This window comes from Capsicum annuum, unplaced genomic scaffold, assembly GCF_002878395.1.
Source record: "Capsicum annuum cultivar UCD-10X-F1 unplaced genomic scaffold, UCD10Xv1.1 ctg82274, whole genome shotgun sequence".
In the NCBI taxonomy this organism is placed as follows: domain Eukaryota; kingdom Viridiplantae; phylum Streptophyta; class Magnoliopsida; order Solanales; family Solanaceae; genus Capsicum; species Capsicum annuum.
In genome coordinates this window covers 412420-484508 of record NW_025893054.1, presented here as the reverse complement: position 1 = coordinate 484508, position 72089 = coordinate 412420, and the positions used below count along the sequence as shown (strand labels likewise).

The window sequence follows — 72089 nt, the reverse complement described above, 5'->3', positions numbered from 1 at the left end:
CATCAAAACTGCCAATTAAGGTTTGATGAGGTTTTTTAACCTGTCAGTTAAAGGTTCCACCATTCTCATTAGAGTACTTGCCAGATGAGGGTATCTCTTCATTTGTCTTTACCCGTGGAACGGTACTGACACCCTTCCAGTTGGGGTTACAGATTAGACCCCTAATTAGTTATCTTATCTTATTTGGGGCATGTCGGTTAGATGATTACCTCCCACAATTTCAGTCTCAGTCTTTAGAATAGAACTCAGTTCAGTTTTATAGAATCGTGACTATACGATACAGTCAATCAGTATCAGTAACTCAGCTATCAGAAATCTCAAATTATCAATTACTCTGTATCAGAAAATAGTACTTAGCTTTGTAAAAGCTCAATTATAGTATATATATATATATATATGCACAATATTGCATGCTCAGCATTTACAGTAGCTTAAATTATCTATGTACTTTCATGATTTAGTTTCTCTATATCATTCATCCAGTTATTGTTCATGCATATGAACCCTTGCATTCAACCTTACCTCATTTAGCATACCATTACATTCCACGTACTGATACATACTCTTTCTTTGTGCTATGATGTCTTATATTATAGGTTCGGACGCTTAGGTTCTCGACCGCGCATAGACAGATTCAGATTCAGCCAGTATATCAGATTTAGTCGTGAGTCCTAATCTATCAAGGATATTATTTTATTTCATTATTTCAGTAGACTCAGTATTTTAGTAGATAAAGTTAGTTGGGGGATTTTCCCATCAACTCCACTTTCTGATAGTTCAGTAAGAGGCTTTTCAGACTAGATTTCAGATAGTATTCAATTTTACAGATTGTTATTAGAGTTTGATATTTTCATTAATGTTTCATATACTTTGAACCTTATGTCATTTCAGCCTATTATTCCGCTTTTATTATAGTATTTTATTCAATGCTCATAGCAAATATCAGTCATGGGTTAGCTTGTGGTCCTTTAGGGTCGTAAGCACCGTGTAGCATTTGGGGTACAAACTTGGGGCATTTCAAACTTGGTATAAGAGCCTAAGTTTCAATAATGTCCTAGGAATTCTGAAAGTCACATCACATAGTCTTGTGCATGGGTGTGTAGCGCTCCACACTTATGGACAAGAGGCTATGAGATATTTTAGAAAAAGTTTCCCTTCTTTCAGTATTCATATTGTGTGAGTGAGCGTGAGCTCAAGTTAAAATCTCAGGCTAATCCATTTGTTTCTTTCATTTACAAACATGCCTTCCAAAAAGACTAATAAAAGGAGAACTAAAAATCAGTCAGCACCTCAGCACGTTCAGACAGATCCCCTGGATGAGCATGTCTCTTATTCAAAAATCAGAGCTACATTCACTACTCCAACCAATTTCGTAGAGGCTCAGAATAAATGGCCAACTATTATTTCGATCAATCTAGTGGCCAATACTGCTGCATCCAGGATTCGGGACTTCACCCGAATAAATTCTCTCCTATTCTCAGGATCTAAGTCAGAGAAGGATCCATAGGAGTTTCTTGATCAAGTTCAAAAAGTCATAGACATCATGGAAGTGACTTCCAGTGAGAGTGTTGATATAGCTTCTTATCGGCTGCAGGATGTAGCTCATACGTGGTTTAAGCAGTGGAAGATAGAGTGGGGCACAGATGCAAAGCCCTTAGAGCGGAAAGAGTTTGCTAATGCCTTCCTATATAGATTCTTTTCCTTAGAGCTGAGAGAAGCTAAGGTGTTAGAGTTCATCAACCTCAGGCAGGGCAGTATGCGCATGAAGGAGTATTCTCTCAAGTTTACTCAGTTATCCAGGTATGCTCCACATATAGTGGCAGACAGTAAGTCCAGAATGAGCAAGTTCATAGCTGGGGTGTCAGATAGTGTGGTTAAGGAGTGTAGAACAATGATGTTAACTAAGAAGATAGACATATCCAGGCTCATGGTCCATGATTAGTAGATAGAAGAGGCTAAGATTAGAGAGAGAGAAAGAAAGAACAAGACAACTAGAATATGTACCTTCAATTTTAATCAGCCTAAGTCAGAGGGCAGTAATTGTTCCCATTTTTGCCTAAAGTCTTCAGTTCCATCTCCCTTCTCAGCCATTGCTCAAATACCTAAGTTTATAAATGGTAACAAAGACAGGGCGCCAGGCTCTAAATCTCAGGTAGTGTTAGCAATGCCCGAACAAATCCTTTGTGTCAGCAATGTGGCAGAAACCACCAGGGTTTCTACAAAGTTGGCAGTGATGTTTGTTTCGAGCGTGGCAAGCTAGGCTACAGAGTCAAGTATTGTCCTCAGTTAGGTTCTTAGGGTTAGTATAATCGTTCTTCAGCTTAGTCTGATCACCCAAATCAGCAGGGTGCGGCTTCTAGTGCCACCAATGGGCAACTCCCAAATAGGCTTTATGCACTTCAGTCCATACAAGATCAGGAAAGTTCTCCTGACCTGGTCACTGGTATGTTACAAAACTTCCATTGATATATTTATGCCTTATTAGATCCAAAAGCTTCTCTGTCTTTCATAACTCCTTACATAGCAATCGAATTTAAAGTCAAACTAGAAGTCTTAGTAAAACCATTATCAGTCTCTACCCCAGTGGGTTAGTCTACCAGATCCCGGCGGGTATACAAGAACTGTCCGATTATGATATCTTAGAAAGTCACTTCAGCAGACTTAGTAAAATTAGAGATGATAGATTTCGACGTCATTCTCAGCATGGATTAGATCCATTCATGTTATGCCTTAGTTTATTGTAGAAATAGAATTGTTCATTTTCAATTTTCAAATGAATCTATCCTTAAATTGAGGGGTAGTAATACAATGCTTAAGGGTCAGTTGATTTCATACCTTAGAGCGAGAAAAATGGTATCCAAGGGGTGTCTATCATCTTGTGTGAGTCAAAGACTCTAGTTCAGAAACTCTTAGTCTTGAGTCAGTTCCAGTAGTAAATGAATTCTCAGATGTGCTTCCCGAAGATCTTGCTAGAGTTTCTCCCGATAGGGAAATAGACTTTGGAATAGACCTTCTTCCAGATACTCAACCCATATCTATTTTACCATATAGAATGGCTCCAGCAGAACTCAGAGAGTTAAAAGAATAGTTAAAGAATCTCTTAGATAAGGGATTCATCAGACCTAGTGCTTCCCCATGGGGCACACCAATCTTATTCATGCATAAGAAAGACAGTTTTCTCAGAATGTGTATAGACTACCGCCAGCTAAACAAAGTCACAGTCAAGAATAAGTACCCACTTCCTAGAATTGATGACTTATTTGACCAACTTTAGGGTGCCAGTTACTTTTCTAAGATAGACCTCAGATCAGGCTACCATCAGCTCAGAGTCAAAGAATGTGATATTCCAAAAATAACTTTTAAAACTCGGTATGGGCACTTCGAGTTTCTAGTCATATCCTTTGGTCTCACTAATGCCTCGGCAGCTTTCATGGACTTGATGAACCGAGTGTTAAAGCTGTACTTGGACATGTTCGTCATAGTCTTCATCGATGACATTCTTGCATATTCCCATAGCGAGAATGATCACGCGAATCACCTCAGAATAGTACTTCAGACTCTCAGAACTCATCAGTTATTCATCAAATTCAGTAAGTGCAAATTTTGTCTAAGATCAGTAGCATTACTTGGTCATATTATTTTCGGTGATGGCATTAGAGTTGATCCTCAAAAGACTGAGGCGGTGAAAAACTGGCCTAGACCCATCTCTCCATTAGATATCAGGAGTTTCTTAGGTTTAGCTGGCTATTACCATCGATTTTTTGAAGGGTTTTCATCTATTGCATCCCCATGTCCAAATTGACTCGAAAAAAAGTCAAGTTTCAGTGATCAAATTCCTGCAAGAAGAATTTTTAGAAGTTGAAGACTCGACTCACCTCAACCCCAGTTTTGACTCTACCAGATGGTTCAGATGGGTTTGTTGTGTACTGTGATGTATCCAGAGTAGGTTTGGGTTGTGTCCTCATGCAGAAAGGTAAGGTCCTATCCTATGCTTCCAGACAACTTAAGCCTCATGAGAAGAATTGCCCGACCTATTATCTTGAGTTAGCAGTGTAGTGTTAGTTCATCAGCTTGCCCAAATAGGTGTCTGCTTAGTCGATTTAGCGAGAGGTAGTGTATGGGTGCAGAATAGTTTTGAATCCTCTCTAGTTTCTGAGGTGAAGGAAAAATAGGATAGAGATCTCAGTCTTGTTAAGCTGAAAGAGTCAGTTAGAGATTAGAAAGTAGATGTCTTCTTCTAAAGGGGAGAAGGAGTTTTGCGTTGCCAGGGTAAACTATGCATGCCAGGAGTAGATGACTTGAGGCAACAAATTCTTGCATAGGTGCATGGTGCGCGTTACTCAATTCATCTAGGGGCTACGAAGATGTACCGTGATTTATAGGAAATCTATTAGTGGAGTGGGATGAAGAGAGATATTGTAGAGTCTGTAGCTTAGTGCTCTACATATCAGTAAGTTAAGATTGGGCATCAGGAGCCTAGTGGTCCATGCAAGAGTTCAGTATTCCCACATAGAAATAGGGAGAAGTGAACATGGACTTTGTGACGCGTTTGCCTCGTACTCGTCATCAGCATGATTCTCTATGGGTTATCATAGATATGATAACCAAATTAGCTCATTTCTTGCCAGTTCATACTTCCTATTCAACCAAATACTATGCCAAACTCTATATCAGAGAGTTGGTTTAGTTACACAGAGTCCCAGTATCCATCATCTCAGATAGAGGTACTCAATTTAACTCTCATTTCTGAAAAGCATTCCAAAAGGGTCTTGGTACCCAAGTTTATCTCAGTACAGCCTTCCACCCTTAGAAAAATGGTCAAGCAAAAAGGACCATTCAGACTCTAGAAGATATGCTGAGAGCATACGTTGTTGATTTTAAGGGCAGTTGTGAAGAGCACTTGCCTTTGATCGAATTCGCATACAATAATAGCTATCATTCCAGTATTCAGATACCCTAGTTTGAGGCTCTCTATTGTAGGATATGTAGATCTCCAATCGATTGGTTCGAGGTAAGTGAGACTGCAGTTGTAGGGCCTGGTTTAGTGTTTGATGCCTTAGAAAAGGTTCAGCTAATTAGAGAAAGGGTTAGGACTGCCCAGAGCTGATAGAAATCATATGCAGATGTAAGAAGAAAGGACCTCGAGTTTAATGTTGGTGATTTTGTGTTCTTGAAAATCTCTCCCATGAAGGGGATAAAGAGGTTCGGTAAGAAGGGAAAGCTCAGTCCCCGATATGTCGTTTCTTATAGAATTCTCAGTTGTTTTAGAAAGGTAGCTAATGAGCTCGAGTTTCCCTCAGATCTAGCTTCAGTACACCCAGTATGCCACGTCTCCTAGCTAAATAAATGCATTGGTGACCCAGTAGTCATAGTCCCCTTAGAGGACGTAAATATTCCACATGATCTCTCTTACGAAGAGGTTCAAGTTCAGATCCTCGATCATCAGATTTGCAGATAAGGAACAAAGAAGTTCCCTTAGTCAAAGTTCTTTGGCGAAATCAGTTCGTTGAGGGAGCTACTTAGGAAGTAGAAGCAGATATGCGGACCAAGTATCCTCACCTCTTCTCTACAAACTCAAACTCAGCTTAAGGTAACAGTCTTCCTTAGTTTTACTCAGTTACATATTCAGATATAATTATAAAATTAGTATTCCTTACTATGGTATATTCAGTCATACACTCATGAATCAGTTCAGACATGTACTCATACATCAGATATGCAGGTTCAATATAAAAATTTATCCTATCAGTAGCTTCAGTCACGTATTTCGTGCATCAGATATGCATGTTCAGTATAAGAACTCAGTTTATCAGTAGTTCAGTCATGTAGTCATGCATCAGATATGCATGTTCGGTGTGTCAGCTCAGTCTATCAGTATTCTCAACTTAATCAGTCTCATTCGAGGATGAATGTTCCCAAGGGGGAGATACTGTAATAGCCCATATTTCTCAAGCTTAACTTATCTCTAAGTACATGAGTCTTCTTATATAAAAAAATTTGAAATAATCAATAAGAATGAAAAATGGAGAGAAATTCAACTCAAAATAGGCGATATGAATTCAAGTAATCATGTATTTTAACGTGTGGTAACCCCCATTTCCATTCCAATTTTCTAGAATGAAAGACAAGAAGACAATGCACATACATGTCTTGTAATAAAAAAATTACTGATATTAACTTCTACCTAGTAAAATAAGAAAATACAACAACAATAATAACAAAGCTTGCTATTGCGTAGGAAATTCAGCCAGCTTTTCAATGATATAAAATTCACCAAAATCCAATACTCGAGAAAAGAGTTATGACCTTTTTGTAAAACAGTGTGCCACCTAGTACATCAGCGCATCGCGGAGGCAGTCTAAATGGAAATTGTCATTGTCTAGTGAGCCAATGCAATACCACTGCGTCTCGACGCCAGCTAATTTCCCAATTGGCAAAATCCAGTATTGCTCTGCGATATTAGCGCATCGCGCCAAGGACCTAATCCACAAATGTCAATTTCCAGTAATGCAATGTGATTGTACCGCATTGAGCCAAGCTTTCAAGTCCCATCCAGTATTTTAATGCGATTCCACCGCATCGTGCCACCAGCCACATTCTCAGTTGTCATTTTCCTGTGGCTTGGCGCAATAGTGGCACGTCACGCCATGTGCCCAAATTGGAAATTTTTAGTAATGATTTTAAATCATTCCCAGGGGTGATTGGGTATTTTTTATGACCTAAGTCAGCCTTTAACACATAAATTACCCCAAATTAACCTAGTTATGTCATTATTATTCAATTTTCCCCAAAATCAAAGCATTCTCTCTCAAGAAAACAAACCTCAGCTTTAAGAATCAAGATCAAAACTCAAGAATTTCTTCAAGCACCTTCAAGAACTAATAACCCAAGACATGTTAGGTGTTCATCTATGGGCCCCTTTCACCCATAGAGTCCACGGATCCATTTTCAAACTACAAGATTATTGAGTTATGAACTTCCATGCTTGGATTGAATTAAATTCATGTTCATGTTATTGTTGGGTTTTTGTCCATGATTAAATTATAATATTTCATGAAATTAATCATTATATGTGTTGAATTACATGATCCTCATGACGAACCCTTCAATTTACAAGTTGATTAATGTAGCCATGATAACTATGTGTGTTGATGGTTGTATAACCTAAGCATGCTCCCCATGTGTTTGATAAAATGCCTATGTGGATGAATTAGTGCCATGATAACATGTATTCTCCATTCATGAATAAGTATATTCCATACAAGTGTTTGATAAAATGTCTATATGGATGATTTATGAATAAGTGAACAATGTTATGTTATTCAAGATCATATTATGCCTTACTTTTCATGCTATCGAGTCCTGGGGTGGTATTTAATACCCAACAATCTAGTTGTAGACCTAGAACCAATATCAGTTACAAAATAGTATCAGTCATGTTATGATCAGTAGAATTTAGTCAGTTCCAGAACTCAGTAAGTTACAAAACTCAGGAAAACTCAGTATTAGTCTATTTCAGTTCAGTGTCTTTTAGATGGGAGTAGGATTCAGCATCGAGTGAACTCAAGGATGGGGGCTCACCTGCCAGTAAAGGGTGTGACCATTAGAAGCAATCCTTGTATTCCAAAACTATGTTGCCAGCATAGGTTAAGACATCAAACCTACCAATTGAGGATTGATGAGGTGTTTTAACCTGTCAGTTAAAGGTTCCACCATTCTCATTAGAGTACCTGCCAGATGAGGATATCTCTTCAGTTGTCTTTACCTGTGGCACGGTACTGACACCGTTCTAATTGGGGTTACAGATTAGACCTCAACTCAGTTATCTTATATTATTTGGGTCATGTCGGTTAGATGATTACCTCTCACAGTTTTAGTCACAGTCTCTATAATAGAACTCAATTCAGTTCTACAGAATAAGGATTGTCAAATATAGTCAATCAATATCAGTAACTCAGTTATCAAAAATCTCAGATAATCAGTTACTCTGTATCAGAACTCAGTACTTAGATTTAAAAAAGCTCAGTTACAGTATATATATATATATATGCACAGTATTGCATGCTCAGTATTTATAGTTGCTCATATTATCCACATACTCTCATGATTCAGTTTCTCTATATCATTCAGTCAGTTATTGTTCATGCATATGAACCCTTGCATTCATCCTTACCTCATCTAGAATACCATTACATTCCACGTACTGATGCATACTCTTTCTTTACGCTATGATGTCTTATATCATAGTTTCGGATGCTTAAGTTCCTGACCGCGCATAGGCAGATCCAGATTCAGCTAGCAAATCAGATTTAGTAGTGAGTCCTCATCTATCGAGTATATTCTTTTATTTCATTATTTCAGTAGACTCAGTATTTCAGTAAATGGAATTAGTTAGGGGATTGTCCCATCAACTTCACTTTCAGATAGTTCAGTAAGAGGCTTTTCAGACTAGAGTTCAGACAGTATTCAGTTTTATAAATTATTATTACATTTTGATATTTTCATTAGTGTTTTAGATATTTTGAACCTTATGGCATTTCAGCCTATTATTTTGCTTTTATTACTGTATATTATTCAGTGCTCATAGCAACTATCAGTCATGGGTTAGCTTGTAGTCCTTCGGGGTCATAAGTACCGTGTAGCATCCAGGGTACAGACTCAGGGTGTTACATACACATCATGCAATATGAAGTGAAAGATAAATATCATTTGTGATACTTTAACAACACTAACTTTAACTGAGCATGTGTGCCACTTCCTCTCTGCACTTGTCAAACATACAACTCCACCTTTATAGTACATCCTTCACATCGAATGATCCATGCTTTCGTGGAGCTGATTATCTTCTTGTTTATCTTTATATAGGGATCATGCGTCAACTATTTGACCTAATTGGGATGTGTATTTTAATTGATGATCAGGTTATTCTTGTGATTCTCAAAATAATTATCTTAATTTTGAAAGAAGGCTTCAACATGGTCACCAATTGTCTCAACACTCTACCTATTTTATCTGATGCTCTTTTTCTAAATGTAGCATTCTGATTCAAAATTCATGCTTAACGGGATTTTAAGATCTAGCTGAAAATTCCGCCAACATATCATATCACTAGAACCAACATAAAATGTACTGTGTAAATAAAATAGACAAACAACACTTATTGAAAACACAAAGGGAAAAGGGACACTCCATTTAGTTGAAATAAAGATAGAAGAATTTGGATATAACGACAAAGGGACAAAACAAGATAGATCCCAAACTACAACCTTGAAATAATTTGGATAACAGAAAAGAAAATAAAACAAACTATCAGACCCCTTTTTAGAAAGGAGAGGAGTGACTTCCCAATTGTTGAGCTTGACATCTTAGTCACTGAGTTGCATATCATTATGACTATAGTTTCACACTGTCAATGTTCTGCACCACAATCAATTTATCTTAAATTATCTTCTTTATTTCTCTTTTCAAAGCATGACATTCTTCAATACTATGACCCTGAACATCATAATGATATGCACATCATACATGGGGATCAAAATTTCTTGAATGTGGGTCAGAGTATACCCAAGGAGAGGAGTGATCATGCCCCATTATAGTAATCTCTAGAACAAACTAGGATATGATTCTCCAATTGGCGTGAAACTATCCCTAGACTTCTGCCTCTTCTCATTGTTTGACTTGGATCAAACATCGGGCCTAGAAAGGCTTTGATATATTTGTAGAGTTGGAAAGTGACTCTGAGGCTTTGGTGCGCGCCATTGTGAGTAAGAAGAGAGTTGAACATATGGTTGTGAACAGTATACTAGATATGGAGGTGGAGAGATAGATTATAATGGATTTTGGGAGTGATTATATGGAGCTTGGAAATAAAATTAGGCTTGAGACTGAGGATAATGGCAACATGGTCTTCTTGGACGTGCCTGTTTTCCAATTACAATGGCAGTTGTCTCTTACTTATTTTTCTTCTCTCTAGTTTTCTTTAATTGATTGCAATATTATCCCAAATGTTTCACAGATTCCTCATGTACATCTTGCTCCTAAAATTTAAATATCTCAAAAATTGGAGAAAGGTTAACCCTTGAAGACATGCCCCAGTCTTGTATGAAATATCTTATTTACCCGCAGGTCCGAGGAAACTTTTCATAGCATTTTTTCCACTTTTCATTTTTTTCAACCATTTTCTCTAGCTCTTCTGGCACACTAGGCTTCTTGTCAAAAAATTTTGGTGGTCCAATTAACATTGATGTGGGCTCCGGAGTATAATAATGATCACCAAGAGTATTGAACATGGGTCCACTAGCCGCATGGGGAAACACAACCGTTGGCCAGACCAATATAGAAACCTGAATAGAGGATTGAGTAACAAAATCACAGACGACATGTGGTGTTGTAAATATAGCAAACTTATACTGAGGAGCTAGAGAAAGAGTGGTGGAAATATTAGGATGCTTTTGGCTTGGAGCAAATTCTGAGTTATGTTGCGGTGCATCAACAACAGTAGGAAAATGACTTTGCAATTTTAGTGGAAAACTCGAGGTATTTGTAGGATCAATAGCAGGAAGTGTAGGAGGAGGCAATCCACTGGCCCAAGCTCGGTGCATTTCTGTCATTTGTTGTCTTAGTCGCCTAATATCTTGCTTTAAACTCTCATTTTCCTGATTCTTTGTTTGAACCATGATGTTACTCTCTATATCCTTGTTGGACACAGTTAACCCTTACTTAGATTTGGTGTGATGTGGAGGACCAGCTACAATGCCACAAACATGTTAGAGTTAAACACTTTCTCAAAACTTTTTTCTTTTTTCCTTTTCTTTGGAAAAGATCACCGAACCTAAGAAGGGCGTTTACGGATCTCACTCCTGATAGAGGAGAATCAGGTGTGCATAGTTCGTAAAGTTTTGACACAACATGGCCGATCAAACTTTCTTTCTTTTTCATTTTCTTTTTCTTGCAACTTTAAGAAGAAAAGAAAATAACAAATTGTCAAATTGCAACTTTAAGAAGAAAAGAATTGTCAAATTTTCAGCTTTAAATCCCTATACAAAATAAAACCTATGATTACCAAAGAAAAATCTTTTTGGATTTTTTATTTTGAATTTCATACTAAAATAAAACTTGAAACTATTACAGGAAAATCTTTTTGTAGTTTTTTTTAAAGATGTATAAGAAACACCTACTCTAAATGAAGAGTGATGAAAATCTTTTTGAATTTTTAAAATAAGATCACTGAACCCACGAAGGGTTGCCTACGTATCTCACTCCCGAAAGAGGAGAATCAGGTGTGCATAGTTCATCCAGATTGGATAATTTAGGATTAAATGGCAAACTAAACCTTGACTTGAGAGACACGATCAAAGACAGAAGATGAAAAAAGTCAATCAAATCTTTTTTGGATTTCAATCTGACACTTCACATAAAACTGACACTAATAACTATGAAAGAAAAAAATCTTTTTGGTATTTTCATTATATGAAATGTACAAAACTTCTACCATTTTTTTGAATTTTCTTTATATAAAAAGCTTATATTGAAAAAAAATATCTTTTTGGAGTTTTCAAATTGCGGATGTTTACTAAAGAAACAAAAGAAAAATCTTTTTGATATTTTTGTGTTTTAACAAATGAGTGCAAAAGGTAAAACTCTTTTTGATTTTTTTGGATTATGAAAAATAAAAGCCATAAAAACTCTAAACAACTATGAAACTCTTTTTTTCTTCTTTTCTTTTTCCTTGCCTAAACACACGCTCCTTTAATTCTAGCACATGTTTTTCCGAAACTAGTCCGTTAAATAACCCTATTGCCCTCAAAGATGCAACAATTAGTACGCAAGGATGCTTTAGGGGAGGACTCCTATAAAGGACCGAGTAGGTTCCGCTAGGTCTCAATATGATGCAGATAAGCATGACCTAAAGGCTGACCTAGGCTGGAGTTCACTAACAAGGCTATTCAAGGGAGTTTATGGTCGATAGTAGCTGCAACAGCTTTTCACCTACTCCATACACCCAACGGCTTCCCCTTTTAAAATAAAAGTGACTCAACTAAAGGTCGTGTACACACATGTACTATGGACTTATTGTGGAAAAAATTAACTCAGGTATGCAAATGATGACAGAAATAAAGTCATAACACATAAAAGAAAACTGTAAACATGTAGCACGTAAGCACTCAACAACGATGAAATAATAACACACGATAGCACAAACAAGGCGCCTATACACCTGTAGTGTCAAACTAAGCCGGTACAACTCTAAAAAATAAGCTCAAATTTTGAAAAATCCCCAGTTGAGTCGCAGAGCTGTCACACCTTCCTTTTTACGACAAAGATAAATTTTAAGTTTGAAAGGGTTTTTATTATTACGTGACAAAAAATTTATTTACATTTAAACTCAGAGTTGTCACTTGACATAAATTGAGTGTGCCAAGTCACCTTTAGAAATCCTTTTTCAAAATAGTTTGACTCTAAAACATTAATCCACAAATAGAAATTCTGGCTAAGGAATTCTATTGACCGAGGGAAAAGGTATTAGGCACCCTTCGATCCCGTGGTTCGACCGCAGCCGCTTCGTGGAGTATATTGGCTAGTAAACACTATAAGATGTATAAACCAAATAAACATACAAAATAAATAATCACACCAAAAAACAAGTCCAAAAAATAATGTCCAGTCCAATTATTACAGTTCAAAATAAAATGTACTGAAATAAACCTGCACCAACCTATACTAATCCTACATTATGCTCTACCCAATGCCTCGGTCCTTGATCACGATCATCCTTCGGGTACAAGATTTTTTAGGGTATTTCCTAGTGAATAAATACAAATGACCTCGAGGAATTCCCCGGCTAAATGAATACATTCTTCAAATACGAGAAAAATCGAATCATTCAACAAACATTCTAAACGCTCGACAATCCCTAAGTTTTGCCTGCCCGAGCCTACGTTTGCCTATCCATTTTAAACTGTCATGATACTATTGTGTTCAAGAACATCGATGAATCAAAAACAACTAACATTTGCTTTTTATCAATTTTCGATTCCCGCCCTTAAATAACTGATTTTACCTCTCGAATGAGATATCATTTCATCACACAATTCATAATCAAGAGGGATAACAACAAATCAAAACAAACAAGTATTCACCACCAACATAGATCAACCAACACCTAATATTCAATTCAATGCACCGAATATGATAAACAGTGAAATAAAAAAAGGGAAGAAACAGAATTGGACCTCGATTTGATATTTTATTTAAATCAAACGGAGAAGTTTTAAGGATTCAGAACCTCGAGTTGACTTTTACAGCAACCTCGACCTCAAAGATCAAATCCCAACTCGCGAATCCTAATTCCCACAGAAATTTCCCACAATCTGATTTGAAACCATAGCCCACAAGAAATTCAAAGCAAACTGAAACACCGATATCCAAATCTAACAAAAAGGAATTCGAACGTCAACCTAATTTTGAATCTATTTTCTTAGATAAAATACGGTGAGGTGATGAGTGGTTTGTGGGTGGTGTTTTCCGGCGATCGAGGGGTGATTTTGACCGAAGTAATGGAGTTGATTTCAGATAATTTTTGTCGGGGTCAAACCTAATTGCAATCATTGTTATTTTCTGACTAGCCTCACTGAAACCAATCACGAAGCATTGGTTTTAGGTTTTTTAGTTGCTGGGTTTAGCGGTTAACTCGCTGAAGCTCTGGAAAATCAGAGTGTGAGTTAAGTTTTCGATAGCAGTAGAGTTTTCTCTCCCCTATCACCCCATGTATTACTGTGTGCGTGAGTATGTGTGAATCAGTACGTATCGATCTATTATGTGTTCCAGTGAACTTTTTCCTTTATTTTTTGTTGTGTGTGTATGTATTTTTACGTTGATGGTGAATATGTGAGGATTTGTGTGTATTGAATTGAATATATTTTGTGTGACTAGTATATGAATGAATTATAGTAAACATGGAAAAATGAAGATTTGTGTGTGTAATCTATTCTATTGATGGAATCTGTATAAGTGTAGAAGGAAATGGCAAAATAAAAATATGTAAAAAAAGGTAGGTAGGGGGGTCACGTAGGTAGGGGTGGGTTAGGGGTGTGTGGTGTCAGAATTTGATATGAAGGGGTTGTTAATTTGTTAGGGTGAGGTGTCAAAAATGGTTAAGAGTTTGTCGGATTAATTATTGAGTGGAAATTATCACATGGGTGAAGGTACATGGTAAGACGGGATAAAAATAGGTAAAAATACACTCTCGGGAGAGACAAAATTACGTGTCTACAGAAATGACAATATATACACACCCACAACATGCACAACACACACAAATAAGCCACTCATCCCCCTCTCTCTCTCTTCTCTCTCTATAATTTCTCACTCAACCAGTTACGCCATCACCAGAGATTCGCCACCGGTGGACCAGCTACCCTTTTTTTCCCTTCATTTTTCTTTCAATCTGTCGGCAAAGCCCCAATTCCGGTGGAGTAGTCGTTGCCTCTCTCTGCCCATTTTCTACTAGCTCGCCGGAGTTGATGGCCGGCGAGTCCAAGCTTTCGGCCACCGTACCACCACTTCATGATAGCCTCCGTCACACCCCTCTCCTATCTCTCTTATTTTTTCTCTTTTTTCTCACTCCCAAAACCACCTCTTCAGCTGCACCACTATCACTCTACTGTTGCTGGTAAACCACCACCATCGTGGCAGTCTCATACTATCTGCCTTGGGTTTATTTTTCTTTTTTTTATGGGAAAAATGATGTTTTCACTATTGATTTGTAGATTCGTCCATATCTTGGTTTCCCAGATGACTCCAGTGAAACTCCGTTAAAGCAACGTCGGTCACCTCTCCTCTTTTACTTCGACCTCCAGTGAATTTTTTTGTATTTGTTAATCCTTTGAATGTAATATTTATTTATTTTTTACATTTTTTAACTAAAATATCTATTTTGGGATGAATTGGTAGGAAAAATTGACTCCGGTGGAGTTTCTATTAATCCGTGAAGTTATTATATTGTGATTATTTGCATGTATTTTTATCACATATGAATATTGCTAATTTTTTTACTTTTGCCACTACTTATTGTTGTTTTGTTGAGGTTTTCAAGTTGTCTGTACATCATTTATTGATATTTCCTAACAGACTCGTGGTTGTTCCGTCATTTTTTCTGCTAATTTACTGTTTTCTTGGTTCCTAGCTGTTGATATCTCTGCTTTCGTCTGATTTTCACATGACATTGTTCATTTTATTTTGTACTTTTATATTTCATTTTTTGCTTATTATAATTTTATTAAACGAATAAATACTGCACTACTCTGGCCAATGAGAGAAATTTTCATCGATTTTCGAGGTCTTCACAAATAATAGACGGATATTACGTATATAAATACGTAAAAAAATAAATATTTCGGGTGAGAACGAAATTTTTATAACAAAGAAAAAGGTTTTATGATTCGTATAATGTAAGGCGATTTAGGACGGCCAACAAATTGAGCGACCACTTCGTAGCCATGGCGTATCTAAAATTTAATCCAAGCTCACCTTTTAGCAAAAAATATAATTTTAAATGCATATATGCACACATAACTTTTAGATTTATTTTGATAATTATTATTTGTTACTAACATTTTTGTTACAAGTGTTTATACAGGTGCTTGGGAATACTCATCGGGAAAAACATTTAATGAAGACTTTAAATTGTGTTGTACTTTTATATTTTATACTTGTACAAATATTATCATAGTGAAATATTTATTTTTGGGGCATTGGGCGGGGATATTCTTTATTTATAAAATCTTCACCGCACATTTAGGTAAATTTAGGTCGTTAATATTTATATTAAAAAAATTAAATTAATTTAGATACTTAATTAATTAATTCATATTTATACATTGAAAGATATTGTATAGTCTTTTTCTTTAATATAATCTTTTCTTTTCATACGTATGCTTAAATAATTTTATTTATATATCTCCACATACTTTTATATATCTTTATGATAATATAGATATTATATGTAATAAACATTATATATTTGCATTTACAAATATTAATTTTTCCTTTTTCTTTTAAAATAAATCTAAGTCTGGCCGGGAACCACATTTGTGGATTCTGAAGGGTGTCTAATCTCTTTCCTTCAGAATAATTTGAACTCTTAACTAGAATCTAAAATCGTTTCGTAGATTAAATAAAGTCATACTTGCTAAGCAAATAAATAGGTTTCCTATTTTTCCTTAAAAATAGGTGGCGACTCTGTATAAATTAATTCCTTTTTAGAGTCCACAATGTCGTGCTTGTTTTAACCTTGGGTAAAAATCGGGTATGACAGTTTGGTGACTCTGCTGGGGATGCAAGGTCCTAACCATTACAGATTCAGGTAAATATTTATATTTTTCTACATTATTATTTATTTTTTTCTAATTATCTTGATTTATCTTGTTTGTGTGGTATAAACAAGACAATTTATGAACGGGAAATCAAGAAAGTCTAGCAATTCGGGAAGAAAGTTTATTGCTTTATATAAACTTTCTTCCCGTTCATATTTCTTTCATTTGGGAAAAGCTGACACAATCACACATGCAACTAAGGTGTGTGTTGTGCACCCGCAAATTTCTTTCAAAATCCTAAATTTTAGGAGAGTTGGCGTATGTGCGGGGTGTCCGGATCTTTTTTTGTGTGCCTGTGTAGCTTTCTCACTCGAGTAGTCTGATCGGAAACCATAAGTCTAGCAAATCCACTCTTCATAGAATAGAACTAAACCAAATCTTTTTAGGTACATACATTATTAGTCATCTTTATCCGAATGCCCAAAGGGTTCATGACCCAAGTGGGACGTTATGATAATCTCTATACATATTTGAAAAATGATTATGTATATAAATTAGTTATTTGCTCTAAATTGATTTTACTTTAGTAGGAAGGTGTAATCCAACCTTTGTTTTACATGACGGATCAGTTAAAAGATGCACCTTAGCAATATTATCGATAACTATGTATAGATTTGAACTACGTTTTGACCTGATTCTTGTTCTGACAAGATACGTAGGCAACCCTACATTAGGGTTCGGTCTTTTCACTATTTCTGAATAATTTCTCTGGAATTCAACTGGGGCAATTTTTTTAAAACAGTTCAAAGACGCTCTCCAAAAGTCTTCAAGAGCGCAAATTTCCAATAACATTAGTGCCTAGACGGCCTACCTCCAAATCCTCACCCAATTTTGATTCGAGAATACCTTGCTTCTTCTTTCAAACATCGTAAATTATTAAATTTACGACGTATCAATCCTTACTTTCAAAGCAAGGGTTCCATACTCTTTCATTCATAATAATCCTACCAACTGTGGCGAAAAAATGTCATAATTCCTTCAATGTCTGACTTTCTCAATCTTGCCAGCATACCGAAGATGTGTCAAAGCTCTCCTCATGCTTGACACCCATTCTCTTAATTATCTGATTAAAATAATTTTGATGCTAAAAGCAGTTCTTTCTTGATCATCTTTCACATTACTTTCATAGATGACCATCACCTTTTTACAATTATACATTGCACATATAAATTTACAAATTTGTCTGAACTATGCAGACCCGATTCTTATTTTTACAAGATACGTAGGCAACCCTCATTTGGGTTCAGTCTCATTATTTTTTTTCAAATGAATAAAAATTCAAAATTTTAACTTAGTTGGTACCAATACAGCTAAGAGTGTGCATGAGAAAGAATAAATTGATATGATGGAGAGGATCAACTTCGTGGTAAACCATAGATTCCTTTGGTACCTTTTAATCAAACCTGAGTAATACTCAAAAATTTTCTTGCATATATCTAAGACAAGAACAAATCCAACCTCATCGTTTTAAGTGCATTGTGTAGTGAGCTTTAGACTAGTTCATTGCATTGCATTGTTGATTCATAACTTGGCCTAAATGTCTGTTGAGGCAAAATTTTGAGTTACACTTAGTTTGGGAAAGGATTGTAGGCCTTCTTTGATCCAATTGTGTCTTTCACAGCCCACCAAATGACATTAATCCCTAGCATTCCTCCTTGAGCTTGAAACCTTTTCTTGGACAACCGCATTTGCACCTATACCTTTTTGAGTGCTTACATGCACTATCCCCCTCTTGGCCCTACCTCCTTGAGTGCAGTAAATACGTACAAATTACAGACAATGATTCAAGATCAAAGACGCAAAAGACAAAGAATATACTATCCTAGATAAACAAAAATGAAAAAAAATAACTTCAGAAGGAGCAAACCCCCTACAAAAAATGAAGAAAAGATAACTCTGACAAAGGCGGAGAATCATCATCCAAAAAAGGAAGTAAAATATGTTGAAAAAAAAGGAAAAACTCCAACACAAGTCGAAGAAAGTACAAAACAAGGGGCAAAGAAGCACAACAAAGAAGATCGAGTGTCACAGCACAACAAATGTCAAAAGCACGGATACAGTGCAATGCTCATTGAGGAATTAGTCACTTTCAACCCAAATATCTTTCTATCCGTCTCCAAACCTACATTACAAGCCGATAACAAGTCCTACAAGATCCTACTCTAAGTGTTCTCACATTAGTAGATACTTACATGAAGGCCAAGCCTATGGTATCACAATTACATTCATTGAATTTCTTTCTGAGAGTAAGTGTATATCTCTAGACATCTCTACATTCAAAAAAAAAATACTCAAATAGGCATGAGGATGAGACATTCTTTCTGGAGAGGATACTTGAAACATGAGAATAGGCATAGTTCAAAATCTTTATTTGAAGCAAAATGAACAAATCTTATCGATACTTAGGCATGTATGAGGTTCCACGTGAAACTATAGGTGTTATCCTGAAGTCGATCTCGGTTAGCTGGGAAAGAGATGGGGAATTCTTATGCACACTACTAATTGTAGGTACCAACTACGATCAAGGCACATTGGACTGTCACTCCGTTCAAAGTGATATGTTACATTTGATATAGGTAGTCCACCTTTCAATGAGACACATTAAACTGTCACTCCATTCAAAGTGACATGTTATATTCAAAATAGGTCATTTGTCTTTCAATGAGACACATTGGACCGTCACTCCGTTCAAAGTGACATGTTACATTCAAAATAGTTCGTCCGCCTTTCAATGAGACACATTGAGTCGGCACTCCTCTCAAAGTGGCATGTTACATTTAAAATAGGTTGTTTGTCTTTCAATAAGACACATTGGACCGTCATTCCATTTAACAGGGCATGTTACATTTAAAATAGGTCATTTTCCTTTCAACATTGGATCGTCACTCCGTTCAAAGTAGCATATTACATTCAAAATGGCTATCCGCCTTACAATGAAACACGTTAGACAATGGACCGTCACTCCAAATACTAGTCATGAATCCTACACTAAGGCAAATTTTGGGAAGCGCCTCAAATTTTTTTATATTTTTCACATTTTAAACTACACCGACCTGATCCTCACACAACTAGAGGTATGTAGGCAACTCTAGGCTATAGTTCAGTTGAATTTTCATTAAAAAACATCATTTTTTATCAAGCAAAATTGATTACACGTCAACGTTTTCATTTGAAGACTTTTGGACCGCCTTTAAATGAAAAAGGGCCACTGTTGACACCCAATTTTTGCTCTCCGTGCTTAAAATTAATGTCTTCAAGCCTCCTGATCGTTAAAGAGCACAAAATATAATTTTCACATATTATTTACAATTGATAATTTATTATTGATATTCATCCTTACTTTAGAATTTTATCAATTTATCTTCATATTTTTACTTCTTATAATTTATTGATAATTCTCCGTATATTAGGATTTTTATCAATTCATTATCATCTTTAACATTTTTTTCACAATTATGACATCACTTTTTTTATAATATTTTCAAATTAGTTACATTTCAACAATTTCAATATTCTTTATATTTTTCTGTAATTACACATCAATACCTATATTTTTGTGTATTTATTACAATTCGCAAATATTGAGTTGGATTAATTATTTTTACAAAGTATAACACAAAAAAAAAAAAGACAAACTTCGGAGGGTAGGTTTTAAATTTCTACCCTCCCAGCACAAAAAAGGGGAGACCCACAATTTCTTTTGAAATAACAATATATATACACCCAAAAATACACACAACACACACTAATCAGTCGTCCATCCCTCACTCTCTCTTTCCTCTCTCTATAATTTCTCTCTCAACCAGTCATTCCACCACCGGCGATCCGTCGTCGATGGACCAGCCACCTTCTTTTTCCCTTTGTTTTTTCTTCTAGCTGCCAGCGAAACCCCAATTCTGGTAGATCAGTCGCCGCCTCTCTTTACCCACTTCCTGTTGCCTCGCCAGAGTTGATAGCCAGCGAGTCCAAGCTTCCGGCCACCGCGCCGCCACCACACAGTGGCCTCCGCCACACCCCTCGGCCTCCGCCACACCCCTCTTCTCTCTTCTCTTATTTCTTCTTTTTTTTCCTTACTCCCAAAACCACCTCTTCAGCCACACCACCGTCGCTCCACTGTCGCTGCTGAACCACCACCGTCACAGCGTCTCATCCCATCTCCATTGGGTTCATTTTTTCTTGTTTGTAGGAAAAATGGTTTTTATCACACATGAATATTGCTACTTTTTTACTTTTGCCACTAATTATTGTTGTTTTGTTGAGGTTTTCAAGTTGTCTGTACATCATTTATTGATATTTCCTAACAGACTCGTGGTTGTTCTGTCATTTTATTTGCTACTTTGTTGTTTTCTTGGTTGCTAGCTGCTAATGTCTTTGCCTTCGTCTGATTATCACATGACATTGTTCATTTTGTTTTGTACTTTTATATTTTATTTTTTGCTCATTATAATTTTATTAAACAAATAAATACTACAATACTCTGGCCAATGAGAAAAATTTTCATCGATTTTTGAGGTCTTTACAAATAAAAAACGGATATTACGTATATAAATATGTAATAAAATAAATATTTTGGCGATGACGAAATTTTTATAACAACGGAAAAGGTTTTATGATTCGTATCATGGCAACGCGATTTAGGACAGCCAACAAATTGAGTGACCACTTTGTAGCCATGGAGTATCTAAAATTTAATCTGAGCCCAACTTTTAGCAAAAATTATATATAATCTATAATATATTAAAAGTGTGAAGACCCTTAGAAAAGTGATTTGAACTTTTTGTCCTTCATTTAAAGATTCTCCGTAGACAAAACCGTCTTTTTATTATTTTTAAAATTTATGATTTAATTATTTTTATTATATTAACTAAACTCCTAAAATATATGGGACTTCTAAAATATATAGAAGGAGAATCAATTAATATTTTCTTTTGTACTGATCAATTAGAAAGATACTCCTAAAATAGGATAGAAAAATACTCCTAAAATAGGACTCGATTAAGGAAATACTTTTATAAATATTGAGATGCATGTTAAACTAAAGAAAAAACGGGTTTACTTATTGAAAAAATATGATTGAAGCTCATCTAACTTGATTCAGTTGTATGTCTAGATTGGTGGATGCTTAATTTTCTAACCCTCAACTTCTTCTCTATTTTTGTCAACATAATAGAATTCAACGTAGGTGTGTGTGTGTGTATCTTTTTTGTTTTCATTCAAGTCGTTCTTTAGTGTCAAAATTTTTGCTTAGACAAGAATTATTTTCATCAAAACTGAAGCTTTGTGATCACTATTGTAGTATTTTGTTGTAGTTTATAGGTCGTAGATGAATTTACAGATGGTAGAGGAATGTCGGTCAGCGTCGTAGATGAATTTACAGATGGTAGATGAATGTCGGTCGGCGTCGTAGATGAATTTACATATGGTAGATGAATGTCGATCGGCTTTGAGGAATTTCTTTAGGTAAAGGTTAGGTTTAATTGTATTATTTTTATATCTCTGTTTTGAAATTATTATTTTTTTGTGTAAAGGTAAAGTTTAGTTGTATTATTTTGATATTTCTATTGTCGTATTATTTTGTTATAGTTAGTTTACAAGTGATAGGTGAGTGTCAGACGGCTTTGAGGAATTTTTTGTGTAAAGGTTAGATTTAATTTTATTATTTTGATATCTCTATCATCGTATTGTTTTGTTCCAGTTTACAGGTGGTAGATGAATGTCGATCGGGTTTGTAAAATTTTTTTGGTAAAGGTTAGGTTTAATTAAATAAATTCTCCAAAAGATGTTGAATTTAATTATTGTATTTATCTTTATTATTTAAACAAATATCCTATTTAGTATAACGTTTGAACTCAATAAAGTGAGGTACACGTGCAAGGGGCGTACATCTAAACTATTAATCTTAAATACATATATGCACACATACCTTTAAAATTTATTTTGATAATTATTTATTTGTTACTAACATTTTTGTTACAAGTGTTTATATAGGTGTTTGGAATACTCGTCGGTAAAGACATTTAAAGAAGACTTTAAATTGTGTTGTACTTTTATATTTTTATACTTGTACAAATGTTATCATAGTGAAATATTTATTTTTGGAGCGTTGGGAGGGGATATTATTTATTTATACAATCTTCACTGTGCATTTAGAAAAATTTAGGTCGTTAATATTTGTATTAAAAAATTATATTAATTTATATACTTAATCAATTAATTCACATTTATACATTGAAAGATATTGCATAGACTTTTTCTTTAACTAGTCAAATGTACGTGTTTTGCATGTGGTTCTCACGTAAATTAATAATAAATTTTTATAAGAAAATAAATTATTATATATATGTTATAGTATTAAGTAAATAACTTTTTTTAAAAATAATGTAAAACTTTTAAGATAAAACTATACTTAAAAAAAATGATAACTCATCACCACATTTTTTTCTCATTCGTTATTTTTCGAGAAGTAATCTTTGTTTCTATAATTTTGCACTTAAATAAATAGTTAGCAACATATATAATTTGTAATAAATTAAATCTACATATGATTGATATAAAGAAAACTATAATATTGGGAGAATAATCTCTTTACGTTGATGTGAAAGGAATAATAATCAATTTATAAAGTTCAAATTATTTTCTTTTAAGAAAAGGTTTCTTAATTATGGAAAAAAGTTATTTTTATTTTGGAAAAAGTGACAAACAATTATGCTATTTATTTAAGGTATTATTTTATATAACAAATTATTTAGGATAGTTTCTTTTTCTATTTACGTGAAACATGGAAAATAGTTTTATATGTTTTAGGAATTTATATTATAAATGTAATTATATAATAAATTAATGATGTGAAAAGACGATTTTATCTATTGCGGAGACTTTTAATGAAGGGCAAAAAGTTTAAATCACTTTTCTGAGAATCTTCATATTTTTAATATATTATAGATATAATCTTTTCTTTTCATATGTATACTTAAATAACTTTATTTATATATCTCCACATACTTTTATATTTTTATGATAATATAGATATTATATGCAATATACATTGTATATTTGCATTTATAAATATTAATTTTTTCTTTTTTCTTTTTTAATAAACCTAAGTCTGGCCGAGAACCACATTTGTGGATTCTGAAGGGTGCCTAATCTCTTTCCTTCAGAATAATTTGAACCCTTAACTAGAATCTAAAATGGTTTCGTAGATGAAATAAAGTCATACTTGTTAAACAAATAAATTGGTTTCCTATTTTTCCTTAAAAATAGGTGGCGACTCTGTATGAATTAATTCTTGTTTAGAGTCCAAAATGTCGTGCTTGTTTTAACCATGGGTAAAAATCGGGTATGACATCCAATATCCCACAAAATTATGGATATTCATAAAGAGATCATCCTATGTTCGAGAAATACATTCCTAGCGTCTCTTGAATTACGAAGAAAATCAAGATCATAAGTTCAAGAAATACGCTACTAACGGCCATCGAATTGCGAATAAAATCAAGGAAGACAAAAATCACGAGAGAAGAATCAAGGGCGGAACATATTTGCGTCATATCGTTTATCAATAAAAATATTATTGTTTTTTCATATTTTTATTTGTGGTTGAATTTTATTTTACATGAATTAAAAATTTGTAGTAAAAAAATTGGCACGCCTAGTAGGACCAAATCTGCCCTTCATCTCTTCTCTCATAAAATAAATCTGCAAATATGTAGTCGTAAGATCGTAAGGATGGAAGCTCTATGGGTACTTCAAGACTTGTATTTGAGTTTCATCAAGTCTACACTTCGACAAGCCTTGAAGTAGGGGGCATTTGTAGACATCGAAATTTTATGGACTCTACAAGAAAAATTCAATTTCTGTTGGAGTTCTTGAAAGATACTATACCCTAAACCTAGCTAGGTGGCTACTCTCCTCTAAACCCTAAATTACGCCTATATAAAAAGGCAAATATTTTCTTAAATAACCATCTCCAATATCCCATAAAATCATGTATATTCATTAAGAGATCATCCTAAGATCGAGAATTACACCACTAACGGCCCTCAAATTACGGAGAAAATCAATATCCTAAGTTCTAGAAATACCTTACTAACGACCCTCGAATTACGAAAAAAATCACTAGAGAAGAATCAAGGGAGGAACAGATTTGTACCAACGTTGTTTATTAATAAAAATATTCTTATTTTTTCATATTTTATTTGTGGTTGAAGTTTATTTTTCATGAATTAAAATTTAATGAGAATAAATTGTCATGCCCAGTAGGACCAAATCTGTCTTTCATCTCTTCTCTCTTAAATTAGATCTGCAAATTTGTAGCCACAAGACCGTAAGATGAAAGCTCTATGATTAGTTCAAGACTCGTCTTGAGTTTCATCACGCCTAAACTCTGACAAGTCTTGAAGTAAGGGGCATTTGTGGACATTGCAATTTTGTGAACTTTACTAGAAGAATTCAATTTCTATTAGAGTTCTTAAAGGCCACTTTACCTTAAGCCTAGCTTGAATGATACTATACCTTAAACTCTAACTCATGGCTATACAAAGGGTAACATATTCCCTTTAAGTGACATCTTCAGTATCCCACAAATTAATGGGATATTCATAAATAGATCATCCTAAGTTCAAAAAATACACTACTAATGACCCTTGAGTTACAAAGATAATTAAGATTTTAAGTTTGAGAAATACGCTACTAACGACCCTCGAATTCCAAAGAAAATCAAGAGAGAGGAAAATCACGAGAGAAGTTTCAAGGGAGAAACATATTTGGATCATATCGTTTATCAATAAAAATATTGTTATTTTTTCATATATTTTTTTATGGTTGAAGTTTATTTTCCAAGAATTAAAAAATTGTAGTAAACAAAATGGCACGCCTAGTAGGACCAAATCTGTCCGTCATCCCTTCTCTCATAAATTAAATCTGCAAATCTGTAGCCGCAAGACTGTAAATATGAAAGCTCTACGGGTATTTCAAGACTCGTCTTTGAGTTTCATCAAGTCTACATTTCGACAAACCTTGAGGTAGGGGTATTTGTAGACATCGACATTTTGTGAACTCTACAAGAAGAATCCAATTTCTATTGGAGTTCTTGAAAGATACTATACCCTAAACCTAGCTTGGTAGCTATTATTCTAAACCCTAAGTTGCGGTTATATAAAGAGGTAAATATTCCCTTTATAAAGAGTTATCTCCAATATCCCATAAAATCATGGATATTCATAAAGATATTATCCTAAGTTCAAGAATTACGCTACTAACGATCCTCAAATTACAAAGAAAATCAAGATCCTAAGTTCGAGAAATACACTACTAACGGCTCTCAAATTACGAAGAAAATCACGAGAGAAGAATCAAAGGAGGAACATATTTGTACTCACATTGTTTATTAATAAAAATATTCTCGTATCTTCATATTTTATTTGTGGTTGAAGTTTATTTTTCATGAATTAAAATTTGTTGGAAATAAATTGTCACACCTAGTAGGACCAAATCTGTCGTTCATCTTTTCTCTCATAAATCAGATCTGCAAATCTGTAGCCACAAGACCATAAGATGGAAGCTTTATGGTTTCTTCAAGACTCGTATTTGAGTTTCATCAAGTCTAAACTCTGAAAAGCCTTGAAGTAGGGGGAATTTGTGGACATTGAAATTTTGTAGACTTTACGAGAAGAATTCAATTTATGTTTGAGTTCTTAAAATGCTACACTAGGTTACGCCTAACTTAAATCTTAAAATCTAACTCATGTCTACTGCCTACATAAAGGGTAACATATTCTCTTAAAGAGACCTCTTCAATATTCCACAAATTAATGAGATATTTATAAGAGATCAAACATCTCCAATATCCCACAAAACTATGGATATTCATAAAGAGATCATCCCAAGTTCGATAAATACGCTATTAATGGCCTTCGAATTACGGAGAAAATTAAGATCCTAAGTTCAAGGCCCTCGAATTACGAAGAAAATCAAGAGTGGAAAAAATCACGAGAGAAAAATCAAGGAAGTAACATATGTGTATCATATCATTTATCAATAAAAATATTGTTGTTTTTTATATTATTATTTGTGGTTGAAATCTATTTTTCATGAATTAAAATTTGTAATATTTAAATTGGCACACCCAGCAGGACCAAATCTGCCCTTCATCTCTTCTCTCATAAATTAAATCTGCAAATCTTTAGCCGCAAAACCATAAAGATGGAAGCTCTATGGGTACTTCAATACTTGTCTTTGAGTTTCATCAAATCTACACTTCGACAAGACTTGAAATAGGGGTATTTGTAGACATCAAAATTTTGCGGACTCTACAAGAAGAATTCAATTTCTGTTGGAGTTCTTGAAAGATACTATACCTTAAACCTAACTTGGTGGCTATTACTCTAAACCCTAAATTACGCCTATATAAATAGGCAAATATTTCCTTAAAGAGCCATTTCCAGTATCCCAAAAAATCATGGATATTCATAAAGAGATCATCTTAAATTCGAGAATTACACTACTAACAGCCTTTGAATTACGGAGAAAATTAAGATCCTATGTTCGAAAAATACGCTAGCGAAAATCACAAGAGAAGAATAAAGGGAGGAACAGATTTGTATCCACATTATTTATCAATAAAAATATTCGTGTTTCTTCATATTTTGTTTGTGGTTAAAGTTTTTTTCATGAATTAAAATTTGATAAAAATAAATTGCCATGCCAGTGGGACCAAATTTGTCCTTCATCCCTTCTCTCATAAATCAAATCTACAAATATGTAGCCGTAAAACCATAAGATGGAAGCTCTAGGGTTACTTCAAGACTCGTCTTCGAGTTTCATTAAGTTTAAACTCTAACAAGCCTTGAAGTAGGGGGCATTTGTGGACATTAAAATTTTGTGGATTTTACAAGAGGAATCCAATTTCTGTTAGAGTTGTTAAATGCTACTTTACCTTAAGCCTAGTTTGAATGCTACTATGTCTTAAGCTTTAACTCATGCCTATATAAAGGGAAACATATTCTCTTAAAAATACATCTCCAATGTCCCACAAATTATTGTGATATTTATAAAGAGATCAAACATCTTCAATATCCCTCAAAATCATAGATATTCATAAAGAGATCATCATAAATTCGAGAAATACGCTACTAACGACCCTTGAATTATCATGGATATTCATAAAGAGATCATCCTAAGTTTGAGAAATACGTTACTAACGACCCTCAAATTACAAAAAAAAAAATCAAGAGAAGGAAAAGTCACGAGAGAAGAATCAAGTGATGAACACATTTGTACCATACTATTGTTTATCAATAAAAATATTATTGTTTTTTTATATTTTTATTTGTGGTTGAAGTTTATTTTCTATGAATTAAAAATTTGTAGTAAACAAATTGGCATGCTTAGTGGGACCAAATGTGCCCTTTATCTCTTCTCTCATAAATCAAATCTGCAAATCTATAGTCGCAAGACCGTAAAGATGGAAGCTCTATGGGTACTCCAAGATCCGTCTTTGAGTTTCATCAAGTCTACACTTCGATAAGCCTTGAAGTAGGGGGAATTTGTGGACATCAAAATTTTGTGGACTCTACAAGAAGAATTCAATTTCTGTTGAAATTCTTAAAGGATGCTATATTCTAAACCTATATTGGTGATCACTCTACTCTAAACCCTAAATTACGCCTATATAAAAAGGTAAATATTTCCTTAAAGTTACGGAAGTAGTATATATTTGGATTTATTTGATTAATTATTAATTGTGACTTATTTGATAAAACTAGATTTAGATATTCCCCAAAATTTTATTTAGATGAATAACGTACCAAAATTATCAAAATATAAAGAATTAAAGCAAATAATATCTGAAAAACGTAAAGAATTAAAAATAAGGATAGAAAGACTACAATATAGCATAATTGGCGGAGTTAGTAAAAACTCAATAAATGCACAAAAAGAAGAAATATCAAATTTAGAATCAACAATAGATAGTCTAGAATATACATACCAACATGATCTATTAACAATTAAATAAAAATGAACAAAGAAGAATTTATAATAGATGAAAAAATATATGAAAACCATGAAGGATTAAAAATAAAAATAATATTTTCTAATGTAGGAAGAAGGTATAAGACAATAGGTGAACATTTATATTTAATGTTAGAAAAAGAAGAATTAAAATTAGAAGAAACTAAAAATAGCAGGATTGCTGAATTAGAAAAAGAACTACAAATGCTAAAAGATTTGTATGAAAAAAGACAGAAAGAAAAAGAAGAAAAAGATAAAGAACAAAAATTATTAAATGGGATAAATCAATTTAAAGAAAAATTAGAAATAAATACAATAGATATTGAAGAAACAGATAATTATGATTCAAAAGATAGTGAAATATATACAGAAATCTTAAAAAACACAAAAAATTTAGAAATCAATGAAAAACAAGAAGTAATTAATGAAGAAAACTTAGAAAATAGAAACACAAAAATAAATACTCTAGATAAAAAAGAAGATGAAAATATAATACCTAGAACATCAGAAATAAGAAAACCTACATATTATAAGAATAAGTTTAAAAAACATAATCTAAAGGATGAATATGACAAATGGACACCAAAACAAATAGTTAATAAAAATTATAACTTTTTAGACTTAGATTGTGTAATAGATACAGAAAAAATAATACAATTATGGATAGGATATATGACAAAATAATTATTAGATAATAATATAAATATAACAGATGTACCAGAATATATAGAAAGAACACTAATAGAAATAGTGAAATTATGGTTTTCAAATCTAACTGAAAATAGTAAAAGGGTATTAAGAACTGACAAACCTACAAAAGAAACATCATCAACAACTACAACTAAATTAACACATATAGAATTATTAAAAAAATATGAAATAGCTATAAAAGACGAATTTAGCAGCATGACAACAACAGAAGAAGAACAAAATGAAGAGAAAGATACAAATAGAAATTTAATGTTAAAATTAGCAATATGTAATATGTTTTACATAGATGAATATACTTGCGCATTTAAAGAATAGTATTATAAAGGAACATATAATACAGAAGAAAGTAAAGAAATAAGAAAATTATATTTTAATAAATTACTTGAACCATTTAGTTCAAAAATAATAAAAAGTTGGGATGAAGTAAAAATAGTAGATACTCTAGGAGCAAGAATAAAATTTTTACAATAATAGTATAGAAACCTATGTGAAAAATATAGAGAAGAAATAAAAATGGAAAAAACATTAATAAGAAATTTAGCATGTTGCAAAGATAAAATAGCACCTCAATTTGGATGCGAAGAAAGATATTATAAGAAAAGAAAAAGATATAAGAAATATAAGAAATACAAAAAATCAAAATATAAATATAAGAAACCAAGAAAAAGATATTATGTAAAAAATTATAAACATAAAAGACCATATAGGAAAAAGAAATCTATAAAAGAATGTACTTGTTATAATTGCGAAAAATTAGGACATTTAGCTAGAGATTGTAAATTACCTAAAAACTTAAAAAATAAACAAATATCAGAAATACAAATAGGAAATACACAATATATGCAGATAGATTATATAGATTACGAACTAGAAAGTGAAGATAGTATATATGAAATTTCAGAGAATGAAACAGATAATGAAATAGATAGTGAATTAGATAAATTAGATGATTGAAGAAGATATAAGAATAAATCAAATAACTGAAGAAGATATAAAAATAATAACAAAGGAAGGATATTTAAATGAAGAAGGAACAGATCAAAAAATAATATTTGATAGTCATATATTTGATGAAATAAAAGGAAAAAATTAGATTTAAAATATTTAAAGTACCAACAATAAAAAATATATTTAGTAGAAGAAAAGAAGAATACTACGTTGTAAGTCAAAAAGAACATGTAATAGATTGTAGATATGTAAAAGGAAGAGCTAGTATACCACTAGTAACAAAAAAAATAATTAATAAAGAAATAAACGATATAAAAAGTAAAGACCCAATAAAATATGTACACCTTGGAAGAACAGATATATTGATAAAAGCATGTTTTAGAGAAGGAATAGATACACCAATAGAATTATACCTAGCAGATGATAGAATTATAAAACCTATAGAAAAAAGTATAATAACTGCCATAAAAGAAATTTAATATACCAAAAATTTAAATTTATAATAAGTGTGAATTATTCAATAGCAATAATAGATAAAAATATAGATAAATCATTAGTATTATATTGAAAAATATCAGGAATAGAACTAACCCATGAAGTAAAATATTTACAGCAAGATGTAAAAATCTATATGTATTAACAACAAAACATAAAATAACGGAAAAAAATAAAATTAACAAAATACAAATAGAAAGTCCTTTCGAACAATTTGTAAAAACAATTGATAATAATGATTATAGTTATAGAGACATAGATATAGAAGAAAATTTAGAAATAATAAATGATAGAATAAGTACAACAAAAAGAATAGCTTATGAAAAATCAGAATCATCAAGTTCATCAAAAAGAACAAGTTATGAAATAAGTTCAACAACTAATTTAAACCAATATTACATAACAGGAACAATAAATGAAAAAGAATATTTAATTCTCTTAAATACAGGACAAGAAGAAAATTATATAGCAAGATATCTAGTAAAAAATGAGGAAATAAAATCTGACAATAATATATGCCCAAATCTACCAAGAAACTTAATAAACACTAAAAATATAGCAGAAAAAAAAAATAACAATAGGAGTTAGAAAAATAAAAATAGAATTTAAAATAAAGGAAGAAATGCAAAAAGCAGACATAATATTAGGAATAAAATGGCTAGAACAAGTAAAACCATATAATATAGAGCATACACAATTATCTATAACATATAACAGAGAGAAATTATTCTTAAGAAGAACTTTAACATGATATGAAAATATATGTATTAATGAAGATAGTAGTAGAAGGAAATTACAGTAAATATTATACGCCTATGATAGATACAGGAGCATAAGCTAATTTATGTAGATATAATTGTTTACCAAAAAGTAAATGGGATAAATTAAAAATACCAATAATAGTTAAAGGATTTAATAATGAATGAAGCTTAATTACTTATAAAGCTAAGAATGTAAAAACACAAGTATGAGATAAAATATTAACAATAGAAAAAATCTATAATTATGAGCTAACTTCAAAAGATATACTTTTACGAATGCCGTTTTTAGATAAATTATACCCACATATAATAATTAGAACGGATTGGTGGTTTACAACACCGTGTAAACAGAAAGTAAGAGCAAAAAGAGTTACTAATAAAATAAGAAAGAAAACTGATTGGATAGAAGGAAGTGAAAAAAATTACACAAAAATTAAAAAATATAAAAAATACTGAAGATACAATAGAACTAGTCGTATTTTCAATAAATAAAAAGGAAATAACTATATTTTCAATAAATAAGATAGAAATAATTAAGAAAAAATTAGAACAATTATATAGTGAAGATCCATTAAAAGGATGGGAAAAACATAAAACTACTATAAAAATTGAATTAATAGATAAAAATAGTATAATAACTCAAAAACCATTAACATATAATTTTGACGATTTAAAAGAATTTAAAATGCATATAGATAAATTATTAGAAAAACAATATATACAAAAAAGTAATAGTAAACACAATAGTCCAGCATTTATAGTAAATAAACATAGTGAATAAAAAAGACGAAAAAGTAGAATGGTTATTGATTATAGAAATTTAAATGCAAAAACTATGACATATAATTACCCAATACCAAATAAGATATTAAAAATAAGACAAATACAAGGATATAATTACTTTAGTAAATTTGATTGTAAATCAGGATTTTAGCATTTAAAGTTAGAAGAAGAATCTAAGGAATTAACCACATTTACGGTACCACAAGATTTTATGAATGGAATGTACTACCATTTGAATATAAAAATGCACCAGGTAGATATCAACATTTTATAGATAGTTATTTTAAACAATTGCCTAATTGTATAGTATATATGGATGATATACTATTATATAAAAAAACCAAAGAAGAACATTTAAAATTATTAGAACAACTTACGGATATAATAGAAAAATCGAGAATAAGTTTAAGTGAAAAGAAAGCTGAAATTATGAAAAAATAGATAGAATTTTTAGGAATACAAATCGATAAAAGTGGAGTAAAAATGCAACAACATATAGTACAAAAAATAATAAATTCAAAAGAAGAAGTAGATACAAAAAAGAAATTACAATCATTTTTGGGATTAGTAAACTAAGTAAGGTAATATATACCAAAATTTGCAGAAAATCTAAAGCCTTTATAGAAAAATTTAGAAAGGATGTAGAATATAATTATAACGAAGAAGATAAAAAACAAGTCCAGAAAATAAAAACACTTTGTAAAGAATTACCAAAATTACAATTCTCAGACGAAAATAGAAAATTTATATATATAGTAAAAGCAGATACTAGTGAATGTAGTTATGGAGGAGTACTTAAATATAGGTATGAAAATGAAAAAATAGAACATCATTATAGATATTATTCAGGAACGTTTAATGAAACAGAAATAAAATGGGAAATAAATAGAAAAGAATTATGTTCATCATATAAATATTTATTAGCATTTGAGCCATATATTGTATATAACAAGTTTATTGTACGAACAGATAATACACAAATACGTTGGTGGCTAACAAAGAAAATACAAAATTCAGTTATAACAAAAGAGATTCGGAGACTAGTATTGAATATATTAAATTTTACATTTACAATTGAAGTAATTAGTACTAACAAAAACGTTATTGCAGATTACATATCAAGACAAAGCTACACAGACTGATATCATTCAAAACCCTAACTACACTTTCAATGAAAGTGGACAGTATGGGTAATGAAATAGAAAAGCTAAAGACTAATGAAGATAAACTGAAGTCTATAGCTACAAATCAGCTAACTCAGCAGTGTGCAGAGCTACGTCGATCGGAAGACATTAAAATTTCAGAGCTAGAAGGAGACGTTAAGACACTCCGTAAAATTCATAACGTTTATCAGTCTACAATTGCAGGTACAAGCAAAGGAGTTATTGGACAAAGATACCAGAATATGAATTTAAATAAGACATTTGAAAAACCATTTACACCAAAAATACAAAAAGACCTCTTGAACATACCCCCACAAATTACCACATATCGAGATAGTCTGAACCAAGATAAAAAAGTTTATAACTACATAGCCCAAAAATACATAGAAAATATTTACCGAGTACAAACTTTTCTAAACCTTAACCCCAGAGCAACAGATATCAAAGAACCCAACACAAACTATATAACCCAAAGATTACAAGGTCACAACAAGCTAATTGCATTACCCAAAACCAACCCAAGCTTAATAAAAACTTGTTTTGATTATGGATTATTAAATACCATATACACCTAAGATGGAGAAGAACTATCAGCTATGGAAGAATTACAAAAAATATTCAACACCTATAAAAGAGTAACCAAAGAAAATCTATTTTATATAAAGTGTTATACTGCACCAGCAGAGATATTATACGACAAGATAAAACCAGTTATACAAGTTGTAAAAATAGGATTAACCAGAGATATAATAATACCAGAAGATATTTTGCAGCAGCCAGAGATACCCAGAATCGAGATACCTAATTTTTATGCGAACAAACGACTTATTGGACTAGCTACAATTATTCAAGAACTAGCAAACAATTATACCAATGGAAACCGAATATGGAGCTATTATTCAAGAGACCATCAGATGATTTATTTAAATTCAAAAGAACTACGACAAACAGATATGGAAGATGTTAGACAATGGATAATGACATTACTTAACCCAGAAAAACAATCTACTACAAGGGCAATTAAGGGAGGATTTATTTCAGACGGATTATTGACAAGATATTGCAAGATAATTGGACACAAAATTCAGACCATCAATGTTCGAGATATAATGGAGAAGATAATATTGTCCCAGATGTACAGCTAGAATGAAGATAAGCATGCCATCTGGAAAGAAGATAAAAAAAAAAGCAGATACGATAGAAACAACAACGAAGGAAAATCAACTACGGATAAAGAAAAGAAGACAAAAGTTATCAAACTCATAAAAGATATGAAAAGGACATATGACTTATAATTTTCAACATGTGAATTATTATAGCTTTTGATTTCTTTTACGTAAAAGACATTGTATAGTTAGTCTTTACTAGGTTAGGTAGGTACCATTATTAGCCTACTATAGACTTTTTGACTTTTTTAAGTTTGTAAGACTTTGTGTAAAAGATTAGTCTTTTCTAGGAATAGTATGTAGATACATGTAAAGTTTTTAGGAACGTGTAAAACATTAGTACGAAAAACTATGTAAATCATCCATTATAAATGAAGACATCGAAGGCAGAAAGAAGTAAACTTTCATGCGTTGAAACAAAAAACTCTCTCTTGTCTACAACAAATAATTTGATTATTTAAAAAATAGGTATATTTCAATGGAAAAATCTATGGAGGAACAAAACTTAGAATTATCAAAACTACCAGAACAGGTATATTCATTTACTAGTATGAATAGCTAAATTCATAAATTCCTAACAATCATGATATGATAAAATAAGTTCATGTTAGTTGTTTTATAGTAGAATTATTCAAAAAAATAGCATGTCAAGAAGTTTATTAGCAAAGTGGAAAATGAGAAAAATCCCTAATAACTATGTCATCCTAATGGTGAAACCGGTGAGGCAAGAAAGTCGTGATTAGGGGGTAACCAGAGTAGAGGCGCTGTTTAAGGGAAAAGTATCCAGATTACCATGCTAATAGTGACTGAAGAATATGTTATTTAAGAATAATTTAGTATATAACAATCTAAAGTGATCATATTTTGTTAGGTGCATGATTGAAGGGAATATTTTGAAAATAACAATTTTATGGAAGATGGATAAGTATTTATCTGATGCAATGGTAGATAAATTTAAAATACTCGTTTTATATGTACTTAAGGATATAGAAATAGTATATATAAGAAAAATCATATTGGAAAAAATATTTGATAGATATTTTATGACTAGAATTAATTATATACCACACCTACCGAACTACTCTTATAAATACTTACATACCAAACCCACACACTAACTATGATAAATTATGTATATTTAGAATTTTGAAAAATAGATATAAAATACATATAATTTCTTAGTGAAAATATAGAAGAATTAATGAGATTAAAACAAACAACTAAAAAATATTATAATAAAGTATTTAACCAATTTTAAATGATAGATAATCTTAAAATATTAATCTTATATATACTTAGAGATATAAAAATTATAGATATTAAGAGAATAATATTAGAAAAAGTATTAGACTATGAAACTGAAACTATAAACTGGATAGAATAGTTATACCTGGATAATTACTCAGATGGATATTATTCAGATTAAGAGATGTTAGAATATATTAGAAAAACTGGAGAAAATCAAGATAATCTAAATGAAGAAACTAATTATAGAAACCGAATTAGAAAAATAATGGAGAATCTAAAAGAAAAATTAATATGGATAGAATGAACCCTAGAAAATTTAGAAAAAAGTACATGTGATAGTTTATATAATTTTAAAAAACTCGCTACGAGAAGAACAACACAAGATAATAAATAACATTGAAAATCTAGAATTAGATCTACATTACATTACAATTAGGATAAATTATTATACAGAAATTTGTAAATCCACAATTACTACAGGATAAAATGATAGATTATGAATATTTAAAATATTGGAGAGAAAATATGGAAGAAATAATATTATTAGAAAAAATTATGAAAGATAATCTAATTGGATATTTTGAAACAAAAGATATAGAATATTTAGAATACCTTCAAAATAATATAGAAGAATTACAAAAACTAAGAGAAAAAAAATAAAGAATACTATAGTAAAACATTTAACCAATTACCATATAATCACCCCCAAAATATAAATATCGATAAAACTAATATAAATAAACTCAAAATAAAAATATTTAGAGAAATTAAGAAATATTCACACATAAATACAAATAGATCTATTATATTTATAATAGATATATTTTACTATATAAGTTATCCGCACCCCCTACAATTATTTACTATATTTGAGTAACAAGGAAATTAAATTTGATATGACTCCCACTTCGTGGCAATAACGTGGAAGGTCAACAACTACCAAACCACCCTACTTTTCGAAAGGACGGTGCCCACGTAATTAATCTATTACCCCTTTATTTTTACTTAGAGATAATTTATCACTTCATTACTGACTATAATCATTTCTCAAGTATGAATGTTTTATATTTCAAGGATAATATCTAAAATTAATATTCTATTTATTATTTTTCCAGGAATGTCAAGTTAATAATGAATAAATAAAATCTAATTTTGGAGCATGTAGTTAGCTAAGTCTTCTTACCAATGCCTTCTCAATTGGCTCATTACATTAGACTTAGTAGGGGTAACTTACATGAATTTTGAATTGTTTAAGAGTTATAACACTTTATTCTAATAATATGTTAAATTACATCATATTTTGGATTTTTAAATTTGTGACACATATTTCTAACTTTGATACATATGCATTATGATACATTTGTGTTTTAGCGGTTAGTTAAATAAGGAAGTAACTAATTTTCAATTATTAAGGTGAGTAAAATTAGACACAAATCATGAAAATGACACATCTAGTTCCAGATGTATCACAATGATACATTTCGTAAAATTACTCACTAATCATTGAAAATTCAATTTCACACCAAAATAAATAATTTACATTTGTCAAATATATGTTAAATGTATCAAACATTTATAAATAAATTAAAAATATGAATCACTATCACAAACTATATGCCACATTGTTCAATTTCTTCCCTTTTCCTTAATGGGTAATGACTTAAAAATTGAAAAAGAATTCAAAATTGATAAAAGAAAAGTTGATAAAAAAAATTAAAAAAGATTATGAAATTGGTGAATCAGTAAAGGAGATGAAAACTGAACCAATTGACGATAACTTGGAAGGGATTTTTTGAGATGAAATATTTGAAAAAAAAATCTTCAAAGGAAAATAGATTGCATGCATTAATTGTGAAGTAAAAGTAGTGTGAGTTTTTATTTATATGTATGGGGAATAAAATATAAAATATGAAATTTTAAGTAATTATTTAAACGATAAGTAATTTTGGGTAATAAGGTCTAATATGAAATTTTAAGTATTTATTTAAATGATAAGTAATTTTGGATAATAAGGTTTTAGATTTGTGATTTTATGTAATTATCCAATTAGAAGTGTGTTTTACGTCCAGGGGAGTTAAGTTTGATAGTGCAGTAATCCTTACAAAGATAAACCAAATGTTGTGAACATTTGGTAAGGTAAGAAAGTTTTGGTTAGAAATAAGTGATAATACTCACAAAAATATCAGAATTTTGATCGGATTTTTAGTTGAGCATTCTAAACTTTGAGGGGATTCTATTACCCCCTAGACTTTTTTAAAGTAGAATTAATTCTCCCAAAACACTATTTTCAGTTTTGGAGTAGAAAATGTAATACACGCGCCAATCTCGCATTGATACGTGTATTTTTTATTTAAAATTATTTTTTATTTATTTGCTTCTCTATTTTTATTTTCTTCTCCATTTAAAATTAATTCCTCTCCATTTTGGTCCACAACAGCAATATCTCCATTAGAATTTTAAAATTCTCCATTCTTCTCGATTCACTATGGTTTGTAAAATCATGTTTTTAATACATTCACATTTGGGTTTGTAAACATGGTTTGTAACCCCATATTTTTAATACATTCCGTCCTTGCATTTTTTACAAAAAGTAAAGTTTGGAATTTATTGTCGGAAAAGCTCAAAATTCCGGCGACTTGCAAGGTTCTGATGAAATCACAAATTCTCAACGCAAATTAATAGCTGGGGATACAGGAAATAATTCTATGGCAAAATCCCCAATTATTACAACTTTCACTGATTTCAATTTCAAAATTCTAATTTGACAAATTCAAAGAAAATTGATAATTTGTCGGCTTTGATTCAAAATTTTCAACAAGTTTTAATCGAAAATGATGTTGGAAATGTTGGTAAGTCAAAAGCTCCTTCAGAAAATGATCATAATTCATCCAATTACGATTTTTTTACTACTACTTTGATTAATTTGGTCGGAGATGATGCTCGGGTGATCGTAAATCAAATTGGTCAAAGGAATTTGATTGAAAATGAGATGGGGAAATTGAGGACCGGCCTGGTTTCCTCTCTTATTTTCTCTCAATTTCTCACTGTCTCTCTCCCTCTCTCAATTCTCCCCACTTTCGATTCTCTCCGATAGTGTGTGTATGTATCACTGTGTGTGTAGTGTTCTCTGGTATGTGAGTGTGCGCGTTCGTTTTTCGATGGCAGTGTGTGTGTATGATCAGTGTTTTCCGATGGTAGTATGTGCATGACAATGTGTGTGTATATATATGATTATGTGAGTATTTTAATGAAAATAAATATAAAATAAAGGTTTATAATGAAAATTGTGGGGCTATTTGACAAAAAAAAGAAGTTTATAATGTTTTTTTTTAACACTTTCACTATATGCAATGGTTCAAGAAAGTTACACAATGGTTCAAGAAAGTTTAGTATACATAATTAAAAATTTGATCAAAGTTCAAATATTTTTGTGATATCATGCTAGAAATAAATATACTATGATAGCACCTAAAGATCTGGTTGACAAAAAGCCAAGATACTTTGCTTGCGGACAAGAGGGCCAAATTGATCTTTTATTAATTAATCAGAATAATTGGATCAAAGAAAAAATAGGATTAGTCAAGGATTGACTGAACTGACAAGTCGTCGTTGTGCCAAATATGATGTGCTAATTTATTTAGGCAGAGCCACTGGATTTGAGTCATGCTTAGGAGTTGTGAATGTTAAATCATGCTGGGGGTTGTGGGCCATCTCATGCCTTCTGCGGAATTCTCATACCTTAAATTACTTATTAACCAACCAAGTATCCTTCCTTCATTTTCTTACTTCCTTTGACTCACAAATACAATGTCCATTTTCCCTCGTCTCATGTCTCTTTCTTCTTGTTTTCTTCACATAAATGGTTTTTAAGGATTTGAAGTTGCCAAGAATTGGTAAGAGAGGTTTCTCAATTCTGGGTCGTTTTGATTTTGTTCTCCCCTCTAAATTCTGGTTTTTTAAGTTGTTTCTGGTTTTGTTTGTAAAAATATTCATAGGCATTTTCAAGAACTGTGTAGGTGTTGATTGAGTTAGTACATGATGACTTCTAAAGGTATTCAGAATAGTTCCGTTTGGTACGCGGGATATGGGGAAGTGGAATATTCCAAAATTAAATTTGGAAATAAAATTTATGTTGCATTTGATTGACGGTAATACATAATTTTATACCGTCAACCAAAAGCAGTATAAAATTTGTTTCAAACTTAACCATGGAATTTGAGATTATTTTATCTCATCTCCAAGGTGGTATAAATTAGTTCACAGATTATAATCTCAACATAATTTAGTCCGCATACCAAAAGATAAAGATTTAATTAACGTGCTTGTTCAGTCATGGAATCGTTTGATGTGATATGTTTTTCTCGTTAATTTCTCTGCTTCCAGTTTGTCTTGATTGCTAAGGTTAACTGAATTTCTTTGCTGAATGTATATGAGTTTCAACTTCTTGGTTTTGTCTTTGTTGTGGTGTAAACAATACACATAATTAAGATATTTCCTGTTTAATAGCTACCAAGTTTGGTAAACGCATATCTGTGTGCTAACCAGTTATTTCTCATTTGTGTAATAGAGCCTTCCCCAGACCCCACTTGGTAGGAATATACTGGGTTTGTTGTTGTTGTGTAATAGAGCCTCGACAACACGTGGTTAGGTTATGGAAGAAAAAGATGAAGCGGTGACAAAAGTGGAAGGCCTAAGTGCTCTGCCTCCATTAAACTCTTCCACCATTGCAGTAGCTATCAATGGTAAGAAAAAAAGCAAACATGTAGTCAGGTGGGCTTTGGACAAATTTGTTCCTGAAGGAAAGGTTTGCTTCAAGCTGTTACACGTCCGTCCACGCATAACTGGTGTGCCTACCCCCAGTAAGTTGTTTTCCTGCACTCTATTGTGTTTAAATATTGACTTAGTCAAAAGATTTATGGTGTATGAACACTTGCTTGCAGTGCTGCTAATTCTAGTTTAATATTTGTGATTATGCAATATAAGTTTAGGCCAGAATATGGAATATCCTTCTAGTCTAGTGCTTTAGATAACCTTATCCATTATGACGGTTTATCTTGCAAGGGAGATGTTATGTACTCAGTCTGTTTCAATTTGTTTGTCCTACTTTCTTTTTTAGTTCATTTAAAAAAGAATACTTCATCCTTAATTTGACATCTCATTAATTTCAACATCTACAAGACATGTTAAAGGATAATTCGACATATCTTCGTTTAAAATGGCGATTCAAAATCTTTTTCACTTGCTTAAACTCCGTGCAAGTCAACCCAAGACAGACCAATTGAAATGGAGGGAGTAATTCATAAATATCTGATGCTGTGGTTTAGTGGAGCCAATTTCAGTTTTGTAGTTTAACTATCCTTCAGCCCCACTCAAAAAGGAAAAGGAAAGAATAAGAAAGAACTTTGTTTGCACACCCTTTATACTTGATAAATTAGCCTCTGAATCCTGGAACAACGAAAATATGTTGTACTTTTTCTTTTTGGATGGTGGGGATTTTAGGCCCTTTTTTTGCTGGAGCATGCCATGTCACCTTTCGTATCTACATGCACCCTAACTTGTGGCAATATAAGAGATGTAGTCTTGATTCCTTCTCAAACAAGACCTTCTTCAGAAACAAAAGGCAAGGAGGAGGGAAACTATAAAAAATAACATCTAACAGCTCCTTGAGGAAGTAACTTCACCAGAGCTTCCTTCTCATATACTATGTCACATGAGCCCTTCATTTGCCTCATTGTACCTGTGTCAGATATTTATGGTGTATTTTCTGCAGATAGTCCAAAATGCATACACTTAATATTATCATGAAGCTGCACGTACCACTGCGAGATGCTTGTTTACACACACTTCCTAAATACGCCCTGTGAATGAGTTCACCTAACATGGTTCATATGCTATTTCCATGAGAAAACTGTCAATTTTCTTTGTACATCAGTGCTCATTAACTCAAAAATATGGAAACCAGAATTAAGTCCTGCGACTATTATATGTTAGGACTATGACGTCTATATTTATCCTTTCTACGTCTATATTTATCCTTTCTTTAGTGGGAAACTTTATTCCAATTTCACAAGTGCGGGATGATGTAGTTGCTGCTTTCCGGAAGGATGTCGAGTTGCAAACAAGTGGAAATCTTCTTCCTTACAAGATGTTATGTACTAACCGAAAGGTACATATAAATATCAGAAAGGAGGAAAATCTCCTAAAGTTAAATCACTGATCATCCAAAATACATGCAGGTCCAAGTAGAAGTTTTACAACTTGAATCAGATGATATCGTGAAAGCTATAGCACAGGAGGTCACCAAGCATAATATCATCAAGCTTGTCATAGGTGCTTCATCTCGTAGCATCTTTTCTAGGTATAGAATTTATGCTGTTTCACATTTTTATTATAAGCTACCGCCCATTGCCGACACTCCAAGTGGCAATCTCTTTATTTTTATTTTAGTTATTTCTAAGGTATATATTTTCATCAACTATATCCTTGTGGTCGGGCCCTTCCCCAAACCTTGCGCATAGCGGGAGCTTATATATATATTTATCGACTCAGATTATGTAGTCCTTAATCCTTATTGCCACGCTGCAAATTTGCGATACTCAAGAAATGCAACAACCTGTGGGTATCTTAAGATACAATGCAGAAGAGAGGAATGGCACATAATATGGACAAAAAAGTTTATTTATTTGACATACATGCCATCTTCAGAAATGTACTTGTGGTCATTGACTTGTAATATCAAGAGAAATATTGATTCTAGAATAGGGGGCCTTCATATGGACTCACTTCTTATGAGCTATGAGATCCCCTCTCTGAAATAAACCTGACATTTTATCTCCTTAGATCATATGGTTGTTTTGTTCTTGATAAAGAAAAGGACCTTGAGCCTAACTTAACCTCAAAAGCTAGCTCATGAGGGGAGGATTGCTTAGATCATATGGTTGTTTTGTTCTTGATAAAGAAATGGACCTTGGGCCTAACTCAACCTCAAAAGCTTGCTCATGAGGGGAGGATTGCCCAAGACCATATAAGGAGACCAAGGACACTTTAACCCATCGATGTAGGACTCCAACACTCCCTGCACGCCCAGGGCTGGACATCTGGAGCATGGACAATATAAGATGGGGGTCCAACATCGGAAACAATAAACTCGGTGGGCCTGGCTTTGATACCATAATAAAGAAATGGACCTTGGGCCTAACTCAACCTCAAAAGCTAGCTCGTGAGGGGAGGATTGCCCAAGACCATATAAGGAGACCAAGGACCCTTTAACCCACCGATGTGGGACTCCAACAGTTCTTATTTGCAAAATATCCAAGTACCTTCTTCCTATGTGGATGAACTCTATAGAATTTCAGTAGTTAATTAGGACAATGTCAAACTAAAAGAAGAATGCAAGAAGTTCATATTATCCAATAGTCAAGTATAAAGCAGATAATATTCAACATCATAAAGCTATTCAAAATGATACGAGACACATTAATATGAAAACAAATAAAAACTTCAGTTGGTGATGCTTCTAACTAGGTTGAAGAAGCAACAAGGAGTTCACTAGTAATATAAGGCCTAAGTTTTCTTATATTCAAGAGTAAAGGTTTATTTGTCCTTTTGCATGGCTTTTTGCCGGGCACGAGTAAGTTATGAATGGGATGTAAACACAAACCATGGCGGGAGTTTGAAATGTTATTTTTTCTTTTTGGTAGATAGTTTTAGTGAATTGAAATTGAAATAGGTGAAGATCTTACCAATTTTTTTGGAAATCTGTGTCATCTTGAGGTGTTTTTACTACTACACTGGTTAGCTCCTTCGGAGAGGATACTTTCTAGCATCATTGTCATTTTCAATTGTAAGTTTAAACTGTTTATTTAATGTTTAGGGGACAAAGCTTATCCTCAAGAATCTCAGATGGTACTCCAAGCTTTTGTACCATCTATGCTGTTTCAAAAGGAAAATTGTCATCTATACGTCCTGATTCAAAAATAAATGGAACCAGTTTGGCTGGAGATAGTTACACAAGCTGCTCAATCACCAGTTCAACAGGCCACACTTCAAGTTCGCTAACAGGTAAAAACTAATTGTTTTGCGTTTATTTCATTGTTATTATATGTTCCACCAAACAAAATACTGCAAACTGTCAGCCAGTTTTGCGTACCTTGGCTGCACTTGTTGCTTTCAGCTGGAGAAACTTCTTACTTCTTCTGGTTTTATGCAGTTCTTTGCTCCATTTCTTGGTATCTGTGATTTAGGAGTGACATGATGTAACTCCCCGGAAATACACCCTAGATGCCACACGGTGCTTATGGCTTCGAAAGGCCACAAGCTAACCATGAACTGGTACCTGCTGTGATCACTGAATAATAATAACGAAATACATATGTGCGGAATAACTGAATACGCCTTAAGGTTTTAAATCTGAAAATAATACAATTGATAACCCAAAAGTCTGAAACTTATGCGAAAATATTAAAAATCTGACTGAAAAGATCAACAACTGACTGCCTGTCTAAAATGTCTGAAAGCCTTTAAAATTGTCTGAAAGAGGGTTGATGGGACAGGCCCCAACTAACTCCAACTGTCTAACTGAAATAAAATACTGAAATGAGCTGAAATAACAATCATGTCCTCGATAGATGAGGACTCACCACTGTTGATGCTGCTGATGCGTTGGAATATCTAAGTACGGTCGGGAACCTGAGCGTCTGAACCTATGATATCAAACATCATAGTGCAAGAAATGAGTATGCGATCAGTACTTTAAATGTACTGGTATACTAGATGAGGTTAGGCTAATATGCAGGGGTTCATGTGCATGAATAATAACTGACTGAATGAATAGCATGAGGTAACTGAATATAAATGCATGAAAACTGTAAAATTTGAGAATGCAAGACCAAGCATAAATCTGTAATCTGAAATAAGTCTATAATCTGAAATACTGAAAACTGGTAACTGTATGCTATGGTCAAGCAAACCTGAAACTGAACTTTATACTGAATACTGGTCTGAGACTGTGGGAGCTATCATTTAACCGACATGCCCTAATATGAGCTAATTGGGGTCCAACCTGTGACCCCAGTTGGAAGGGTATCAGTACTGTGTCACGGGCCAATGGCTGTGTGGATCCACTAAACTGATATCCCGAAAGACCAGGGTATCAAGCTTAAACTGACGGGTGACCCTGAGAGGTAGCCAAGCCTAAACTAACGGGTGACTCCTCATATCCTACGCTGGTTAGGTAGTTCTGGAATACAAGGACTGCTACTAACGACTCTGCCTAACTGACGGGGAAGTCGCCATCCCTGTATTCGGTCGGTGCTAAATCCTACTCCCAACTGAACTGACTCAGAATACTGAACTGATTTAAGTTTAACTGATTATGATGACTGACTGAGCTGATAATGCTCATAACATATCTGAAACCATTTTGAAAATACTGAGACTAAGAAAACAGCTAAGTTTTCAGGTATTCATAACTCCAAGACTTGATAACAATAATAATAGACCCATAGTACAACTTTGAGAATATCATAAGTAGTCATTGTACAAAATAATAATAGACCCATAATACAACTTTGAGAATATCATAAGTAGTCATTGCATAAAACCCATTTATCTAGTCATTTCATCAAACACATAGGGGTCATGAGTTAAAGCATGGGAATAGTTAAATCATGTAATAATCACACAATTTCGATATTAAATACATGGGTTAAGGATTTAACGTGTGAATATCACCATTCGAACGTATCAAGGGAATTTCAACCAAAATAATTTGTAAACATGATACATAATCGAAATTCATGAAATTTCATGGATATAATTCATGTTAACACCTAAAAATCATAACTTTGAACTTGAAAACGGGTTCTTGGACTCCATGGGTGATAAGGACCCATGAATGAACATTTGACATTCCTTAATCGAAGAATTCGTGAAGGTTCTTGGTGATTTCTTTAAGTTTGAGCTTGAATTTTGAAGATGCTAGGGCTTGTTCTTGAAAGAGGATTGCTTTCTCTTGAGAGGATTTGTGAAAAATGGGCAAATAATGCACCTAGGGACCTTAAATCTCGTGTTATGGATGAGTTTAGGTGGGGGAAATTGACCTAAATGCCCTCAATGATGAGGATTTAAGAAGCTGGAGGAGGCCACCTAACGCGGCGCGAGTCCTGGCTGGGTCAAGCAGCCAACGCGGTGCGACCTTAAGCCTGGGTCAATTACCCATCTCGGCGCGGCTCCATCGCGATGCCTTACTGTTTTGGTCATCCAAACACGGTCTAAACCTCGTCTAAAAATTCTGAAACTCACCCGAGATGTACCTTTGACATTCCTGATCATGAATCAACCTTAAGAAAGGCTATCCTGAACATCTGCACTTTCTAAAGGAACAACCATAGATGGGTCACCAATACACTTCTTTAACAAGGACACATAGAATATTGGATGCACTGATGCCAAATCTGCAGGCAACTCCAGCTCATACGCTACCTTCCCAAAATAACTCAAGATTCTGTAAGGGCCAACATATCGGGTACTAAGCTTCCCCTTCTTGCCAAATCACTTCACTCCCTTCATGGGAGAGATTTTCAAATGGACCAAGTCACTAACCTCAAACGCAAGATCTCGCCTCCTCACATCTGCATAGGATTTCTGTCGGCTTTCGGCTGTCTTAAGCCTATCCCTGATTAACTGAACTTTCTCCATCACATCGAACACTGAATCAAGCCCTATCAACGCAGTCTCACCTACCTCAAACCACCCAATAAGAGATCTACATCTCCTCCCATAGAGAGCCTCAAACGGAGCCATCTAAATACTGGAATGATAACTGTTATTGTGGGCAAACTCGATCAAAGGCAAGTGGTTATCCCAACTTCCTTTAAAGTCAACAACACATGCTCTCAACATATCCTCTATAGTCTGAATGGTCCTCTCTGCGTGACCATCTGTCTGAGGGTGAAAAGCTGTACTGAGACGAACTTGGATACCCAGACCCTTCTGAAAAGCTCTCCAAAAGTGAGAGGTAAACTGAGTACCTCTATCTGAAATAATAGACAACAGGACTCCATGCAACCTAACCAACTCTTTTATATAAAGCTTCGCATAATCCTCAGCTGGTAAGAAATGGGCTGATTTGGTCATTCTATCTACAATGACCCATATCGAATCATGCTGAAGACGCAAACGTGGTAACCCTGTCACAAAATCCATGTTCACCTCTTCCCACTTCCAAGTGGGAATGACGAACTCCTGCAAAGTGCCACTAGGCCTCTGGTGCTCAACGTTAACCTGCTGACAGTTAGAGCACTGAGCAACAAACTCTATAATATCTTTCTTCATACCACTCCACCAATAGATTTTTCGCAAATCACGGTACATCTTAGTGGCCCCTGGATGAATAGAATAACGCATACCATGCGCTTTTGCAAGAATCCATTGCCTCAAATCATCAACACACGGAACACACAGTCTACCCTGACAATACAACACACTATCTTCCCCTTGGTAGAAAACCTCAACTTTATGATCTCTTGCTGATTCTTTCAGCTTAACTAAACTAGGATCTCTATCTTGCTTCTCCTTTACTTCGGCAACCAAAGGCGATTCCGAACTACTCTGAACCCAAGCATTACCCTCAGCTGAATCAACCAAATGAACTGCTAATCTAGCAAGCTGATGAACTTCCCCGATTAACTTTTTTTATCATCCTCAACATGAGCAACACTACCCATAGACAGTCTACTAAGGGCATCTGCTACTACATTGGCCTTGCCCGGGTGATACAAAACGCTCATATCATAATCTTTTAACAACTCCAACTATCTTCTCTGACGAAGTTTCAAATCTTTCTATGAAAACACACACTGCAAGCTTTTGTGGTTCGTGAACACATCAACATGCACCCCATAGAGATAATGCCTCCAAATTTTCAAGGCAAAGACAACAACCGCCAACTCAAGATCATGGGTAGGGTAATTCTTCTCATGGTGTTTAAGCTGTCTAGAAGCATAGGCTATGACCTTACCTTTCTGCATCAACACACAACCAAGACCAACTTTGGAAGCATCACTGTAAACAATAAATCCCTCTGAACCGTCTAGCAACGTCAAAACTAGGGCTGAGGTAAGTCGAGTCTTCAACTCCTGAAAACTCTTCTCACAAGAATCTGACCATCGAAACTTGACTTTCTTCTGAGTCAATCTAGACATGGGGATGCAATAGACGAAAATCCTAATGTCTGACGGAGAAATGGGTCTGGGCCAGTTTCTCACTGCTTCGGTCTTTTGAGGGTCAACTCTAATGCCATCACCGAAAACAATATGGCCGAGGAAAGCTACTGATCTTAGCCAAAATTCGCACTTACTGAATTTGGCAAATAACTGATGGGCTCTAAGAGTCTGTAATACAATTCTGAGATGATTTGCATGATCATTTTCACTATGGGAATAGACGAGAATGTCATCAATGAAGACTATGACGAACATGTCCGAGTACTATTTGAACACTTGTTCATCAAGTCCATGAAAGCTGCTGGAGCATTCGTTAGTCCAAAGAACATGACTAGAAATTTGAAGTAACCATACAGAGTTCTGAAAGTTGTTTTCGAAATGTCACATTCTCTGGCTCTGAGCTGATGATAGCTGGATCTGAGGTCTATCTTAGAGAAATAATTGGCACCTTGAAGTTGGTCGAACAAGTCATCGATTCTAGGGAGTGGATATTTATTCTTGATGGTGACTTTGTTCAACTGACGGTAATCGATACACATCTTAAGAGAACTGTCTTTCTTACGCACGAAAAGGACTGGAGCGCCCTATGGGGAAACACTGGGCCTGATGAATCCCTTATCTAGGAGGTCTTTCAACTGTTCTTTCAACTCTTTAAGTTCAGCTAGAGCCATTCTGTATGGCGGAATACATATGGATTGGGTATCTGGAAGAAGGTCTATTTTGAAGTCAATTTCCCAGGTCTATTCCGAAGTCAATTTCCTTTTCGGGAGGAACTTCGGGAAGATCTTTAGTGAACACATCTGGAAATTCCCTTACTACTGAAACTGACTCGAGATTGGGAGTCTCAGAACTAGAGTCTTTGACTCGAACAAGATGGTGAACACACTCCTTGGATATAATTTTTCTCGCTCTAAGGTACGAAACAAGTTGACCCCTAAGTGTTGAAGTACTACCCCTCCATCAAGGACTGGTTCATTCGGAAACTGAAAATGAACAACTCTGTTTCTACAATCAACTAAAGCATAGCATGAGTGGAGCCAATCTATGCCGAGAATGACATCAAAATCGGTCATCTCTAATTTCTCAAGATCAACTGAGGTGACTTTCTGGGATATTGTGACCGGACAGTTCCTGTATACCTGCCTGGCTACAATAGAAACACCTACTGGGGTGGCCACTAAGAAGGGTTTTGCTAGAGTCTCAGGACTGACACCGAAATTAATAGCTATGTAGGGAGTTACAAAAAAAAATGTAGCTCCGGGGTCTAACAAAGCGTATACATGTAAATGAAAGACCTGCAACGTACCCGTAACCACATCAGGAGAATTTTCCTGATCCTGTTAGGACTGAAGTGCATATAGTCTGTTCTGGCGTTGACCGCTGGTGGCACTGGAGGTGGCGCCCTGCTGATTTGGGTGACCTGTTGGAGTTGATGATAGATGGGACTGGCCCTATTGGCGTAAATTCCTTCCCTTCTGAGCAACTACCCGACATTCCCGGATCCGATGGCTGGCTTGCCATACCCAAAGCGTACATCACTGCTAGCTCTACACTCACCCTGGTGGTTTCTACCACATTTCTAGCAAAGAGGATTTGTGCAACCACTGTTTACACTGCCTTGCGACTTAGAGCTTGGCGCCCTATCCCGATTGTCATTTCTGAACTTTGGCACAGAAGCACTAGCTGAAGATTTCTGACGGAATTGGGGACGATTACCACTCTCTGACCTCGGCTGAGCAAAGTTGAAACTACCTGTCCTAGCCCTCTTGTTCTCGCTTTCTTTCTCCTTAACCTTCTCCTTCTCAATCTGTTGAGCATGGACCATAAGCGTAGACAAGTCCATCTCCTTAATCAACATTGTGGTCCTACACTCTTGACCACACTATCATATACACCAGACACAAACTTGCTCATCCTAAACCTATTATCAGCCACCACATGAGGAGTATACCTGGCTAGCTGAGTAAACTTAAGCGAATATTCCTTCACACTCATATTTCCCTGCTTCAAATTAATGAAATCCAGCACCTTAGCTTCCCTCAACTCCAAAGGAAAGAATCTATCTAAAAAGGCTGTAGCAAACTCCTCCCATTCTATAGGCCCTGCATCTGCGCCTCTATCCCCCTTCCACTGCTTATACCAAGTGTGAGCTACATCCTGCAACTGGTAAGCAACCAACTCTGCACTCTCACTAGAAGTCACACCCATAATGTCAGTTACCTTCTGAACAATGTCAAGGAACTCCTGCAGATCCTCATCAAACTTGGATCCCAAAAACAGAGGAGGGTTCATTCGGGTGAAGTCCTGAATTCTAGCTGCGACAGTATCAGCCACTAGAACGGCTGGGACAGTAGCCTGCTGATTATTCTGAGCTGCTACAGAGTAAGCTAAAGTAGTGAATGCAGCTCTGAATTCTACATGAGAGACATACTTGTTCAAGGGATCTTCCTGAACAGGCGGGGGTGCAGGCAAATTTCCATTTCTCCTTCCGTTATTCTTTCTGGGAGGCATGTTCACTGTAAATGAAAGGAAGATTGAATTAGAGAGTTTAAATTGAGCTCATACTCAATCGCACGACACAAATGCTGGAAGAAGGGAAACTTTTCCTAGAACGTTTTGTAGCCTCTCGCCTATGAGTGTGGTGCGCTTCACACCCATGCACAAGACTCTACTCAATGCGGCTTTCTAACTCCCTAGGAAACTATAAAACCTTAGGCTCTAATACCAAGCTTGTAATGCCCCGAAAATATACCCTGGATGCCACAAAGTGCTTACGATCTCGAAAGACCACAAGCTAACCCATGAACTGGTACCTGCTGTGAGCACTAAATAATAATAATGAAATACACATGTGGAATAACTGAATACGCCTTAAGGTTTTAAATCTGAAAATAATGCAACTGATAACCCAAAAGTCTGAAACTTATGCGAAAATATTTAAAATCTGACTGAAAAGACCAACAACTGACTGGCTGTCTAAAATGTTTGAAAGCCTCTAAAACTGTCTGAAAGAGAGTTGATGGGACAGGCCCCAACTAACTCCAACTGTCTAACTGAAATAAAATACTGAAATGAGCTGAAATAATAACCATGTCCTCGATAGATGAGGACTCACCACTGTTGATGCTGTTGATGCGCCGGAATGCCTACGTACGGTCGGGAACCTGAGCGTCCGAACCTATGATATCAAACATCATAGTGCAGGAAATGAGTATGCGATCAGTACTTTAAATGTACTGGTATGGTAGATGAGGTTAGGCTAATATGCAGGGGTTCATGTGCATGAATAATAACTGACTGAATGAATAGCATGAGGTAACTGAATATAAATGCATGAAAATTGTAAAATTTGAGAATGCAAGACCAAGCATAAATCTGTAATCTGAAATAAGTCTATAATCTGAAAGACTGAAATACTGATAACTGGTAATTGTATGCTATGGTCAAGCAAACCTGAAACTGAACTCTGTACTGAATACTGGTCTGAGACTGTGGGAGCTATCATCTAACCGACATGCCATAATATGAGTTAGTTGGACCCTAGTTGGAAGGGTGTCAGTACCGTGTCACAGGCCAATGGTTGTGTGGATCCACTAAACTGATGTCCCAAAGGGCCAGGGTGTCAAGCCTAAACTGACGGGTGACCCTGAGAGGTAGCCAAGCCTAAACTGATGGGTGACCCTGAGAGGTAGCCAAGCCTAAACTGACGGGTGACTCCTCATATCCTACGCTGGCTACGTAGTTCTGGAATACAGGGACTACTACTAACGATTCTGCCTAACTGAAGGGGAAACAACCATCCCTGTATTCGCTCGGTGCTAAATCCTTCTCCCAATTGAACTGACTCGGAATACTGAACTGATTTAAGTTTAACTGATTATGATAACTGACTGAACTGATAATGCTCATAACATATCTGAAACCATTTTGAAGATACCGAGAGTAAGTAAACAACTAAATTTTCGGGTATTCATAACCCCCAGAACTCGATAGCAATAACAAGACCCATAATACAACTTTGAGGACATCATAAGTAGTCATTGTATAAAACCTATTTATCTAGGCATTTCATCAAACACATAAGGGTCATGAGTTAAAGCATTGGAATAGTTAAATCATGTAATAATCACATAATTTCGATATTAAAAACATGAGTTAAGGATTTAACTTGAATATCACCATTCGAACGTATAAAGGGCAATTTCAACCAAAATAATTTGTAAACATAATCGAAATTCATGAAATTTCATGGATATAATTCATGTTAACACGTAAAAAATCATAATTTTGAACTTGGAAATGGGTTCTTGGACTCCATGGGTGATAAGGACCCATGAATGAACATCTAACATACCTTAATCGAAGAATTCGTGAAGGTTCTTGAAGTTTGAGCTTGAATTTTTTAGAGGCTAGGGTTTGTTCTTGAGAGAGGATTTGTGAAAAATAGGCCAATAATGCACCTAAGGACCCTAAATCTCGTGTTATGGACGAGTTTGGGGTGGGGTGAAATTGACCTAAATGCCCTTAATAACGAGGATTTAAGAAGCTGGAGGAGGCCACCCAACGCGACGCGACCCTAAGCTTGGGTCAACTACCCATCGAGGCACGGCTCCATCGTGATGCCTTGCTGTTTTGGTCATCCAAACACAGTCTAAACCTCGTCTAAAAATTTCAAAACTCACCCGAGATGTACCTTTGACATCCCTGATCATGAATCCACCTTAAAATCAACATTCTATAGCCGGGAAAGGTCGAAACTAAAATCATTGAAGTTTGAGGGGCTTTGGAAATGACTAAGTCTTAACACTTAGTGAAATTTTTTAAGTCTTGGACCCCAAAACATGCAATAGTAAGCTGAAATGAACTAGGATCATACGGGGTCTTACATATGAATTCACATTACCATCACCTTTAATCTCAGAAGGAGCAGACGTTGGTTAGTACTGAGCGTTTGAATGTTGTTTTTGATGGCTTTAAACGAAAGACGTAGTAGCAACTGGTTAATATGCCCTGCTGTACCTTTATTAAAGCATGTCCCAGGATGGTGATAGCATGTGCTGGATCTTGATTGAAGAGTTATTTCTGGAATAAATCTTCTACTAATTGTGGAAACAGTTTATTTCATTCGTAAAAGTACATTAGGTAGTCATCCAACTGTCACTGCTTCATTCTCATAATTTGACACATCATGAAGGTCGGATTTTAGTTTGGGTGATTCGTTTTAGTCATTGCTTCATTCTCATTATTTGACACATCATGAATGTCGGATTTTAGTTTGGGTGATTCGTTTTAATATGCCTATTCCTGAAAATACACCACTTGAAATACTTGTCCATTCATATTACATAATCTCTCTCTGGAACATGTCTATGAGTTTAAGGACACATCAATTCATTAAAGAGTATTTGTTGAAAATTGATTTAGTTACTGCAGTAAATTTTAGTTAATAAGTTGTTTAGAATTAAGATGAGTTTGAATTTTAAATTTTAGATTAGGTTGTTTTAGTTGTTAAGATATTTTAGATTATTTTGAAATTCAAATTATGCTGATTTTTGTTTTATGTTGGCTATTTAAAGGCCCTCAATGCTCAATAAACTCATTGAAAGCTATTGAAAGATTTCAATCCAGTGAGAGTCATTTTAACCCTTTTTTCGCTGTCCCATCTTCTTTTTTAAAAAAATCAACAGTGGTATCAAGAGTTTCATTGATCTTTCGGGACCAGTGAATTCTTCCTAAGCGCTACCATATCGTTTTTAACCCGTAAGGGCTACCTATTTTAACCCGTCAGGGCCACCATTTTCAACCTGTGCTTATTTTCAAAGCGTAGGGCTATTTTCAACCAAAAGTATGTCAAACAACAGTCTCTCATTGAATGCCCCAAAAATTTACTGGCGAAAACTACCAAATTTGGTCAGTGAAAATGAAATTATATCTTCAAGCCTATGATTTGTGGGAAGTTGTAGCGGAAGATACACCATTACAACCACTCCCTGAAAATCCTACTGTTGCTCAGATTAAATCTCATTAAGATGAAAAGCTAAAAAAATTCAAAGCCAAAATTGTAATTCAAAATTCAGTTGCGGATACGATATTTTCTAAAATTATTGCTTGTGAGACAACAAATAAAGCTTGGGAAAAACTAAAAAGGGAATATCAAGGAAGTGATCGAGTTAGACAAATGCAAATTTTGAATTTGAAAAGGAATTTTGAATCTCTTAGGATGCAAGAGGATGAAACTATTGCCAAGTATTCTGACAAGATTTCTTTGCTTGTCAGTAAAATCAGGTTGCTTGGTGAGGATTTTAAAGATGAAAGAGTTGTAGAAATAATTCTTGTGACAATTCCGGAGAGATTCGAGTCTAAAATCTCATCTTTGGAAGAGTCTAAAGATCTCTCTACTATCTCTATTGAAGAACTAATAAGTGCTCTTCAAGCACAAGAGCAAAGAAGAGCCTTCAGACAAGACAATGTTATTGAGAGTGCTTTTTATGCACAAAACAAAAAAGGAAAAGGTAATTATCCTCTTTGCAGACACTGCAAAAAGAAAACTCACTTGGAGAATTTTTGTTGGTGGAGACCTGATGCAATCTGTGGAAATTGCAAACAAGCAGGTCATGTTACAAAAGTGAGCAAGCTTAAAAACAATCCTCAAGTCACTACTAAAAAAAGGCCAAAAACCGACGGCTAAAAGCGACGGCCTGCGTCGCTTTTTAGTCCAAAAGCGACGGAAAGGCGTCGCTTTATTTTGCGTAAAAAAAAGGGTCCTTTTTTTGAAAACGACGGCCTGCGTCGCTTTTATTACAATGGACCATGTCGCTTTTAGAAAAAATAACTTTTTAGGTTTTTTTTAGAAAAAACGACGCTGTGCGTCGCATTTTGTTCTTAGTGAAGAACACATGATGAACAAAAAGTGACGGACAACGTCACTTTATTTTTTTAGAAAAATTTACACGATCCGTCGTAATTTGAATTTTTTTTTTTGAAAAAAGCGACGTTGATCATCGCTTTATGTTCTTCATACTGAATGAAAAAACGACGTTGGTTGTTGCTTTCTTTTTTTGTAATGAATTAAAAAGCGACATTGGTCGTCGCTTTTTGTTCTTCATAATAAATATAAAAGCGACGGCGGTCATCGTTTTTTGTTCTTCATAATGACTAAAAAAGTGACGGCCATCGTCTTTTTTTTAAATTACTGATTGAAAAAATGACGCAAAGCGTTGCTTTTTTGGAAATGTATTTTAAAAAAACGACGAACAAAAGGGACCCGATCCGTCGCTTTTCTGCACTTTTTAATTTTTTGCATCCCACCTGCCATATATAAAATACAATTTGTTAGATAGAACACTATGCAACACACATTACGAATCATACAACAAACTACTCATCAAAACATTTAAGTCATTTAAATCATCAATGCTTCAACAACATCCAAAAAACTTATCCAATATTCAAAAACATCTAAAACACTCAAGTCTTTAAGCTTTTTAATTTAAAAGTTAAAAGTTAAGTTCAAGAATTAATATCTAAAAAAAGTCTAAAATCCAAATAACACTAAGGAGCAGTGTCAACAAACTATCACTTTCTGTTTCTTCTTTGCTACTTGAATCGGGAGATGGAGAATGGTGACGACGACGACTCATGCAAATCATTTGTTTCTTGAGTTGCTCGACAGTCTTGCTCATGACTTCATTTTGAGCAACGAATTGTGCGAAGGCACGTGAAAGATCTATAACCTGTTGCGACATAGCAGCAAGCTGAACACCATCAATCGCCTCAGCCTGGCGCGAGGAACCAATACCAACCCATCCAGCACAAAGACGTCGTAAATTATTTCGAGAACCAAACCCATAGGTTTTCCCCTTCTTTTTTTCCTCCTGCCACTTTTTCGATCCAAATTTGATTTGATTCTTCCTGTGTAGGCTGGGTTGAACCAAACTCAGACAAATAGCGTATATATTCATTCTGCATATTAAAAAAGACACATCAGTAAATTTTACTAGTAGGATATAAGTAACTTAATTGCGATGTAAGAGCATGCAGATATAAATGCACCTAAAACATGGTTTCTAAAACTAGAGAAGTACGTAGATTGTAGGTGAGAAAATTTGGGCGCACACATAAATGCACATATTATTGCTAATGTCAGACACCTTGGTGGATACTATATAGGGATGGAATAGTCTAATAGAAGCAGTACCACCACTTTCTGAAAATAATAGAGTAAAATGATGAAACCAACAGAAGCTAACAAAGGTTTTGATCAATATAAAACAAACTTTAGAGAAATATGATTCTTAAGAGGTATGTAGCAAATAAGTCCACCACCTTCTTTAAGCTCCTAACTTTCAAATTGTTGGTGTTGTCAATAGAACCAATAATTTCTTGTTTGCTAATGAATCCAATGAATCCATATTGACGTCTTCATTTGTGAGTTTGAGATGATGAAAAAATCAATAGATGCACCCTGCCAACTATATTGTAGAAATTACTAAAATGAAGGACAAGATCATACATCATTCTCAAATTTTTACTCGATAATTCGAACTCTACAATACTCATAATGAGCACTTGTCAAGCACTCTATCTACAAACCATCTAAATGGAAATCCACTTGAGTTAGATAAAACTTACAAGAATGTAAACACATATAATATGTAAAAGTAAACTTACGAATATCTAAATAGGTGATCCATGAGTCATTGACATATACTACTTAAACAAATACAACCAAATTGGGTGACCTGTAGGTAAATAATCCATAAAGACTATAATCTATAGATAACTAAAAAGAAAGTAGAATTCTATGCATTAAACATGTAAACAACTGGCCTATAATGTGACATTTACAATATAATAAAATATACAAGAAAACTATGGAAACACTTAATTCCTGAATCTTATAAATTGTTGAAATATATAGCATGCAAATGACTTAGTAATGAAATATGGGCACATCAATGATAACCACTAAATATATATCCTTAAAATCTATAAAAAAATTAATCATGTCATTTGAACAATTTAATTTGGCAATTATAATTAGCATCAGAACGTAAATCCAGATAGGTAATAGAACGTTGCAAAAATATGAGTAGCAGTTCATATACGTTTACCAAGATTAGAGGAGTGGCATTAATAATTAAGGAGTTGGAAAATGACACCTCGAAGGACTTGGCAATGACATTAAAGAGGTTCATCAATTGAGCTTCAAATTTCCAGTCATTGTAGCTTAACATACCAACTTGGTGCTTCTAATGTAGTTGTGACTGAACTACTATAAACAAATCTCATACAAGTGTCAATGTTCAATTATTAATAACATTACTAACAAAATAGTCTCCATGGTCTTTTCACAACAACAATAAACTCAGTATAGTCCCAAAAATATATAAAGAACTTGAATTTAGACGCAATACAATATAAGAAATTATAAGGGAGAGATATAAGTATAACAAAGTAAAATATAAATGTAAGTCTTACATTGGCATTTTCAGCCCTGGGCTCAACCCACACATCTGGGTCTGACTCATTCGTCTTTTTCACGAGATGAGTTCGTCTGGAGATCTCAAGTTGAGTTGATTCGCGACCCAACTCCTTTTTCTGTAAACACAAGGTAAATACGCGTAATCAAGTAGTATTTAATGAACTTTATATAAACGCCTAAATTAAAACCTAAGATTTCTACTTACCATTTCTTGAACTATGACGTTGACACTCTTTGCACCTCCGGTATGCAATGAGCCACCCTTTAAACTGGTTCTAACTTTCTTATTTTGCTCACTGAGTGCCTTATATTCAGGAGTATCCGTATAAATACACAAATCATCATATACCTCTTTGAGAAGCCATTGTGCAACATTGCCTGTACGCCTAACACATTCAAGCCAATTGCGTAGTCTTGTACCAGCATTCCTCTCAAAAGTAGTGCATATAGCTCTATTGTACTTTTCTAACCAAGTACACATTGTCTGAAAATCAATTGAGTAACGTTATATGATATATATATACATACAAATATATATTACTATTAAAGTTAACTAAATAAAAATTAAATGTACTAGACCTTGAACTCTTCAAACATTGCTTGTCTATGGTCTTCTGGAATCTCCGACCAACTGTGCCAAGGTTGTGTAAAAAGCCTTCTAACACTCTCCTTCACTGCCTTATTAACTTCTTTTGATGCGGGATGCCACCTGTAAAGAACAAAATAAATATGTAATCATGAATATTTTATTAATGAAAAAATAAACTTACTTAGATCCATCAGGCTCGATGAAGACTCTACCAAGCCTGTCCTTATCTCAATTAACTAGACCAATCAAATGTGCATCAGTATCATCTGCTATAGGTTGAGGTGGAGGTGCAGATCCAGATGCAGATGCTACTCTCGGGAATACCAAAGGTTCACTAAATGGGGGTGGGGGTGTGTGGGGGGGAAGATGTCTGCGTATCGGAGTCAGAGCTGTTTCTCAGTCGCAATCCTGAGAGGTGGGGGGATGAATCGCGAGGGGATGGAGTACCAGATGAAAATCTCGAAGTCCTTATAGCTGTAGGAGACCTGAAAGTCTGTGGAGCATAAGAAGTGCACACCTGTCGCTGCTTTCTGGGACCATGATAATCTACAGGATTACCAGTGCCAAATGGGACATAAGACCTCTCTGATGAAGAGGTGTGCATTTGTGGCAGGAATATCATTAGGATTTATTGGCGTCCTAGATTTCTTTTTAGCAGTTGACTTCAAATTCTTATCAGAACCAAGCTGATCACCGCTATCACCGGATGCCATCTGTATGCAAGATTACATTAAACTACCTACTTCTGATAAGACTACTGCAGAAATAATAATTTCAGATTTTTTAAAGTAATAGAAAACACCCAGTTTTTTTCTGAATATAATGCCTAATTGCTGGTACAAAACCCATATGTTCTGATTGCTGGTACAGAACATATATGTTCAGATGCCTCAGCCACTCAACATTTTTCTTGTCCATCTAAAGTTAAGCATTCAATTAATACTTGTGAAAGAGTAGAGAGGCTCAAGAAATTAAAGGATCTCACCTCAGACCAATCGTACTTAACTTGATGTTTTTGTTGTTGTAATTTACTTGTGCAATAGAGGGCTTCTTTAAGATCCAAGAAACAATCCACAAATTGATACCACAAATAATTATTATCAAAACACAACAATTAAAATATAAACTTAGACAACAACCAAATTAGCAAGAACCCCGTTCTTAGTTGCATCATTAGAATACATAAAAAAATTATAAGTATTAACAAATAAGTAGTGGTAATAAAAAAACTAACAATCCTATCTATATTCTCTCAATCTTCCTCATCGCTTGTTTCATTTCCATCATTTTCCCATTCTTCCTCATCCGTTGTTTCATTTTCATGGTCCCATTCATCCTCCCAGAATGATTCATTTCCCTCATTTATTTCTTCCGCAGTATTTGAAATGTCAATGATCCCATCATCAGAAACTTCTTCTAATATGCGTTGAGGATGTTCTAGATTGTTTTCCAACTTATCATCCACTATTTGATCAACAACTGCGACTTCGTTCTGGTATGCCACATCTAATACATTCTCAATCTCAATTCTCCCCCAGGCTTACTCTTTATAACCACCCACCAATTGGCTTTATTTCTGCGCAATGGATATGTAGCATAATATGCTTGCCTAGCATTTTGTGCAATGATAAAGGGATCATAGAGATTATATTGCCTCGTGTGCTTCACTTCAATTATATTATGCTGTTGATTCACCCTGGTACCTCTATGTGATGGATCAAACCACTTGCACCGAAATAGAATTTTCTTCTTTTTTGGCCAACCAGGGTACCTGATTTCTAATATCTTTTGTATGACACCAAAATATTCAACGATTTGACCATTACCATCGACATCACCTTCAACACACACGCCGCTGTTATTAGTTTTCTTATACAACTTTCTCGGTTTGAAACTTGAAACCGTTCACACAATATTTATTCATTGTTCGAATTTGAGTTGCAGGACCAAATATAATATCTCTCACCAATGGCAAATGTTCAATGGTACTATGTTATTAAATGACCTATATAAAATTTTATTAAATGACCTATATAAAATTTTAGTAAATACATATATGATCTTTTGTACTTACATATTCTTTCAGCCAATTGGAAAACCTCGTATATATGGCATCATTACCCCATTTCCCAATGAATAAACTGTCAAGTGTACATCATTAAGATTTTTTTATTAGTGAAGTATCCTTAACAAATTAATATAATTCGATAACATCATTAACACTTACTCAAGATATGGTTGAATCTCTGGACAATTGAGCAAAACATGTGTTACAATAGATTTTCTTTCCATACTAGTGAAGGCTCGCGTACAATGACTTTTAGACCCTTTACCCGAATTGTTAAAAATTGATATAGGTGGAAACATAGGATCACCATCACCTTCATCATTACGATTGGACCTATTTCTCTTACATGGCAGTTCATCCCCAAAGTAGTACGAACAAAAATAAGCAATTTCTTTTGCAAGATAAGCTTCACAAATCGAACCTTCAATCTTTCCCCTTTGCTTAATAGATTGTTTACACTCACCAATTTTCCTGCATAATATTATCTTAGGTAGATAAAAGAATTTATTTTTAAGAAAATGATGGAATTAATTTTAAAAAATTTACCTCTCTCCAGGATACATCCACCTCATTTGAACTGAGCCTCCAAGACGTGCCTCTTCTACGAGGATTGGAAGATTCTCCATCATATCAAAAAAGCCACATGAAAATATCTTCTACAACTTCGTAGTGATGACAGGAATATTCTGCTCCATTCTGTCTAAGCTACTCTCCAACAACTTTCCTGAACATAAATCTTTAAAGAACAAACTTATCTCTGTGATTGGTTTCCATATCCTCTCGGGAAGGTGGCTAAATGCGATAGGAATCAAGGTTTCCATAAAAACGTGGCAATCATGACTTTTCATTCCAATCAACTTCCCTTCTTCCATATTCGCTCGTTTTCCTAAATTCGAAGCATACCCCTCGGGCATCCTCAAATTCTTAACCCACTCACATATTTCCCGTTTCTCATCTAAGGTGAATGAAAAACTAGCCTTGGGCTTAAACAATTTACCATATTCTTTTTCCTTCAACCACAATTCCTTCCTCTTGCAATACTCCTTTATATCTATTCTAGCTTTTGAATTATCTTTTGTCTTGCCCTTAACATCCATGATTGTGTTAAATAAATTATCAAAATAATTTTTTTCAGTGTGCATTGGATCAAGATTATGTCTTAGTTTATTGTCTCCCAATAAGGCAACTCCCAAAATATGCTTTGTTTGGTCCAATTATGTTCAACGCCATATCCAGGAAGTCTAGAAAGTGGAGGTGGCGGATCATTCTTAATCTTATTCTTTCTAAACGCATTTTTCATCCTCCTAAACTCGTGGTCCATGGGTAAGAACTGGCGATGATAATCAAACCAAGAATTTTTTCGACCATATTTTAAAGTGACTGCTTTGCTATTTTTCATGCGATATGGGCAAGCTAACTTTCCAGCAGTCATCCAACCAGACAACATCCCATATGCAGGAAAATCACTAATAGTCCACATTAAATTGGCACGCATAACAAAATTCTGCTTAGTTGATATATCATATGTCACTACACCTTCATGCCATAATTGTAGTAATTTATCTATCAATGGTTGGAGATACACATCGATCAAACTTTTTGGATTGCGGGGACTTGGAATAATACAACTTAGAAATATGTGGGGACTTGTCATGCACATTTCAGGAGGAACATAATATGGAGTAATAAATACAGGCCAATAAGAATAAGGTGTGCTAGAATTAGAGAATGGTGTGAAACCATCTGCACACAACTCCAATCTAACATTTCTTGGTTCACTAGCAAAATTAGGATAAGTTCTATCGAAGTGCTTCCAAGCTTCTCCATCTGATGGATGAGACAAGACACCTGGTGGCCCCCTATTTTCATGGTGCCATTTCATGTGTGGGGCAGAACTCATCAAAGCATACAACCTTTTTAGCCTAGGTATAAGAGGTAAATAGTGCATCGCCTTAATAGAAACTAGGTAAATAGTGCATCGCCTTAATAGAAACTATCTTTCCACCGGGAGTCCGCTTATAACGAGCATGTCCACAAAACTTACAATTTTCTAATTCAACATCATCATTATAGAACAACATACAACCATTTATACAATAATGGATTCTATTATATGACAATCCCAACTTGGAAATCAATTTCTTTGCTTGATAAAAATTCTGAGGTATGTTCAATTCTGAATTTACTAGTTCACCCAAAAGACCAACCATAGAGTCCATAGCAACTTGAGCAACATTCCAAACAGATTTGATATTCAGTAATCTAACTACAACAGATAAAGCAGAATGCAGACTGCCTTCACATAGTGGGTGACTAGCCTCTTCTAATTGTTGATAGAAACCTCTTTCTTCTTCATTGGGATCTTCTTCTAAATTCTGTTCGGGTTCAATCCCATCCCCAATACCAAAAGCATCATTGACCATTTGATGAATCCTATCCTTCTGTTGTACTCTATCCTGTTGCACCCTATGTTGAACTCTAGCATGTTGAATCCTAGCGTGTCGACCATGTACAAGCATGTCATATTCATCCACAGGCAACGAATTATAAAATATACCATTCAAACCATCTCTTTCTCCATGATCAATCCACACAAAGTATCTTGGCTTAAATCCATTACGATAGAGATGAGTCATCACTATATCTGGTTGAAAAAACTTCAAGCACCTACATGAACTACAAGGACACCTAACCACTCCATTTTCTTGAAATAGATCTAGTGACATTGCATGATCGATAAAACCTCTAACGCCATCAAGATATTGGGGTTTTAAACCACCAACATTTTCATAATCCATATCATACATCCACAGACGATGATCTATCTATAAAAATATAGATATTCAATAATATGCAACTTTACATTAAAACATATAAAAATCAAGTCATTAGTTCAGATATCAAGTGAATACACTTAAATCATTTTCAAGTAGATACGCTTAACCTTTTTCAAGTCATTAACTTCACATTTTAAGTAGCAACACTTAAGCATTTTCAAGTCACAAGTTCACAATTAGTAGTAACTACATTTGAGCATTTTCAAGTCACTAACTTCACATTTCAAGAAGCTATGCTTAACCATTTTCAAGTCATAATGTCACAATTTCAAGTAACTAAAGCATTTTCAACTCATTGACTTCACATTTCAAGTAGCTACACTTAATCATGTTTAAGTCACAAAGTTACAATTTCAACTAACTACACATAAGTTTTTTCAAGTCGTTAACTTCACATTTGAAGTAGCAACACTTAAGCATTTTCAAGTCACAGATCATTAACTTCACATTTCATCATAACTTAGAAAGATCAATAGATCAACTGATATTCAGAAGTGCAACACTGATCTTACACCAAAATTAAGAGAGTTTGGATTTAATTTATTTCTTTAAGATCATGTAATAATTAGTGCTAAATAGGAAAAAGAACTATTGGGCTCTTAAAAGAAAAACTTACAAATGATATCTCTCATCATTATTTGGAAACTTATAGTCAATGTTACTTCTCGCTTAATATCCCCGTACTTTCCACAATGGAGTGATATGAATACCAAAGTCTCATTTCGATTGTGCTATATATTTTTTTTAACTAAAGACAAGAGTCCAGAAACACAGTGGCCAAGATAGCAAAAAAGTTTCAAACTTGATGTAAATCACAAATCTTTCTAACTAAAGTTCAAACAACTTATTTACGAAAAAAATTGAAAGAGAAGAAAAATGTTTATTCAAGTCTTGGAATAAGGTGTTTCTGAATAAAGTTCTGAGTTTTTTTATTTTGAATTCATTAAACTGTGAAAGATAAGTTATCCAAACTTAAGTTGATCTTCTCTGCATTATTTGCTTTTATTACTTTCTTTTACTTTTAAGGCATGAACTTATTAACTAATTTGATTAATAGTGTCTAATTCTTTCCATAAAGAAGAGAAATAGAACAAGCCTACTTGTCACAAACATCGATATTTTGTTGAATAAGTAAGCTGCTAGACACTTTTGACTAAGCACAATTTGAGTACCTACAATAAAGCTACTTTCATTGAAACATTAAAATCCTTTCAAAATTAGGTATTGAAAACCCCTTTTTATCCAACTACTATACTTCAAAAAGTGGAAATTAGTCAAGCCATTTAGCTGAGAGAAAATCAAATTTATAAATAAGAGGAACCAATTAGTTGGATTCACATTGAAATAGAGAAACAAATAAAAGAAAAATATTAAAATCTTTAGTAAAAGGAGCTGAAATGTGACCTACAACGAAAAAAATAAAATGGGGATAGAAGGAAGTCTTGGGTTTAAGAGCAATGAACAGAATTAGATAATTTCACTTACCTCAAAACTTAAAGAGCAAAAATGGCATAACCTTAACAGATCAAACCTATTGAAGAACTTCAAGATTTATGAGCTCCAACTCCAATCACTAACATAAACAACTAAAAGCTTAGAGATTCATCTACAACTTCAATTAAAATCACTAAAAAACCAACTAAAGTAACACAAATCCTCAAAGAAATGAGAGGGATTTACAGATTTAACCCTAATAGTCAAATGCAAGCAAATATTAGTAAATATATGAGAACATTATCTCAAATTTAAAGTGGAGCTAGATTTAGAGAGAGAGTGTGTGAGAGAGATAGGAGTTTGAGATAGCAGGATGAGTTTTTTTTGGTTTTTACACTTCATATTTAGGTACTCTAGTCTTAAACAAAATACAAGAGGCCATTATTAAACCTACTGTTGTGAATCATAGCCTTCAATTGATCTCACTAACTTCCTAGATCATGACAAACAATGACAGCACATAGTGAGAGTTGAATGAAAGTTGAACATACCTTAAAGTGTGAATATCACTGATAGCGAACTCGTCGATGACAATCTCGAAGTGTCACTAATAGCGTTGCAAGAGAGAAAGAGAGAAAGGAAGGAAGAGAGAGAGAAACAAGCGGTGCTAGAGAGAAAGAAATGAAGAGAGTGAGAAAAAGAAAATAATAGGTCTTTTGCCTTAACACAGTGGACTAAAAAGTTGAATTTATTCCGACGGCCAACGTCGACGTTGGTTGTCGCTTTTTAAAAATATATGTACTTAATTTAATTTTTTAAAATATAAAAATTATTTATTTATTATTAAATTAAAAATATCAAATATCGACGGCCAATGTCGCTTTTCAAAACATTATTTTTTACGTATTTTATTTTCACAAAAGCGACGTTGTCCGTCGCTTTTTTAAAAATTGGAGAAAATTAAAATAACTACAAATTGCGACGGATGGCGTCGCTTTTCTAGAATTAATATTTCAGAAAATAAAAATTATAGTGACGCTGTCAGTCGCTTTTAATAAAAATAATTTTTTTTTTTTAAAATTGATGAAGTAAGTCGCTTTTGAAAAAAATAACTATTATTATTTTTAAATAAATTACGACGCTATCCGTCGCATTTATTAAAAAAAATTATAAAATATTTTTTAATTAGTTGGCGCAGTAATCCGCGAAAAAAGGCGACAGATATTACGACGTTGGCCGTCAATTTTAATAAAAAATAACTAAAAATTAAATTTAAACTAAAAAAGGGACGGCCAACGTCGCTTTTCTCGTTGGTTTTTAAAGCGACACAGTTCGTACCTTTTTTTTGCGTCGCTTTTTGGGCATTTTTTAGTAGTGAGTACAATTTGCGGAAGCAGAAATTGAGAAGGAACAACTTTTTTAAATTGCAGTAACTAAACCAAAGGAGGAGTGTTGAAAATTGATTTAGTTACTGCAGTAAATTTTAGTTAATAAGTTGTTTAGAATTAAGATGAGTTTGAATTTTAAATTTTAAATTAGGTTGTTTTAGTTGTTGAGATATTTTAGATTGTTTTGAAATTCAAATTATGCTGATTTTTGTTTTATGTTGGCTGTTTAAAGGCCCTCAATGCTCAATAAACTCATTGAAAGCTATTGAAAGATTTCAATCCACCCTTTTTCGCTACCCCATTTCTTTTTTTAAAAAACCAACAGTATTTCTATTCATTAAAAAGGAATATTGGTGATGGTTCACTATCTATAATTAACCATCCCGACTAATAAGAATCATAACTTCATTCTTAGGATCTTCATCTAATTCACTCTCCTACAAAATTTATTCTTCATTCACCCTGTTTCCGTCAAAACATTTAAAAGCTTTATAAATCTTGGATCTTCTATTTGAGCACACTATGGAGATTCTTTAGTAGTTCCTGGTGTCTTATGAGTAGAACTTTGCATTGCTATTTGAACCAAGGTAGCATGGAAGTATACTTTGAAACAAAGTCGTACATATAGCGACTGGTTTTTCAGATTCGAATCTTTCTTTTGTTATGCATTGTCTATTGATTTAATCTTTTTGTTAGTGTTTTCATATTTAGCTATTTTCTAATGATAAATCCCATTTTCTTGAGAGAACACAATTACTGGGACATTTTTCTATACGTAAGTGCATCATTTCTTGGACTGAACAATTTATCTGTATTCTGCTTTTCAGAAAGGTCGGAACCAGACTCAAGTACTTCATACAGTCACTTCCATTCTCCTTCACTGCCAATGCAAAGATTTCGAGCTCTTTCACTTATTAATCAGAACTTTCCACATAGAAGAGCAAGTTCAAATGTACCAGTCCACCATAAAAAGTATTCTCTTGATTTTGATGACGGTGAGGATGATGCCAGTTCTTGTCCCCAAGGAACATTTCTTACTGATGGAGATGACCTTGCTTCTAGTTTTAGGAGCTTGGTAACAAACAACTATACAACGGCAGATGATCAAGCTTCAATTTCAGGGGCTCCAACAAATTCATCATCGAGATTTGAGGTATATTCTGCCTCAGTTTGTTATGTTCATTACTCATCAAATGTGCATAGCTCAAAGTTCTGATAAAAAACAACTGATGATGACTTGTGATTTCATTTCACTTACATCAGGAAGGCTTCCTGTTTTTTTTCTTAATTCTGGACCTGTCAAAGACAATCTAGTGCACATCCTAGATTTTTAACACTGTTCAATCTTCTAATGCAGGCGGACATCAATTTTGAGCTGGAGAAGCTAAGAACTGAATTAAGAAATACTCGAGGAATGTATGCAGTTGCACAAACTGAAGTAATCGAAGCTTCTAGAAAGGTATGCTTCGGCAACAATGACTTTTATTATTCATCCTTTTATGTCTGATTCATATTGTATATTGGTTATAAACCTGCACGCAAACAGATAAATGAGCTGCAAAAGCGCCGGTTGGAGGAAGACATTAAACTTAGGGAAATTTGTCTAAAGGAGGAGGAAGTAAAAGAGTTAGCCCGAAAAGAGAATGAGAAGTACGAAGCTGCAAAAAAAGAAGCTGATTATGTGAAGGACTGTGCTGAAAGAGAGGCTGCACAAAGAAAAGAAGCAGAACTACTAGCCTTGCGTGAGGCAAAAGAAAAAGAGAAGCTTGAGCATGCCTTGATGGGTCAGGCACATCAGTACCAAGAATTCAGTTGGGAAGAAATTGTATCTTCCACCTCTTCTTTCTCTGAAAATCTTAAAATTGGTACGGGGGCATACGGAACTGTTTATAAGTGCAGCTTGCATCATACTACAGTCGCTGTCAAAGTTCTTCACTCTGAGGGATCTCACCTAACGAAGCAGTATCAACGAGAGGTATGACAAGTTAATGAATGAAAGAATGACCAAATTGAGTTAGCTTGAGTTTCAAAAGAAACTGTGACACTTGTCTGGTCATAAAGACCATTGTACCAAGGTTACCTACCAATATTAGTACCCTCTATTCTAGAATTCTCAGGATCTGCTCTTTTGTTGTTTCAGCTGGAAATATTGAGCAAAATAAGTCATCCACACTTGCTAATCCTTCTTGGTGTGTGCCCCGATCGTGGTTGCTTAGTGTATGAGTTCATGGAGAATGGTAGCTTGGAGGAGAGGCTTCTTAGGAAACATGACACACCTCCAATTCCATGGTTTGATAGATATCGAATTGCATGGGAAGTGGCCTCTGCCCTTGCCTTTCTTCACAGCTCCAAACCAGATCCAATTATTCATCGTGATCTAAAGCCTGCAAACATATTGCTTGATCGTAATTTTGTCAGTAAAATTGGTGATGTTGGCCTCTCAACCATGATAAATTCAGATGCTATGTTATCCACCATTTACAAAGATACAGGTCCTGTGGGAACACTGTGCTACATAGATCCTGAGTACCAAAGGACCGGATTAATCTCTCCAACATCGGACATTTATGCATTTGGGATGGTTCTCTTGCAGTTGCTAACAGCAAAAGCAGCAATGGGACTTCCCCACATTGTTGAAACAGCAACGGATAATGATAATCTGACTAAGGTACTAGATCCAGAGGCTGGTAAATGGCCATTAGAAGAGACCAAAGAACTAGCTATTCTAGCCCTTAAATGCACAGAGCTTTGTCGAAGAGACAGGCCCGATTTGAAAGATGAAATTCTCCCTGCGTTGGAGAAATTGAAAGAAGTTGCTGATAAGGCTCGAGATTCTGCCTCGCCTGCCCAGCCTCCTCCTCCTAACTACTATTTGTGTCCTTTACTCAAGGTGTGCCATTCTTTGCTTTAAATAACTCTTACAATGTGATAATGATGCATGTTTGATGTGGGCACAAAATAGTACCAAAGAATCAATTGTTACGTACTACAGACTAAGTTTCTCATCTACATTTCTAAGGCACGGTTGGTTCTTTTTGTCGCAGAGCATAATGGAGGAACCTTGTGTAGCAGCTGATGGGTATACTTACGACAGGAAGGCAATAGAAACATGGATAAAAGAGAACAATGTATCACCAATGACGAACCTTCCATTAGCTCATAAGAACCTTCTACCAAATTACGCACTGCTTTCTGCGATTCTGGACTGGAAATCAAGGTAGGCTGGAAACATTTTAGATTGATAGGGTAGTTATTTTTGACTTATAATCTAGTTGAACATAGCATAACAAATTTATGTACCGTCACACAGTGAACCAGCCGATAGATTTGGATGTTTCTCTACCAGTGTAAAATTTGGAAATGTGAGATTGAGCAACCAGTTGTATGACATATAATCATGTAGGTAGTATAAATGTGTTAGGCAGTTAGAGAAGAGTTGTGCAAGGGAGAGGAAGAGAGTTGCATATGAAACTATGTGATGACATGCATCCTGTTGTCATCGCCGGAGTTGTAATGGTCATGTTAAGACCTTTAATATTAAGCAGTGCGTTCTTTGCAATCTTCGAAGGAAGTGCGGGTTTGAGCCCTATCAGTCCCGAAGGATTCAATAAATATATCAATTCATCTCTCCATTTTTTGTGAAAAGGCGGACATGGAGCATGACTTCATTCTCAACAGGTGATCTGCTTTAGCTTCAAAAGAGGCTCCCGCTTACTTCAAGCTCATTTTAACATAGGCTGATCTAACTTGAGTTATTAGCGTTGAACTCATTGTACTTAATTGTGTAAAATTTTGGTAGGTTTTCACATGTATATCTATGCTTCCTGTTGAAAATACATGTGCTTGTGGCCAAAGAGCTGCATCGGTCATTGCGTGTGAACCCTCCTATCATTGTTTTTCCTTAACGATTGGAAATATGAAAGAACATTTCAATTTAGTAAATTATCATATTTTGCACACTATTCAAGTTTTTAGGTTTCTCATATATTGCATGCCAAGTGGGGCTCAAAAGGTAGATTTACGAATGGAATAAGTCCACATTTGTTAGATCTGGTTCACAACATATGAAGGTCCAAGCCCATGCTACATATTCAATAACATGACTTATTACAATATACGAATGTTGAAGCTCATGCTACATATTCAATATCATGACATATTATAATATATGGAGATCTAAGCTCATCAAGATCGGCTTGACAAGATTAGGAGTCTAAAGCCAAATTTCATAAACAGGCCCTCAAAAAGTTTGTATGTGAAATTTTCTATCTTGTTTAGATTAGAAAAAGTCATATTTTCTAGTTAACATATTTTAGTTGAATGAATTCTAATAGTAACTGAAACAATAATGTACACTTATGAACTAAGAATATCAACAACGCCAACATTTTAATGAAAATCTTACGATATAATCTTTTAAGATTAATTTTTGGTGTCTGATTAGGCCATTTATTAATTATAAGCAAAAAATAGGGAAAAAAACAGTCTAACCCAAGGCACAATAGCAAAAAATAGAAAAAATCTGAAAAATTGACAAAAGCATAACCCGCTTTCCATAGTTGACCTATCTATAGAAGTGTCTGCCTTTCCCCATTTTGAGCTCACTATCTTATCATCTATGTTGCCTCCTAGCTATCGTTGGAACCAAACTCTTCGCCTCTTTCTTCTGTGGATTGGGTGTTCTCCGATTCCTGATGCTTTGTTCCTGCTTATCTTCACACACAAAATGTATCACTTGACCAAGGTAAAGATTCCTCCATTTTATGTTCTATCTTTGTTTTCATTTTCTGTACTGACTTGATGCTGATCTTCAGGAGAATGGGTTGTTTTTATTGGATGAAGTCGAAGGAGGTAGCCATCTGGTGTTCACAATTGTCACGACCCGAGACTACCCCTAGCCGTAACATGGTGCTTAGAGTCATAAGTGATCCCAAGTTAACACATGATCTGGTACCTGTTGTGAACACTGAAGATAATAAAAAAATAACATAATATGTGGAAGCTTAACTGGGGAAAACTAATAAGATATAATACGGAAATAGTACTCAATGTATTTTGTACATCTGATAAAACTGAAATTAAGTCTGACTATTTGAAAGCCTCTAACATAAGGAGTTGATGGGACAAATCCCCAACTAACTCCAACTGACTGTAATGAAAAGTATTAAAAGAACTGCCTAAGTACGATTGGGAAACTGAACGTCCGAATCTATGTTATAAGACAACATAACGCAAAAGAGAGTATGCGATCAGTACTTTGAATGTACTGATATGAGAGATAATGACTAGCTGATATATATACATATATAATGATACTGAACATGAATGCATGAACGTGTAAATCGAATGCAAGATCAAGTAAAGCATGTGCTAAAATAATCTGTAAAATTGATTAACGGAATAACTGATAGACTGGACAATTGGTCATGCAAACCTGAAATGGTACAATCTAAATACTCTGAACTGAGACTGTGGAAGCTAACTACAACTGACACACCCCAATCTAAGAAAAACCGAGGTCCAACTAGTAACCCCAGTTGGATGAGTGTTAGTTCCTTGCTAAAGGTACTAACACTGGTTGGCGTAGATCCACTAATTTGATGTCCCGAAGGACGAGGGTGTCATGCGTCTACTGACGGGGAACCCCTCAAAATATATGGTGGCACCGTAGATCTGAAACTTAGGAATTGTTACTAATGAGAACCTCCATCTTTGCATTCACTCGGTATCAAGTATTACTCCTAACTGAATGACACTGGTATTATTTTTTATTTAACATGATATGATTCTAACAAGTGCTCATTATGCTAATGCTATGAATTTGATGGTACAAGCATGGTATGGATGTCTTTTAACCTGAAAACTGTGACGCGTGAATATTTAGATATCGGGTGTTCATAACCCACCAATACTATATCTATTGCAAGATAATCTTGGCAAATATTGAACAATCCATGGTATGAAAAAATCATGAATAACATCCCATATTTACATAACTAATCATGATGCAGACATTTGCATTATCAATGATATGGAAACACAATTATCATGAGGGAACATAATTTCATGGTTTAGAATCAAAACAATTGAGAGGAGATTCATAATATTCATGGTTAACTTAGAAACTTATAAAAGAGGAAAGAGTTTTACACTTGAAAGATTGGAGAGTTTTCTTGGGACTTAATGGGTGGAAGGGACCCACTAATGAATATCCCATATGCCTGAAGTAAAAGCTCTGGTGAATTCCTAAGAGTTGATCTTGTTCTTGTTAAACTCTAGTTTGCTCTTGAGGAAGAAATGAATCACCTCTTTGATTTATCTTGGGTGGAATTGATGATTATGTTATGAATTGGGGCTTTGGGTCTTTTATACCATCTCTTGGAAAGACAAAATGACACGGGTTTG

The 72089-nt window shown here is 34.2% G+C and overlaps 2 protein-coding genes across 8 annotated transcripts; one reads left to right on the top strand and one right to left on the bottom strand.

The window, feature by feature from the left end:
• The first annotated feature begins 39242 nt into the window (after positions 1-39242).
• Positions 39243-69626, top strand: LOC124895451 (U-box domain-containing protein 35-like). Of its 2 annotated transcripts, none has more exons than XM_047405890.1 (10): positions 39243-39553; positions 40228-40519; positions 41747-41826; positions 41897-42018; positions 43534-43721; positions 66512-66837; positions 67042-67143; positions 67231-67659; positions 67825-68574; positions 68729-69626. In XM_047405890.1, exons 2-10 carry the CDS (start codon positions 40312-40314, stop codon positions 68903-68905), a joined length of 2382 nt encoding a protein of 793 aa, XP_047261846.1. In that variant the 5' UTR covers positions 39243-39553; positions 40228-40311; the 3' UTR covers positions 68906-69626. The 2 variants fall into 2 exon arrangements, with proteins under 2 accessions (XP_047261846.1, XP_047261845.1); XM_047405889.1 differs by having other exon boundaries at positions 39246-39553; positions 41705-41826.
• LOC124895452 lies at positions 55688-65176 on the bottom strand. 6 transcript variants are annotated; one of them, XR_007051722.1, is made up of 7 exons: positions 64848-65176; positions 64348-64435; positions 57948-58077; positions 57574-57852; positions 57365-57484; positions 56210-56355; positions 55688-55846 (listed from the first exon to the last, which is right to left on the bottom strand). XR_007051722.1 is itself a non-coding variant. In XM_047405895.1 (6 exons), the coding sequence occupies exons 3-6, from the start codon at positions 57963-57965 to the stop codon at positions 56335-56337; spliced, it is 438 nt and encodes a 145-aa protein (XP_047261851.1). In that variant the 5' UTR covers positions 57966-58077; positions 64348-64435; positions 64848-65176; the 3' UTR covers positions 55688-56334. The 6 variants fall into 6 exon arrangements, 5 of the variants coding, with proteins under 5 accessions (XP_047261851.1, XP_047261847.1, XP_047261849.1 ...); XM_047405895.1 differs by having other exon boundaries at positions 55688-56355; XM_047405891.1 differs by lacking the exon at positions 56210-56355.
• Positions 69627-72089: the final 2463 nt, after the last annotated feature.

Bases quoted from the DNA above. Each gene is read 5' to 3' on its own strand.
- LOC124895451 (XM_047405889.1), top strand. From the start codon at position 40,312: ATGGAAGAAAAAGATGAAGCGGTGACAAAAGTGGAAGGCCTAAGTGCT. The intron at 40,520-41,704 runs GTAAGTTGTTTT...TCCTTTCTTTAG, and splicing joins AACTGGTGTGCCTACCCCCA to TGGGAAACTTTATTCCAATT. The intron at 66,838-67,041 runs GTATATTCTGCC...CTTCTAATGCAG, and splicing joins ATTCATCATCGAGATTTGAG to GCGGACATCAATTTTGAGCT.
- LOC124895452 (XM_047405891.1), bottom strand. The intron at 57,485-57,573 runs GTAAGTAGAAAT...TTGTGTTTACAG, and splicing joins ACGTCATAGTTCAAGAAATG to AAAAAGGAGTTGGGTCGCGA. The intron at 55,847-57,364 runs GTAAGACTTACA...TTTAATATGCAG, and splicing joins CCAGGGCTGAAAATGCCAAT to AATGAATATATACGCTATTT.